Genomic DNA, 60,948 nt, shown 5'->3' on the forward strand with positions numbered 1-60,948 from the left:
GAGAAAATATTTCATTGAAATCAATACCTTCCTTTTGAGCATATCCTTTGACCACCAGTCTTGCACGATACCTCTCAACTTGATCGTCACCATTTCGCTTGATTTTGAAGACCCATTTGTTACCAATTGGCTTCATTCCTTGTGGTAGTGGCACAAGGTCCCATGTATTATTTTTATGAAGGGCTTCAATTTCTTTTTGCATCGCCATCATCCACAGTGAAGCATCTGAGTTGTTTATTGCCTCCTGGTATGTTGATGGCTCACCGTCCTCTGTTAAAAGGCATTATGCAATATTACCTTTTATAACATAATCTGAGTGCCAATTGGGACGTCTTCTCACACGATCTGATTGACAAGTTGTTGGAGTTTCAAAACTCTCTGGTTCTTGTTCATCATGTGCTGGTTCTACTTCAGAATAATCTCCTTGTTCAACCTCCTTTTCCACATGTATCTGTGTAGTCTCTGACTTTTCAGCGCTATCATCATCATATTTTCTTTGTAGTTTATCTTCTACAAAGATAACATCCCTGCTGATGATCACTTTGCGGGCAGTGGGATCCCACAAGCGATACCCCTTTACACCATCAGCATACCCCAAGAATTTGCATTTCCTGGATTTTGGATCCAACTTTAAAATTTCTTGGGTGTTGTACATCACGTACACAATACTTCCAAATACATGGAGGTTTGAATAATCAACTGGTTTACCAGTCCACATCTCCATTGGTGTCTTCAGCTCTATTGCAGTTGATGGAGCTCGATTCACCAAATAACAGGCGGTATTGACTGCTTTTGCCCAGAATAATTTTTCTAGGCCTGCGTCCCTCAACATTGCTCTTGTTCTTTCTAACAAGGTTCTGTTCATCCGCTCTGCCACTCCATTTTGTTGAGGAGTGTTCGCCACTGTGAACTGTCTATTGATGCCTTCTTTCTTGCAAAAGTCATCAAATTCTTCGCTTGTGTATTCTCCTCCATTATATCTTCTGAAACACTTGATCTTATTTCCATAATCAAGTTCCACCCGCGCTTTGAAGTTTTTGAAAGTTGAAAACACGTCTGACTTCTTCTTAATAGGGTACACCCAACATCTCCTGTAGTAGTCATCAATAAATGAGACAAAGTATTTTGCTCCGCCTAGGGATGTAACTGGTGCTTGCCATACGTCAGAGTGAACAAATTCTAGAACACTTTTGCCTCTAGAATTTGATGTGTTGAATTTCAACCGGTGCTGCTTACTTGTTATGCAATGCTCACACAAAGTAAGTGATACATTCGTTAAGCCTGGAAGTAACTTTTGCTCCACAAGGACTTTCATTCCTTGTTCTGACATGTGTCCAAGTTTATGATGCCATAACATTGCAGAATCTGAACTACATGAGGCAACAGAGGCTTCTGCTTCTAGCAAAGTCTCTCCCTGCAGCATGTACAAGTTTGCTTATTGAGTTAATCGAATGACGAAATTGGCCAAGAGGGGGGTGAATTGGCAATAAAAAATTTTGTGGAAGCTTTTGCAGAGAATTGAAAGTATTTGCACAGCGATTTACAGTGGTTCGACTTTCTCAAACAAAGTCTACGTCCACTACCTTAGCTATCCACACTAAGGATTTTCCAATAAATTCACTAATTTGTTCTTTCTTTTGAGGCCAAAGAGATAACCTTACAATTCCCTCAAGAGTATACCCCAACTCTTGAGAACACTCTTTTCTCAAAGAGAAGATTACAAATTTGCAAACTTACAAGAAAACCTCACAAGGTAAGATGTTTGCACAATTCTAGAACAAAGAAAAGAACACTCAAAGATGAATACAATTGAGCACAGAAAGTGTTCTTGAAAGCAAAAAGAATATTGAATGAAAATAGGCTTGAAATGCTCAAACTTGAGGTTTGATGCTTTCTCTTTGATTCTCTCTTGATTCTAGTTGCTTGATGTTTCTTGTTCTTGATCAATGGCTTCTAAGCTTGCTTAAATACACCTTGGATCACTTCTGAACGTTGGGGATAATTAGAGAAGATATTATAGCCGTTTTAGTGTGAAAACATTTAATAAAACAGCTTGGAGCGTGAGGGGAATCGGTTCCCTCTCATAGGGAATCGGTTCCCTAAGTGTAAAATTCAAATATTTCGACCGTTGAACAGGGGGGAATCGGTACCCCCTTTGGGGGAATCGGTTCCCTCCGAGCATTCTGGAAATCTCGGAGCCAAACCCTTCAGGGGGAATCGGTTCCTCCTATGGGGGGAATCGGTTCCCTCTGAGCAATCTGGAATTTTTGGCTTTGAATTGGTTCGAAATACTTTGTAAAATTATTTTGAAATTGTTTTATGATTAAAACTTAATTTTACACTTAAGTAAGGATCAAAAATGATTTTTGAAATATTTGGAGTAATGTTTTGATTATTCGAATAGTTATATCGAATATACTTAGAAAATCATTTGGAAAATCTTAAAATCCATTTAACTTAATTTGTTATATCGAAATATTAAAATGTTTCAACAATCTCCCCCTTTTTGATATAACAAAACATTTTAGTAATTTTAAGATTTTTGAAATCAAGTTTTGAAATTACTCCCCAAGTTTTGAAATTACTCCCCCTTACTTTAACACTTCTTCAATTTATCATGTAAAACATTTAACACTTATTCTTCTCCCCCTTTTTGTTAAATCAAAAAGACATTGTAAAACAAGGTTTTGAAAATCATTTAGCCAATTGATTTATTAATTATAAGCTTAAGCTGCTAAGATCACAATCAAAAGAGAGGTTAGCCATTAGTTTCATAAATCAATATTCATAAATAATGTGATATGGCAAAATTGGTCATATTGCTAATGATAATGTAAATGATGCAAAAAATGAATAAAACACACCAAACATATAAGTTCACACCATTCATATATCCAAAATCCAACAATCCACAAAATCAAACAAATCAAAATGTTGAAACAATATTCATTTGTTCAAAGTTTTAAAGCTAAACATAAAATCAAGCATCCGGATCGGTAGGAGGAAAACGGGCTCGCATAGCGGCCATCTCGTGTGTGAGTTCATTGATACGAGCGTTGGTTGATTCATTGTTTGCACGCATCTCCCGAAGAATCTCTAATTGTTGAGCTCCCATTGTGGATAAATGAGACTCTATAGAGGAAAAGCGCGAGTCCATGGTAGCGTATCGGAAATCGAATGTCTCCATAAAGGATTGAAAATATGGAGGCATTTGATGCGTTTGTTGTGCTTGCTCCTCGGGCTGCTCTTCGGGTTGTTCAGGTTCTTCTTCAGCTTCATCAATATCCCTCATTAATTGTTCAAACTCGGGATCTTCGTCAGCTTCGGGTGGAGCTTGTGAAGAACTAGCTCCCGGAGTAGAAGAACGAACCCATTCACCGGTTTCTTTGTCCTTTACCCATCCCGCTCTCGTTAAGGAAAGAAGATTTATTTGTTTCTTAAGAGGAAAAACGGCATCTAGACCGACTCTAAGCCCAGCTTTGGAAAACAGATTACTCAAAAAGCAACCGTAAACTAGAGATGAACAGTGTTTCTTGTTAGGAACAAGATTTACGGTTTCAACAATTTCAGCAAAAATAATCTGTGGTAGGTTAATTTTAATACGGTTTTCAAAACAATGTAACCACCAAAGATCCAAAGCTCTAAGAGTAGAATAACGACCTCCGGATGGTCGAAACCACCAAGAAATCATTAGATGAAGAAAACGCTCATGTAGGTCTAAGACACTCGCACTATCCCTTCTTTTGTAACGAGAACCTAAAATTTGTTTTTCATTCGAAATACCATCATTATCTAATCCAAATGTATTGGTTATATATGCCGGATCAATATATAAGAATTATCCTAGAAGGTAGGAACGAATTCCTATGGTTTCGGTTTCAGCTTGGTTTTTAACACATACGGCATTAGAGTAGAATATACGAACAAGTTGATGGTAAACAATGGGTTCAAGATCAAATAGTTTATCAAATTTCCATTCTTGTAAAATGGGAAGATATTTAAAATCGATAGCTAACATAGCTTGTCGAGAAGGAATACGTTCTTCCCGGATTTTGTAAGAATCGAAATATTGATAATACCAATATCGGTGATTTCTAGACCCAGGATGATTGAAACACGAATTTTGGATAGTCAAGTTAGGATCAGTGGGATTGGGATTAGAATTGGAATAGAAGGAGGATTTGGAGGTGGATTTGGTTGACGACTAGAACGACTAGATGAAGACCTAGGACGTTTAGGATTTGACATGGTGAAGGAAATCAGAATAGATATAATAACCTGCAATTTTAAAACAAGTGTATGCAATTCAATTAATCCCAAAACTCAAATGAGTCCTCAATATTTCAAGATTCTCTAAATCAATCCTAATGGGCAAAGTTTTTGAAAAACTTTTGAAAAATATGGTTTTGAGAAACAATATATGTATAGTTTTTCATAACAACAATATAATTTAATCAAAACACAATAATTTGAAAAATAACATTTTTTTTTATTTCGAAAATTTAAAAAAATTTGAAAAATTCTTGTGTTTTTGATGAAATTAGTTGTAACATCTAGTTTCTAATCACTAAATAATCAATGCCCGATCACTATTTCAACCTAGAACTAATTGAAACTAATCCTATGTTCAAAAATAATGAAATAAAGAGTTTAGAAAAATTTACCTTGAAATATGAAGATTGAGGGGATTTAAATGTTGTTTGCACGATTTTAATGATTCCAACAGGTTTGGAAGATGATTTATGAAGCAAATTCCGATTAATATCGTTGATTTGAGGCAAAAATGGAGATTTGAGGGATTTAGAGGGTGAGAACGGCGGAAGATATAATAAAATGAGGGTTTGGGATTTTGGGGTGTTCTGTTCGATTTTAACAGAACCCCAGGGGGGTATCGATTCCCCTGTGGGGGGGGAATCGGTTCCCCTTCAAAGGGGGAATCGGTTCCCTCAGGGGGGGATCGATTCCCTCTGCACCAAAATGCTAAAATCCGAATTTTTAAGCACAAAATGCTAAATTAATCTTTTCTAGTGGTATTGGCAACTCATATATCAAACATTAATTATGTTCAAATAATTAAATTAATCTTTAATTGATTTTTGAACATAAAATTAATTTTCATTAAGAATCACAAACTCCCCCTAACTAATAGCAAGAATGCAATCAAAAATTATTATTATAAGCATTTTTCAAGATTTATTAAAAGTGCTAAAATTATTTTAAACACTAAGTGAAGATAGGTTGGTCAAACCTAATTCTCTCCTAAGTGTCCAAAATCTTTCCTTGTCTAAGGGTTTTGTAAAGATATCCGCTAATTGGTGCAAAGTATCAACAAATTCTAGAACTACATCTTCCTTAGTGACATGGTCTCTAATGAAGTGATGTCTTATTTCAATGTGCTTAGTTCTAGAGTGTTGGATGGGATTTTTAGTGAGACAAATAGCACAAGTATTGTCACACTTGATAGGAATAGTACCTACTTCAATTCCATAATCAAAAAGTTGTTGTTTCATCCATAAAACTTGTGCACAACAACTACCAGCTGAAATGTATTCGGCTTCAGTGGTAGATAATGCAACACAATTTTGTTTCTTTGAAAACCAAGAAATCAGCATATTTCCAAGGAATTGGCAAGTACCGGAGGTGCTTTTCCTATCTAATTTGCATCCTCCATAATCCGCATCAGAAAAAGCATGCAAGCTAAAGCTAGAGTCTCTAGGATACCAAAGTCCTAAACTAGGAGTGTCCTTAAGGTATCTAAAGATTCTCTTAACAGCTAGTAAATGTGATTCCTTAGGACATGATTGAAATCTAGCACATAAGCAAACACTAAACATAATGTCCGGTCTACTTGCAGTTAGATAAAGCAAAGAGCCAATCATTGACCTATATAATTTAACATCTACACATTTACCTCCTTCATCTAAGTCAAGCTTTGTTGAAGAGCTCATTGGAGTGTTATGAGGTTTCCCATTTTCCAGTCCAAACTTCTTGAGCATATCTTTGACGTACTTAGCTTGATTAATGAAGATGCCATCTTTTTTTTGCTTGATTTGGAGTCCCAAGAAAAATGAGAGCTCCCCCATCATGCTCATCTCAAACTCACTTTGCATTAGCTTAGAAAATTCTTGACAAAGAACATCATTAGTAGAACCAAATATTATATCATCAACATAAATTTGAACTACTAATAAATCTTTACCTTTTCTTTTAAAAACAATGTAGTGTCAACCTTTCCTTTTAAAAAACCTTTTTCAATTAAAAAATTTGACAATCTTTCATACCAAGCTCTAGGAGCTTGTTTTAAACCATAAAGAGCTTTTGTCAATTTTAAAACATGATCCGGAAAATTTGAATCTTCAAAACCTGGAGGTTGTTCCACGTACACTTCTTCTTTTATAAAACCATTTAAAAATGCACTTTTAACATCCATTTGATATAATTTAAATTCATTGAAACATGCAAATGCTAATAACATTCTAATTGCTTCCATCCTAGCTACGGGAGCGTATGTTTCATCATAGTCTATGCCTTCTTCTTGAGTATAGCCTTGAGCAACAAGTCTAGCCTTGTTCCTCACTATATTACCATTTTCATCAAGTTTATTTCTAAAAACCCATCTAGTACCTACAGTAGATTTATTACTAGGCCTTTCAACTAATGTCCATACTTTACTTCTCTCAAATTGATTTAATTCTTCTTGCATAGCCATAATCCAATGTTCATCTTTTAATGCTTCTTTGATGTTCTTAGGCTCTATGCATGAAATAAATGCAACATAATTACAGATATTTCTAAGAGAAGATCGAGTAGTTACCCCTTTTGATGGATCACCTATAATTTCACCATCCTTGACATAGTTGTACTCTCTTGGAAAAGATACTTCCATTTCTTCAATGGTTGGATTCTCGAGGGGATCATGAGTTTCCTCATCTTTTGTTTCTTCCTTTGATGATGATTCTCCAACGTCATGTCTAACGTCATTTGCTTGTACAATACCTACATCATCATTAACAGAAGAATCCTTCCTTGGAAGGGGATTATCATCGAAAACAACATGTATAGACTCTTCAACAACTAAAGTTCTTTTATTAAATACACGATAAGCTTTAGAATTTAAGGAATAACCCAGAAAAATTCCTTCATCACTTTTATCATCAAATTTACCAAGATTTTCTTTACCGTTGTTTAAAACAAAACATTTACATCCAAAAGGATGAAAATAGCTAATGTTAGGCTTTTTATTTTTGAGAATTTCATATGGAGTTTTCTTTAAAATTGGCCTAATCATTACTCGATTTACAACATAACAAGCGGTATTTGTGGCTTCCGCCCAAAATATTTTGGCAAATTATTTTCGCAAAGCATGGTTCTAGCCATTTCTTCTAAAGTTCGATTTTTCCTTTCAACAACTCCATTTTGTTGAGGGGTTCTAGGTGCTGAAAAATTGTGGCTAATACCATTAGAATTACAAAACTCAATAAATCCAAGATTTTCAAATTCAGTTCCATGATCACTTCTAACACTCGTGATAGAGTATCCTTTTTCATTTTGGATTATTTTTGAAAATGTGATGAAATTTTCTAATGCTTCATCTTTAGTACTTAAGAATAGAACCCAAGTGTATCTAGAATAGTCATCTACCAAGACAAATGCATATTGTTTTCCTCCCAAGCTAGTAGTTCTAGTTGGCCCAAAAAGATCTAAATGGATCAATTGTAATACTCTACTAGTTGATACATCATTAATAGATTTAAAAGAAACTCGTTTTTGTTTTCCTTTAGCACAAGCATCACAGATTTTATCATTATCAAATTTAAGCTTAGGCAACCCTCGAACTAAATCACCTTGAATTAGCCGTTGCAAAACACTCATACTAGCATGACCTAGTCTCCTATGCCATAACCAACTATCATGCTCATCCTTAGCAACTAGGCATAAATTAGTCATATCAATAGAATCTAAATGCACCATGTAAATGTTTCCTATTCTATGACCAACAAGCATAATCCGATTAGATGCAATGTCAATGACTTTACAACCATTAATTTCAAATAAGACATTGAATCCTTTATCGCATAATTGACTAATACTCAATAGATTATGCTTTAATCCATTCACATATAAAACATTCTTAATTTGTATGGAAGAGGTATTACCTATTGTACCAATACCTTCAATGTGACCTTTTGAATTGTCTCCAAAAGTCACTTCTCCTCCATTTTTGGCGTTAAGCTCAATGAACCGGCTTTTGTCTCCGGTCATGTGTCTTGAGCATCCACTATCAAGGTACCATGAATTTGAATTTGTTTCCCGTGCCTTGTAGCAATGCTCCTTTCCCTACAAACATAGATTAATTTTTGATTTTTGGTACCCAAATTCTTTTGGGTCCATATTCATTAGTTTCCAAAATCCTAGTTCCCTTAGGTATCCATTTTTGTAGGATATCTTTATCTTTAGTAGTAATGAGTCCTTTAGGAACCCATATACTTCTAAATATTTTACCATTTAAGGTTCGTTGAGGATTTCTATGATTGTAGTTTCTAAAATCTTTTCTAACAAAGTTGGATTTTGAATTTTCTCCTTTTTCAAAATGTTTTGTTCCAACTTTATCAAAAGAGATTTTAAGATCATCAATTTTCTTTTGATGATCATCATTGACCTTTGAAAGTAAATTTTGCAAATCTAAATTTTTCTTTTCAAACTCTTCTAGTTTGATTTGCAAATCTTTAATTTTACTTTCAAGATCATTGTTGGTTTTGGATATGAGTTTATTTTCATTTTTCAACTTTGAAACATCATTTTTATATTTTAAAAATAATTTCTCATAATCCGAAGCCAAACCATTATATTCCTCTAATAGCTCATCATAAGATAAATCATCAAAATCAGATGAGTTAGAGGTTACCTTAGAATCTTCCCCGAATGCCATTAAGCACAAGTTTGCTACTTCTTGTTCCTCTTCATCGGAACCTTCTTCATCGCTCCATGTAGCCACATGAGCCTTGTGCTTATTATTTGATTAACCCTTTTTCTTCAATTGTGGGCAATCATATTTGACATGCCCCGGCTTTTTGCATTCATAGCAAATGATTGGGTCATTCTCTTTTGGTTCATTTTTGAGGCCTTCGTTTCGTTTGAATTTTCTTCCTTGGTAAGGTCTCATCATTTTTCTGAACCGTTTGGCAAACAATGCCATTTCCTCGTCATCATCATCATCATTAGAATCACTCTCATCTTTTGTGGATTTGAGAGCAACTCCAATGTTTTTCTTCTTCTCCTTTGGTGTCTCTTCAACTTTATCAAGGTCCACCTCATCTTCAAGCATCATCTCATGAGTGAGTAGTGAACCGATAAGTTCTTCAAGAGTTAAGGACGATAGGTCCTTAGACTCGATGATTGCCGTCTTCTTTGATTGCCATGATTTTGGGAGGGAGTAGACTAACTTCCTCACAAGCTTTTCATTTGAGATGATCTCTCCATATGATTTGAGACCATTGACAATCGTTGAAAATCTATCTGTCATAGCTTTGATGTCTTCATTTGGTTTCATCCTGAAATTTTCATAGCTATGCGTTAGAATACTAATTTTTGATTTCTTTACCTCATCGGTACCTTCATGTGTGACTTGAAGCTTGTCCCATATTTCTTTGGCGGTTGTACACGATGAAACTCTTCCGTATTCATCTGGTCCAAGAGCACCAAAGATAATATGGATGGCTTTGGAGTTGAGCTGGAACATTTTTGTATCTCCTTCACTCCACAACCTTGGATGAGTGATAGGCTTAATGTATCATTCTTCTACGGTATTCCATGCTCCCATGTCACTTGCTTGAATGAAGTACATCATTCTATTCTTCCAATAGGCGTAGTTAGCTCCATTGAAGAAAGGAGGCTTGTTGACGGGCATAGAATCGAGACCGGAGTCGAAGTTTGAAGCGGAGGCCATTGATGAGTTTAACAATCGATATAACTCTTCCCGAATCGACTCAAGAGGCGATAAAACCTTCAAATGAGTTAGGCTCTGATGCCAATTATTGAGTTAATCGAATGACGAAATTGGCCAAGAGGGGGGTGAATTGGCAATAAAAAATTTTGTGGAAGCTTTTGCAGAGAATTGAAAGTATTTGCACAGCGATTTACAGTGGTTCGACTTTCTCAAACAAAGTCTACGTCCACTACCTTAGCTATCCACACTAAGGATTTTCCAACAAATTCACTAATTTGTTCTTTCTTTTGAGGCCAAAGAGATAACCTTACAATTCCCTCAAGAGTATACCCCAACTCTTGAGAACACTCTTTTCTCAAAGAGAAGACAAATTTGCAAACTTACAAGAAAACCTCACAAGGTAAGATGTTTGCACAATTCTAGAACAAAGAAAAGAACACTCAAAGATGAATACAATTGAGCACAGAAAGTGTTCTTGAAAGCAAAAAGAATATTGAATGAAAATAGGCTTGAAATGCTCAAACTTGAGGTTTGATGCTTTCTCTTTGATTCTCTCTTGATTCTAGTTGCTTGATGTTTCTTGTTCTTGATCAACGGCTTCTAAGCTTGCTTAAATACACCTTGGATCACTTCTGAACGTTGGGGATAATTAGAGAAGATATTATAGCCGTTTTAGTGTGAATACATTTAATAAAACAGCTTGGAGCGTGGGGGGAATCGGTTCCCTCTCATAGGGAATCGGTTCCCTAAGTGTAAAATTCAAATATTTCGACCGTTGAACAGGGGGGAATCGGTACCCCCTTTGGGGGAATCGATTCCCTCCGAGCATTCTGGAAATCTCGGAGCCAAACCATTCAGGGGGTAGGGATGGCAAAAAAACCCGAACCCGACGGGGAAAACCGAAAACCAAATTAAACGGGTCGGGTTCGGGGATGATAAACGGGGACGGGGACGGGGAAAACCCATTTATTTTAAATGGGGACGGGGACGGGGACGGGTTTGGTAATCCCCGCCCCGATTACCCGCCCCGATTACCCGCCCCGATAAATATTAAAAATAATTATTTATATATATATATAATATTAATAAATTTAATTTAAATAAAAAATATATATTTATATATTTAATTTAAATATATATATATATATACCCGACCCGATTCTCGGCCCAATACCCGGCCCAATACCCGTTTAAATAACCGTTTATGCTAAACGGGGATACCCGTTTCCCCGCGGTTTTCCCCGATTACCTGACGGGGATCCCCGTTTAAATCCCCGCGGTTTTTTAAACGGGGACGGGGACGGGGGGACCAATACCCGGCCCGAACCCGGCCCGTTGCCATCCCTATCAGGGGGGAATCGGTTCCTCCTATGGGGGGGAATCGGTTCCCTCTGAGCAATCTGGAATTTTTGGCTTTGAATTGGTTCGAAATACTTTGTAAAATTATTTTGAAATTGTTTTATGATTAAAACTTAATTTTACACTTAAGTAAGGATCAAAAATGATTTTTGAAATATTTGGAGTAATGTTTTGATTATTCGAATAGTTATATCGAATATACTTAGAAAATCATTTGGAAAATCTTAAAATCCATTTAACTTAATTTGTTATATCGAAATATTAAAATGTTTCAACATTGCTGCTATCTTTTCGCCTTTCAGCACCACAAGCGCTCCACGGAACACCTTCATGATTCCTTTTCGTGTTTCAATCTTGCTAGCATTATTATCTAACAATCCGTAAGATAATAAATTTTTCTTCAGGCCTTTCACGTGCCGCACATCTCGAACAACTTTAATTGTTTCGTCATACATCTTCAATTTGATGGTTCCCACACTAATGATCTCTAAGGCATGATCATTGCAACTATACACAGATCCTCCTGAGACAGGTTCATAATGGTGGAACCATTCTCTTCTTGAGGTCATGTGATATGTTGCTCCCGAATCAATGAGCCATATATCTGCAAATCGTTTTCTACCTTTCATGGTGGTTGACGCTTCACAGTATAGAGCATCTCCATCATCTGAAGTGTTTGCGGTATTGCCTTGTGGATTGGAGTTTTTATTTAGACTCCAACAATCCTTCTTCAAGTGACCCTTCTTTATACAGTGGTAGCACTTTAAATTCTTTTTGCTTCTTGACTTCGATCTACCATGTTTGTGACTGCTGCTTTGGCCACGTTCTATTGATCTCTCTCTCATCGTTGTCAAAGCTTCTGCTTGTTGCAGATTTACTTGTCTGTTTTCCTTGTTCTTGCGCCGATTTTCTTCTTGTAGAACAGCAGCTGCAACGTCATCGAAGACTAGACTGGTGATATTATTATTTGTCAAGTTGATGATGAGTTGATCATATGAATCCGGTAGACTTTGAAGTAGAAGTTCAACACGTTCTTGTTCTCCTATTTTACAGCTTAAGGATGTAAGTTGAGAAAATAAAGTGTTCAGCGTGTTTAAGTGCTCCGTCACTGAAGTAGATTCTGGCATCCGGAGAGTGTACAATTTCTTCTTAAGGAAAATTTTATTGTGCAGCGAGGTGGCCTCATACAATTTGGTGAGATAATCTCATATCTCCTTAGCTGTCTTATTCTCCTCGATGCTTGACAATACTTCATCTGCTAATGCTAGATGAAAGTTTGTCATAGCATTCCCGTCCATTTCGATCCATTTGTAGTCATCTGTGAAATCCACCGGCCTTTCACTGATAGCTGCTAGACAACCGTCTTTCCTCAGGATGGCCTTCATCTTCAATTTCCACAATGAGAAATTTCTCCCATTGAATTTTTCAATATCAAATTTCGTTGCCATAGCTTCTTTTATGGATAGCTCCCATTATTTCACTATCGTGAATAGTTCTCTGAAACCTTCAAAGAATGGGTAATAACTTCTTATTTTCTTATGTTGGAGGATCCACCTTTTGGTGGCAACCACAAAGACAATAAGCAGATATTACACACTCTAATCTAGCTCTGATACCAATTGTTACGGAAGACGGCTATCGGATAGAGCAAAATCGCAACTGATAATTTGAGAAAATAAAAATGAAGATAAAAGAGACACAAAATTTACGTGGAAAACCCCTAAAAAATTTAGGGTAAAAACCACGGGCAACGGTAGAAGAATTTCACTATGAGAAAATAGGAATTACAACCTCTCTCGATCTAACAAGGAGAAAACAATGATAATTCTCTCTTGATAAAAAAGGAGAAAACAACTCTCAAGAAACTCTCTAAATTCTCTCTAGTATTGGAAGAAAGCTAGAATGCTTTGGGATGGTTTTGAAGCTAAATGAGATAGGGTATTTATAGCTAAATCTTAAGGACTTAATCTTGTAAATACCTTAAATTTTAGTACTAGAATTTGTAATTTGACCATATAAAAAATAATAAAAAATTATGCACCTAATTTTCGATGCCAACCCATTTATTATTTTTTACTTTCTACATATCGTGCTGGCATGAGGGTTTCTTTTCTAACATTGGAAATCGATCGATGGGGATGTTTGTCTGTACCGAAGAAAACACGACAAAGAAATCCCGTTTAGATAGAGCAGGCATGATTGTTAGAATCGTTAGTTCATTAGAAATTCCAAAGTATCTGTTGGTAAAAGTTATGGGGCACTCATTCCGAATTGACATCGACGTAAAGAAGGTGATGGAGAAACAAGAGTATGACATTGATGATAATGGAAAAGAAAACTTTGCTGATATTTTGCAAGAGAATGACAGTGACAGTAATAGTGATTCTGAGCCTGACTCTCACAGATTATTCCTCAGTGACCAGGCCCTGCCGGTGACGAGTAGGGCAAGGAACGTTTCACATACTTCTCAGAACTCTTCGATCTCTGCATTAAACGTAACGAGGGTTCAACTTCCACGTGTCCCAAACAAGGTTATGATAGGAGTAATGATGATACCATTGGTTCAAGCCACGTGGAGAACAGGGGTTTTGGTCATGTGAGTACTCCTGTTGACGCTACGATGAGGCTCGCCGTTGGCAGTATACCTGATTTAGAACTTGGAGTCCAAATCCAATCCAGCTTAGATGGGCTCAGTTTACAACAACCCAATTGGTGTCCAAAAGATTACGGGGTCAGTCAACCCCAACTTTTCCTCCCTTAATCTATATCTTGTTAATGGGTATGATGCTGAAGATAATTTAGGGGGATAGAGATGAAAATCCCCAATTCATCTCAGTCATTATCATTCGATGAAAATAGTGTTTTTTTTTTTATAGAAATGGTGCCTGACAGTCTTGACGATCGAGATAAAACAAATGAAGGTAGTGACAAGTGGAGGTTGACATGCAGTGGACTCCAGCAAACAAGCGTAGTGACAAGTGGAGGTTGACATGCAGTGGACTCCAGCAAACAAGCGTTCAATCTCCTTTATCTTCTATGGAAGTATTTCGAGCCAGTGCTAGAAGACTCCTAAGAAGGACAGTAAGGGAATCGTTGGAGGGGGCTTCTTCCCAATCTCGTAACCCAGTCCAGTGTTCTAACCTCAGGGATCATCCCAAGACAGAAGAGGAGTCGGAGGCAATATGAAAGATAAGCGAGCTTCTTGGGTTTTCCTTCAAATGGGGGTAAAAAATTCTTAATCAAAAGGGTATGTGAGTTGGAGTAGGAACTTCGCTCCAATTATTAAGGTAATTTCCGGTAATTAATTTTTATTTTGATGATGAATTTATCCATTGTTTGGCCCTCATGCTTAGGACCCTCTCAACCGCCTTTGCCTTGCGAGATAACTTTGTGTAGACTCTGAAGGGTCGGTTACAAGGTGCGATAGGATGTTGAGGTGTAGGTCCTCCCTGAACCTAATGCAACGATGCTCATCTATAGAGATCAGCTCTGGTGTGTATCTACTCAATCTGAAGAACTCGAGCTCATATTTCATCATTGGTCGGTCCCTTGGACAAAATGTATGAATTGTTTCCTCAGGTCATCGGTGTGATCATCACTGATGTACTTTTTGAACTCAGAGAGAAACTGCTCCCAAGTCATTCTCTCTAGCTCTAGTCTCATCTCTATGGTCTCCTACAAATTTATGGTGGCACCCTTAAGTAAGGCGGTGATGCACTATAATTTACCCTTAGGGGTAAGATGCAGATGTATGACGGTGCGGAGGGTTTCTTTGAGCCATTGGTCCACCACTATAAGACTATCGTCCCCTAAGCCGTGGAAGTTTAAGGTCTTGTATCTACGGAACCTCTCTACTTGGGACTCCTGATACACTACTTTGGTTAGGGGTGTTGGTGGAGGAGGTGTTGCTGCTGAGGCACCATGCAAGAATATAGAAATCTATCTAAGTACGAAGGTGAGGTCACTGAAGAAGGTCACCTTCTCGACCCCCTCATCTACTGGAAGGTCCTGTTGGTCTGTATCGGAGACGAACTCATCACCGGTTACAGCTACTAGCAAGGCATGACTCTCGCCTCTGCCATCCTAGCTATAAGTTAGGTTGTTTAACATCTGAAATTAGAAGGAAAATGAGGTTATTATCGTCATTCCAATCTTAAAAGTACTTTTTACACTCTAAACGCATGTATAAGTATAAACACTAACTGACTTTAACCTGCGGGTCCTAGGAACAACTAAACCTGACACTTTAATACCACTAAATGTTACACCCTAATCCAATCCAAGCTGAAGGTCATTAGATCATGATGTCACACGGGACCACCTAAGTGACTAACCTAAAAAGTTTCTTAAAATAATTGACTGTGAAGCATCTAATAAAAATACATCCATAGTAATTAAAGTAAAACATAATAATATCATTTATAATACGGGTAGCTCCCAAAATATCAAAATAATAAAATATTAAGTTTACATCAAAAGAGTTACGACTGAATACATAAGGACCCATAAATAGTACACGCCCTCTAAGAATGACTCAAGACGTACTCTAAATACTTTGGCTGATATGTAATTATTGCGCTGGAATATCTAATGACGATAACTCCCCACGATCGACCTCCTAAGAACCTGCACACGGAAACATATTTCGAACGTTGATCTTACGAGCTCAGTGCCTCACTGATAAATGTACTACACTACATGCATTCACTAAATGCGCTAGCTAGTGGATATTGATCTACTATGTTGTTGCGGGCGTCAAGGTACGACTAAGGGTTCTACATCTCGAAGCTCACACACCCCTCTAGCCTATCTGGATACCCTCAGGTATTATGGGGTAAGATCCGAAACTGTGTCGAAAATGTACACCCGACCAACTTACTCCATTGAGTCTTGGGGCATCTGCGCCCAATTGGTGGTTAAGTGCATTGGCACTGACTGTTGTATTCTGCTAAAGTAACTCGGGTGTCCTGATTGTGTCCCGAGTATCAAACAATGCTAGTTTTATGTCATCCTAGTTGTTATTGTTTCTAGTTGTTCTGAGTTTAATCATTGTTTTCACTTGTAGTTTTATTTCATGGTATTTCACTATTGTGGGATCCCACAATTCTATCCTTTATACTTTTGGGATTCTTTCTTAAAACCTGTATGTGGGTACCGATACTAAGCCCCTCAGTATCGGTACTGACCTATGGGTATCGATACTGATATCTAGATATCGACACTATTGTCAAATTTTAGGCTGAGAGATAAAAGTTGGTGTTGATACCCTAGTTGGGGTATCAACAGTCATGGTATGGGGTATTGGTACTTACCTGAGTATCGATACCGATTTTGGCTTCAATATTTAAAAAAATATATCTGAGTATCGATACCCCTATTGAGGGTATCGATAGTGGTATCGATACATGCATGAGTATCGGTACTAAATTTGACTTCGATATTCTAAAAAATACCTAGGTATTGATACTTTTGTGGGAGTGTCGAAACCCTACCCATGGTACCGATACTACCTTCAAAAAATTTCCTTATTTTACTTTAGCTGAAGAACAATAGCGATACTATTCTTATATTATCGATAATCGTGCCTAAAAATACCTTGTTTTGTGCACGAAAAATGCTAACTTTCTACCCTAAATGTCCTACTGAGAGTCCCAATTGTTATTAAAGTCTTATGTATGAATATAGTGGTCATAAAGAGTCTATAAACATGTTGGAAAACATTGATTTCTACATTCTACCATGAATATGCTTCATAATTCATGCAACTCAACAAACACATTTTAATGACCTACATGTGGTAGAGTTGAGTTAAAAATGAGTTACCTTTAGTTTCTAAGCTTTTGGAAATGTCACCAAGTCACCTTGGCACAAGTTTTTCCTTTCCCTTGGCTTGAGAGGTTTCACCAACTTCTCTCACTAGATAAGAATCAAGCATAAACATTACTAACGTTGCTGGAAGGTTTATGAAGGAATTTAGAGCATCTTTTAAAGCTTAAATTCTTCAAAAATTAGTTGGTTTTCTAAAACCTCTACTAAACCCATACTTTGGGGTCCAAAGTGGAAATAGGAGATTGAGGACTTGAATTAAAGCTCTAATGATAGAGATTATGATTCTTACCTTGCCTCAGTAAAACTAGCCAGGGAAGTCACTAAAGCTTCTACCTTTGCTCTAGCTCAAGGAGAAGGAATAAGTTGAAAAAGATGAAGAAATGACAAAGTGAAGTGGGAGGAAAATAAGGTATCAATGGGTGATATAGGCACAATTAAGGGAATTCAACTTTTGTTTTGAAAATTGGTATAATTACTTATTTGGTCACTCTAGCTTTGATCCCATCTTAAAAACACCTTTTTTTTATCACATGTTGGGTCAAACCCAAGCCCAAACTAATATACACACAATTAAGGGAATTCAACTTTTGTTTTGAAAATTGGTATAATTATTTATTTGGTCACTCTAGCTTTGATCCCATCTTAGCTTGTGATTGCTCGTTGGAGACCTTGACCCACATCCTAAGGGATTGTATGATTGCCCGCAAAGCTTTGAGTCGGTGTATCGATGGATCAAAAGGAGGATTTTGGTCACAAGAGTTGCGTTTGTGAATATAAGATAATCTCGATGCCACCAAGCATTCCCAAGAAGAAATAACTCGGTTTGCTTGTATTATTTTGAGGTTTTGGACTGAGCAGTGTTGGAAGATATTTGAGGCTGACAACTATGTCTATGATGAGTTGGGTTTCTGGAGAAATGTCATTTTACTTACAAATGAGCAGTTACGAGTCCATGGGAAACCCTCTCATTGCTCAAGTTCTCCTAGGTACTTGATGTGGAGTCCTCCTCTGAGTGATAGAGTTCAACTAAATTCGGATGGTGCTTGTCAAGGGAACTCGGGAACCGCTGGTGTAGGCGGCCTACTTCGAAGTGTTTCTGGGGAGTAGATTGTGGGATTTGTAGCTCATCTTAGAGTTTGCACAAGTGTGGAGCCCAGCTCTATGTCTTAAGGTTCAGCCTGACTATTGCTTGAAAATATGGCCTTAATGATATTGATTGTGAGGTGGATGCCCAAGTTGTTCTCAGACTTATTGAGGCGGATGATATTTCTACTCATCCCCTATGAGCTATCATCGAAGATATTCTTCATTTCAAAACTTAGAATTGGATTTTAACTTTCCAACATACTTATCACAAAGGTAAATTTTGTGTCGATGTCCTCTCAAAGATGGGAAGTTCTCTTGTCGAAGATCTAATTATTTTCGATTCTCCTCCGACGGAGGTTTCGCCATGGCTAGAAGTAGATATTAGGGGTGCTTATTACCCCAGAGGGTTCAATATGCTTTAGTTATTTTCTTCCCCCTCGTAACAATTTTTTTATGCAATATCATGAGTCGAAACTCTTGTAAATGATATATGACAAAAAATAAAATGCAAAAGAATTTTTCGCAGAATATGTTGTAGAAGTTATAACAAAACAAAAAATTATTTACATAAATGTTTTTCCATTTCTCAGATGAATATTCGGATAAAATGGAGAAATGGTGTTAAATTTCATAAATACAAGGATTTAAAACCCTTACATTATAATTTTCTTTATATAATTTCTTTTTTCATATTTTGTTGTTTACAAATATCAGATTCTCTTTACGAACTTTTTACATAATAGATAGCTTTATTTTTTTATACAGGTAGTTTTAAGTATTTTATTGTTTAGAACAATATCAAATTCTCATTAAAAAAGAAACAATTACTCCAAACTAGAGTACTAAACCCTTTAATTATGTAAGCCTAGCGTATTGAGTAATTCACGAGTAGAATATTAAGAAATTAAATATTCTATAAATAAAAAATAAAGCAGAGCCCACACTAAATGATTGAGAAATGCCTGCCCCTTCAGGAGCCTGTGGCATCACCCCACGAAGAAAAAATTCACAAGGCAAATCAACACCCTACACGTGGAAGATAAGATCAATCGTCGTCCCTTTAGTATAACTTGTAGGAGCCATCGTTATCAGCTGGATCGTCCATTTGTGATATTGATTTAAGAGCAATGTTAAAGTAATCAAATATTATAATTTTTATAATTGATATGGGATTATTATAAATAATATTTATTTATAATTATTATAAATAATATTTATTTATAATTCTTCTTAGTTGATGACAACGTGCACACACCTTTAATTACCGAAATTTAAAATTATAATAAAAAATTTATATTCATAATTTTTTTACTATCACCTAAAATCATTTGATAACATCAACAACAACAACAACGAAACCCTATTCCCATATGCAATGGGGTAAGGAGGAGGTAGGATAGTAGGCTGCCCCAAACGCCAGGTTGAGAGCCTTCAAATCAGATCTCAAGCAGTCTTTCCACTTCCGTCTTGGTCGTCATCTCCTTCTGGCACCATCGACTGTAATCAACTCTACCCTCCTGACCGCATCCGACGGTTGTCGCCTGAGAACATGCCCAAACCACCGTAGTCTTCTCTCCCTCAATTTTTCGGATACATGCATCACCCTTAAAGACGTCCTAATAACAGAATTTAGTGTCATGTCCCACAGAGTATATTTAGATAGGTGTCATTTAACTTACATCCCAACTAAGAAAATATATTTTTCACTAAATTAAGAAAGTACATTTATAACAAATAGTATGTATATAAGGTTATAGCCATATCTCACTTCTATTTATATTAATGAAAAACTATTACTAAAAATATTAAATCCTTAAATTTTAAAAAACTATAAAAGAATTTATTGGGAATTCTGAGAATTCCAGTGTAAAATTTAAAGTGGCAACCGACAACGGGATCTTCCTAATAATTGAGACATTTTTTTTGCTGGGGGTGAAGCAAACTATCTTACCTGCAACTTATAAAAGTTATTATTAAAAAGCTCCTGCACGACATTGTAACGACTGTTAAAAAAATCTATTATAAATCAATTAATTGATCAATATTAGCATGAGACCTGATTTTTTTTTCTTTTAATTAAAAATTATTCATAAATTTACAAAAAAAATAATTTTTTTTTATATTTCATAAAATACCTCAAGACCTTTAATTCCAACACCAGCCATCACTATCGTCGACAATCAACGACTCACATGTCAACCACCACTCATCGACTATTCATCCATCTGTTGAGATTGATGTGTGTTGTGATTTAAGGATTTGAGTTTAGGAGTTTTTAGGATTTGAAGATACAATTAACAGTGGCCGATGGATGGATGGATAAGTGACAATCGATAGGTAGACGATCGGTGGAGACAGTAGCTATGGTGAACGACTCGTGAGTGGGTATATGTTTAAAGATTTGGAGATTCTTTTTAAATTTTAGAAAAAAATTAGTTTCCTTAAAATAATATTAATTTTAATTTTTTTAGTAGTTGATTAATGACCATTACATCATATATACTTAAATTGACAAAAAAATTAAACATCTAAATGAGATTTTTTTTATATACTAACATTTTCAAATTCCAAATTCCAAATTCATTCCAATTTGGGCTATATGTTAAGCATATGAGGCTCTACTATTGAAGGTTCAATAATAAATTATTTAAAAGTTCAATAATGGCAGGCATGCGGCTGATCTCCACCAGCACTGTGCAAGCTGCGAATTACAATAACCAAGCTCAAAAAAATCAACTTAACCCCATGGGATCTTCAGTTCATTCTTGCATATTACTGTTATTTATTATTAAAGAATAATAGTAAAAAATTTAAAATATAATTAAATTATAGTTATATTAATGATCACTTATTTATGAATTTAAAAATATAATTAAAATCTCTAATTATATTTAATTTAAAAAATCCATAAGTTATTATAATTATTCAAATACATTATAACTATATAATTTCGGGCAAAATCCGCTTACATTATGTAAAATTAATAAATTTTACACTAATTTATAGTCATCAGGTTTAAATAAATAAATGACTTGAATTTAATTAAAATTTATAACTCACAAATATATATCTTTTAACTTGTAGTAAAACAATATTTCTTTTTATCACAATCCCAAACTCCAAATCCAAATCTAAAAATTCTACCTTAAATTTCAAATCTTAAATTCTAATCCCCAAAACTTAAATCATAAATCTTAAACACTAAATCTTAATTTAAAAAAAATAATATTATTTTATTGTCAATTAAAGAAATATTTATTTATGAGTTTTAAATTTTAATTAAATCTAAGATGTTTATTATTTAAATTTAATGAATATAAATTAATATAAAATTTATTACTTTTACATAATATAAGTAGATCATAACACATATAATTATAATTAACTATAAATAATTTTAATTATACAGTGATATATAAATATACTTGAAAATAAATATATAAAGCAACTAACTTCTACGTTTTTGGAACTAGATCTAAAATCTGAGTGTGATCTTTGGGATAAAATAGTACAGATTAAATGATATGCATAGATCGCTACATAGGCGGTAGGCCCTTCCAGTCCTTCCTTATCACATAAGTTACTTTCTTTAACATATGTTCTAAATCATTTATTTAAAGTTCTTTTTAATAACAATAATCAAACAAGTTTAGCAGTTAAAATTTATTATTATCTCTTAAAATTTTAAATTTAGACATTAAATAGATAAAAAAATATATTTTTATCAAATAATTAAAATATTTTAAACAAGCAATATCTTATATTCACTTCAAATTATATATATATATATATATATATATATATATATATATATATATATATATATATATATATATATATATATATATATATATATATATATATTTTAACAAAATTATTGTCGCGTATTAATTTGTTATCAAATTAATTATAGAAAAAATATCTTTAAATTGTTAAATTTTAACGGAATAGAATTACAGCAGTAAATTCCTAAAGAAATGATGATGGTGGAGGAGTTTGAATTATAATGCAGTTTGAGTAACTTTCTCTTGCCAGTTAAAAACGGGAAGTTCTGCTGTGCGGCGGTTAAAAAAACAGTTAAAAAATGATGTGATCGGTTAAACAAGTGATTGGTTAAAATTTTGATCGGTAATGTTATATCATTTAACTAAAAATATTATCATGTACAATAACATATTATGTAACACTTATATAATGTAATATGTAGCGCTTATATAATAAAATAGGCGTTTAATCGGAAATATTATCAAGTACAATAACATATTAGGTAGCTCTTATATAATGTAATAGGTAGCACTTATATTGACCTATTTTTGAAGTAAACCGATATATTTATACCGGTAACATTGCAAATTTACCTATTATATTATTATTACCGGTTTCGATGTTTTTTTAGATCGATATAATTTTAAATGTATCGACATTTTATGCTTGCACCTGGTTGGGAATTCATATTTCATTCTGGAAAAAAGTATCGACACAAACTAACAAAGTGTCGATACATTATTTAGACATATTCTCTCATAAAACCGGTATATTTATACCGGTTACATTGAAAATTTACCTATTACATTATACTTATGGGTTTCGATGTTTCCGGGATCGATATTTTTATAAATGTATCGACACTTTATGGTTGTACCCTTTTTGGCATTCATTCTGTACCAAAAGTATCGACACAAATTTAGCAAGCGTCGATACTTTATGCTGACCTATTTTTATCATAAAACCGGTATATTTATATCGGTTACATTGTAAATTTACCTAATACATTATAATTATCGGTTTCGATGTTTTTGTGATCGATACTTTTAATAAATGTATCGACACTTTATGCGTGCACCTCGTTTGTGCATTCATCCTGGACAATAAGTATCGACACAAATTCCACAAGTGTCGATACATTATGTTGACATGTTTTCTAATTAACCGGTATATTTATATCGGTTATATTGGTAATTTACCTATTACATTATAATTATTAGTTTTGATGTTTTTTGGGTCGATACTTGTATAAAATGTATCGACACATATTTAGGTAGTTATTGTACATACCTAAATATGTATTGCGAATTTAATGTTGTACCCACCCTTTAACTACCACTACCAATACCACATCCTATTGAAAGCAGCACGACTGAAACATGTTCAATGAACCTTTGCTTACATCTCCATCAACTCCGGGACAACTGAACTTGCACAACAAAATTTTTGCCATGGATCATACTGATGCAGACAATGTTAAGCCAACCGAGGAATGTTATGAAGTACATAATGTTGATGAATCTAACAGACTGGTTGGTCAGCTCTTCTGTTCATGTGATCAAGCTTGGTACTTTTACAAGGGATTTGCACAGGAACATGGGTTTAGTGCACGTAAGGGAACAACACGGCTTGACATGGAAGGGAATGTGAAGACACAAGAATTTTGTTGTTCCAAAGAAGGGTTTCGAGTATCAAAAGTCAATACTGTTGATCGTCAACGTGCTCATACGCCAGTCACAAGAACAGGATGTAAGGCTAGAGTCGTAGTTACAACAACAAATACAAACGATCAGTGGGTTATAAGTAAGTCTTATCAAGAACATAATCATGCATTGTGCACACCTGCTATGACACCATTTATGTGTTCTAATAGAGCTGTAAGTAAGGCTGATATCGATGAGGCAACAACATTGAAAGAGGTCGGTGTTGGCACGTCACAAGTAATGAACTATTTAACGCAGCAGGTAGGGGGCTATCATAATGTTGGATTTACACATAAAGACCTCTACAATGCACTTCAAAGTGGTAAAGCAAAGGAAATCGTCGATGGGGATATGAATGCGCTTATTGTCTACTTTGATTATAAGAAACATGATGATCCCGGGTTTTTTATGATATACTCGGTAGACGAATCAGGGCCATTGCATAATCTTATTTGGTCGGATTCTACATCCAGATCGGATTACACATGCTTCGGTGATGTAATTACGTTCGACACAACGTACAAAGATAATTTGTATGGTCGACCAATTATGCCTGTTGTTGGTGTCAATCATCACCATAATACAATTGTGTTTGCCACTGCCATAATCGCTGACGAGACGTCTCAATCTTTCGAGTGGGTGCTACAGAATTTTTTAGAAGCCATGATGAGTAAATCACCTATTTCAGTTGTCATCGATAGGGATAGGGCAATGAAGAGGGCTATCAAATATGTTATCCCTTATACTAAGCACATATTATGTTCTTGGCATCTTTCTCATAATGCACAAACTAACATTGGTGACCCAAAATTTACAACATCATTCTCAAAATGCATGGCTTCCTGGTGGACAACTGAGGAATTTGATATTCAATGGCTTTCGGTTGTTTCAGAATTCAACGTCGAAAAGCATCCATGGGTGATTGAAAAGGGAAATACATGGGCACAAGCATATCTAACCGGTCATTTCTTTGCCAATATTCGCTCAACACAAAGGTGTGAGTCTATGAATGCTTCACTAGCGATTGCACTAAAACACAAGAAGACATATTTAGATGTTGTTCGTGCAATTGAAGATGAAATTAGTAGAATGCGTATGAACGAGTTGAAAGCGGATTACTTAAGTTATCATACGAAGCCCTTCCAGATCATAAAACTGGTCGACCTTGAAAGCCATGTTGCTGCGATTTTTACTCGCGAATCTTTTCGTACGTTCCAAGATGAACTTCTACGAGAGACATTATACCAGATTGAGGCAGAGATTCAGTCCTTATCAGATGAATGTCAACATTATATTTTGTCAAAGTACAAAGAAAAAATAGGAAATTTGAAATTAGTTTTGATTCTCGTACGAAAACCCTAATTTGCTCCTACAAAAAATTTAAGACCGTTGGATTTCCGTGTCGCCATCAACTTCATATTTTGAAGCACTTGGATTACACATATTTGCCCGGGACTTTGATTCAAAGTAGGTGGACTAATGATGCGAAGGCTTCTGCACCCAGTTATGTTGACTTGAATGTGTCTCCAGAAGTGATGCAAATGTCAAGGTTCGCTGCTCTACGTTTAACGTCAAGTAGGTTATGCTACATTACATCAAAGACAGACGAGTCTTTCAAAACCGCAAGAGATGAGATGAAAAGACTAATAGAAGAATTAGAAAACTTGTTTGGTTTGAATGATTCAGTCAACCAGAGCATTGTAGTAAACAACGTTCGTGACCCTCAACGAAAACAACGCAAGCGAAAAGAAGTACCGAAAAACAAGGTCGAGAAGAAAATTAGGCGATGTGGGTACTACAACGGTGAGGGACATAACAAACTAACATGTCCTTAAGTCATGCTTAGCTTGAATACAAGCACACAACCTACATCAACTGATTTTTTCGAAGACGGAATGGAATGACAACGATCTCCATATATCGTAAGTATCGAATCAAAATAAAAAAGTATCGCTACATGTTGTAGACCTATTATTTTATAAAACGATATATTTATATCGGTTATATTAAAAAATTACCTATTACATTATAATTATGGGTTTCGATGTTTTTGGGATCGATACTATTTGAAAATGTATCGACACTTTGTGCGTTCATCCTTTTTGGCATCCATTCTGGACAAAAAGTATCGACACAAATTTATATAGTGTCGATACATGTTATAGACCTATTATCTCATAAAACCGGTATATTACCTATTACATTATAATTATGGGTTTCGATATTTTTGGGATCAACACTTTTTGAATATGTATCAACACTTTATGCGTTCACCCTTTTTGGCATCTATTTTGGACAAAAATTATCGACACAATATTAAGAAGTGTCGATACATGTTATAGACCTATTCTCTCATAAAACCGGTATATGTATACCGGTTATATTAAAAAATTACCTATTATATTATAATTATGGGGTTTTGATGTTTTTGGGATCGACACTTTTAATAAAGGCATAATGCAAACAAATACCCCTAACGTTTGACACTATATGTATTTATGCCCAAATCATTTTTTTGGAGCAGTTGTACCCACAACGTTTGATTATGAGGCATAAGTCTCCCTCTTTGGATGAAAACCGTCAGTAAACTGACGGTCAACGGCTCCAGTTGACTAAGCAAGCACAGGTGGACATTGATGAAGATGTGGCGTGTCCACGTCATTAATATATGATGATGTGGAATTGACACATCAATTTTTTTAATTAAATTTTAATAAATATTTTATACCAATATGAGAGTGACACGTGTCACTCTCCTACTGGTACATATTGGCATGAATGGATAAAATGCCAAGGAGTGTTGGGGATGGGAATCGAACCTGGGTCAAGGGCTTAAAATGGGATGGCCCTTGCCACTAGACCAGACATGTTACTTGGTTATTATGTGTAACAAAATATTAATAAACCCATAATAAATGTTCAGATTAATATATAAAAAAGTTATGGCTATGGCTATCCGTTGCTTGTCCCCGACATGTTCTCACGTGAACGTAAGGCAACTTCTGGGCGTTCTCTGAGCTCTCATTCACCGCAGTTTTGCTTTTCTTTGTTGACCCTTTAACATATGCAAGTTCAGAAAACAAATTAATAAAAAAATTACCAAAAACGAAAACCAACAAACCCTTGATCAAATTTTCCTTTTGGTTTGGGTTTTCTACCTTATTTTCTCCATCATTTCTCTTGATATTCTGCTTGTCTAATGTTGGATCAGAAACCAACGATTGGGATGACTCAGTCTCCGCCGGCTCACTCTTTATCGCCTTCTCAAGATTCGTGCTTAATTTTTTCGACTCATGTGACTTACTCTTCTCACTCTCATTGTTGTTATTAACTTCTGTAGAAAACCTCGCATCTCGTTCAATCAAACAAGTATTCAAAGCAAAATGGAAGTTGTCTTTGAAATCTTCAACGTTCGGAGGCAAAGAAGGGATAAGCTTCGATGATTCAGAAGAGTAAAGAAGCTCAATTGCTTGTGGAGACGGTAGTTCAAGCAGAGCCGTGAAGGAACTGGCGTTATCAGTTGGCGGAGCCGAAATCAAACGGTGGATTTCATCGGTGAATTGGAGTGATTCGAACGTCGTAACTTCATCCCCGTCCAACGTCGTTAAATTATATCTTGTCTCCGCCGTCCTTGCGTTTGGCTCCATGGTTGAAAGATAAAATAAGAAGTGCCCAAAGTCAAAATTTTGAAAGAATAACCCAGCTTAATTTTATGGAAAATAAAATGTACACCCTTGGTAAGTTTAACCCAATTCAGAGATTTAAGAGATTCGAGAAACAAAGCTTTGATTAGTTTATTCAATGGCGGTGAGGTGAAGCTTAGAGAAAAGATTATTAGAGGGTTATGCCCTGTTCGACTGCTGGTTTGTTTGGTTTGTTGTGATATGAGGGTGTTCTCATCCTTTGTTGATATCGTTGGTTAGTTTATTGTTCTCTTGTTTAGAGTGTGGGGATCTAAGATTGATTCATTTTGTCGGATGGGGGATATAACATCCTCCATATCGGGTTAGTGATTAAATTGTAAAGTTTCAGAATTTGGTGATTAAAATAGAATGATAGAAAAGTTCAACGACTTATTTGAGCTATTTTGTGTAGGATTAAATTATAAAGAAGGAGGATTAAAAGAACAAAATGGTATTTTTATAGCAAGGTAATTATTGGGGTTAGTATTATATTAAACCACGTGGAAGTATAGGAAACCAAAACAAGCTTCTAGAGTTTTCTTCTTCTTCTTCTTCTTCATACGTGAGACCCAAGCTAAAGGTAAGATCTCTTGTTAGTGAAATTCTTAATGAATTTATGGTTGATTTATGACCATTAGGTAATAGTTAAGCTTAAAGAAAGTTTAATTTGTTTTAAAACCTCACTATGAGAAGTATATGAGGATTTGAATAAATGAAGTAGAAAAGTATAATCTTGGATTATAGTTCATAATAAGAATTGGAAGTGAGATTTGACTTGTCATCAAGTTAATTAAGGGATAGGAAATGTTAGAATAGGAATTTGAGCATGTTGCAAAACTAGTATAATTTTGCAATTACATAGGAAGGATTAGATTTGGAGTTTAAAGAAGTGATTATGGAGTAGAAATGAGTTTAAGTATGTGTATGAAAGTTAGGAATATTAAAGGGAGTAAAATATGAAGGTTTGAGCTGAAATAAGGTGATTTTAGAGCTCAAAATGGGATTTCTGGGCTAGGGGAATCGGTACCCATTCAAGGGGAATCGATACCCCTCAAATGAATATGAAATTCCAGAATGCCATAGGGGAATCGATACCCCAACAGGGGGAACCGATTCCCCCTTAAAGGAAAAATGAAATATCAATTCCTTAAATTTGTTTAAGCTATTAGAGGTTAATTGCAAGACTTAGGCATCTGATAATCATCTTGAAAATTATGTTTATGTAGATATTGAGCCTAATCGAGTTCTGGAACAATCAATAAGTAAGATCGATCGAGGAAAAAACAAGGAAATATAGGTGAGTGCATATGCATAGCATGAATATAGTATTATATTCAGTTCTAGACTTGTGATAAGTCTATATTCAATATTTGATACATGATCACATTCTATATTATGATACTTGACATGAATTCATATTATATGCATTATGTGACATGAATATGCAGGAAAAGTTATATGAATTATGTGATAAAGGTATGGAAATGATATGTCTATGCGATATAAATTATGTGAATTGTAAAAGCCCATGTTCTGTAGATAAGAACTATATGTATAGTTGGCAGGCCAAGGGTAGAGGGTCTACGCGGTCATTCGGGATATATATATATTCTTTGGAACATTTATGAGGTCTTTTGAGACACATAACTGATCCTTGGCATATGTATATGATTCTTAAGGAATTTATATGTAGTTCTTCGGGACAAATTCTACGCGGTCCTTCGGGATAAATTTCTATGCGGTACTTCGAGAATGCTAATGTAATATGCTTACGGGTAAGGATCATGGTGATATAAACCACATTGATTAAGTATACAATTTCATCTCATTTCATATCATTATGGCATTTTCATTGCAGTTCCTTGCTATTATTATTACATTGCCTCACTAAGTCGATGACTTAGCGTGTTAGTGTTTCACGCGTAGGATCCGAGAAAGTAGAAGATACATGTTAAGCAGCTGACAACATTACTCCTGTAACTATCAGATCAGAAGCAACCTAATCAGTAGGTCATTTTGTTATGTAAATAGGTGTTGGCATGTAACTAAAGGGTTAATTTGTGTATGCTCTGAGTATTTTGGTAAACTTGTATTAATATATGTATATTATTTTATTTTCTTAATATAATTTTAAGTATTTTTTTATTATTTTTTAAGAGTAATGTTTAAAAAAGGTAATGTGACATCTCAGACTCGTATCTGGGTCGGGTACGGGTTGGGGGTGTTACAGGGGATGTTGTGCAGAATCTGGAGGAACTTCGCATTGAGGATAAAGAGGAGGAGGCGTTAGTAGTCAACGTGAATGAAGGAGATACTGGCTTATCCTAGGAGAACTGTTTTGTGGGGACTTTTCACACATCAAGCACGATCAATTCCACATAATAACCAAGTAACATGCTTGGTCTGGTGGCAAGGGCCATCCTATTTCAGGCACTTGCCCCGGGTTCGATTCCCATCCCCAGCACTCCTTAGAATTTTATCCATTTATGCCAATATGTACTAGTAGGACTCTCTTATTGGTATAAAATATTTATTAAAATTTAATTAAAAAAGCTGACATGTCAATTTCACATCATCATATATTAATGACGTGGACACGCCACGTCATCATCGTTATCCACCTGTGCTTGCTTAGTCAGCTGGAGCCGTTGACCGTCAGTTGACCGACGATTTCCATCCAAAGAGGGGGACTTATGCCTCATAATCAAACGTTAGGGTATTTGTTTGCATTATGCCTATAGTGTCAAACGTTAGGGGTATTTGTTTGCATTATGCCTTTAATAAATGTATCAAAACTTTATGCGTGCAACCCTTTTGGATTGACACTTTGTGCGTTCACCCTTTTTGGCATCCATTCTGTACAAAAAGTATCGACACAATATTGATAAGTGTCGATACATGTTAGAGACCTATTTTTCATAAAACCGGTATAGTTATACCAGTTACATTGAAAAATTACCCATTACATTATAATTATTGGTTTCGATGTTTTTGGTGTCGTTACTTTTATATATGGATCGACACTTTATGGGAAACTTTAAGTTTGGATACATTATAGAAAACGATTATAAATATACCGATATTTCTAAGTATGAAAACTTTGTTGTAGAGATCATAGAAAACATTTCTTTAATAATGTGTTTCGATACATTTGCACGCATATGTAAAATATATTAATAACTAGTATTGATATTTCAACAATCCTCAAATGTATATGTATATAGAGAATCAAATATGGAATAATTAATGAAAATATACACACAATATAATCAAACCAAAAGATATATACACAACAATGTTCAAATAATGTACCGACAACAAAATTAATTTGATGAAAAAGGGTTATTTCTAACGAAGTCTGGAACATTAGGCGCCTTCAACAAATTTTCCAAATATTCTCTTATGTTTCGGCATTTTTCTGAGGACATACATAAATAATTTCAATTATCAAACTAATGAGGTGCAATTTTACTAACAATAAACTAAATTCGCATAAGCATGAATAAATTTGTGTCATACCTAGAGCACTGTCGTTCGAATGAGAAGCATCGTCAAAGGTATGTGGACATATGTAATTGTATTTCTATATAAACACATAAATTGTTAATCAATCAATGTATGAACATTTGTTTAACTGGAAAAACATATTGCATAAATGTAACTTGCCGTATTATAAATCAGTTTTTTAGTTGAATCATCGACCAAAAGTGTATTTAGCTCGTTAAAATCAGGACACACGTTCTAAACATCATTGAGATCTTTACAGTAGGTAACATAATCGTATGTTTTGCATTTTGCTTGATCCTGTTCACAAACAGTCGAACATAAATATGTAGGAATCATAGACAAAGAAAAGTCAGCAAACTGTAATCACATTCATCTTACCCAAACGAATAGAAAATGCTCATAAAATAAATGTAATTTCTCAAGTACACGGTCGATGTTATGCCTGAGATTGTAATCAAGTTTGAATGTTAACATTCAATTGTATATTAACGATTTTGGCTACAGTAATTCAATTGCTCAAGAGTTCTAACCTCATCTTAGAAGACCAAATGGCAACAACAAAATTGTCTACACAAAATTGATAAATTCAAATAATCATGTTTTGAGGACAACGCCTACAACATGAAGAAAATGAGATTAAAGTTCTACGCTTATATGTTAAAATAATGGATACAAAAGAACATAATTAAAACTTGCAGGCAGTCTTGGGATGTAGGCAAGGACACCGTTGAGATCAAAAATTAAAAGTTTTCTTGAAGGCGACGTTGCAGACACGATATACTTGTTTGGATCGTCATCATCATCATCATCTTCATCGTCATCTTCATCTTCATTGACCGTTTGGTTGTCCACATCTATTAAAAGAAAATAAAATACATTTCAGAACTTGTAAATGTTTAGAAACATAAATAATGAATTACCTAACTCGTTTGATGTCGTTGACATAATTCGTCACGCAACATGGAGACTTCATCGCGCAATGATGAAATATCGGCTCGCATTCCACTCACAAGGGAATCAATATGCTCCCGAAAATTGACCATATATTCTATCACGGTCTTAATTGTGACATCTTCTCCAACTGGAGCTTCTAGAGCTTCTTTCATCATTGCGTCTCCAATTGGTTGCTCGTCTTCATGGCCAATGAGGTCCATTTCCTCCCTCTTTTGATCTAATCCAACCTCCTTGACACGCTTCCAACCGAGTTTTTCAACAAAATCATATCCCGCTTTTTTAATAAATAACATGTCAATCTTGCGGGTTAATCGAACAACGACGTCATGCAAAAAATCAACTTCTTTCTTCTTCAACAGATGGGTGATGACACATCCATATTGTAGTGAAGTTGAAATTGTTGCTCTCATTGTGACCATATATACAATTGTATTAAATATCAATTTAGCAATGTTTGGAGCCGTTTTGGATTTGGATTTATACTTTGCTATCCACCAATAATCGCTGTCTCGAAGCGTTGAATGTTTTCCCCCACTAGGCCGGATATACCATGTGAGCATTTTGTGAAACACTCTCGACTCTACATCTAGGTGAATTGGGCTATTTCTAGCAACTCGTTGTATTGTAGTATCTAAATTATTCTCATCTAAATCCCCTTTATTCTCAACACCTAGACCCTCCGCAATAGTTTCCGGAGATATATATATATTTCCTTCCCCATGACATGGGTATTAATTCCTATTATAGTCTTATTAGGTTCGTGCTGTAAGAAAACATTGTTGTAGAAGACTCTAACTAGGTTGGGGTAATATTTTGGTTCTACACCAAGGAATTCAAGCCAACCCCAAGATGTAAGTGTGGATTTAAAACTAAATGCATATTTATCATCAAACAAGAAACCCAGGTCAATGACACGTTCGGGACGAATCTTTCTTACTTTAAAACTCGTCTGCCATATTTGTTTCTCCATATCGGATCTAAAGTTTAGAGTTTTGAAGGAACTGATTTTCTCATAAGAAACGTTTGTTTGAGAAGGAGGTTGTGGTTGAGAAGAACTGGGTTGAGAAGAGCTTTGAGAAAGACCGCGCTTCTGACGCTGACGTTTTGGAGCCATTTTGGGTGTGGATGCTATTACAATGGAACACAAACACATTCAGGAAAAAAAACTCCAATATAGAAATCACTCAAATCCATAAAATATCGATAAATTTACCTGAATATATGATCGTCACTGTTATGATAACGTTAGTATTCGTCGGAGGAAGAGTTCTCTTCTGTCTTTAGGTTTAGGGTTTGTCGATTTGGAGTTTGTATCGATTTATATATAAATAATGAAGGGGGGAAACACGCGATATTTAAATTAGTATCGACACAAAATTAAAAAGTGTCGATACATGTTGTAGACCTATTCTCTCATAAAACCGGTATATTTATACCGTTTACATTGAAAAATTACCTATTACATTATACTTATGTGTTTCGATTTTCTGGGATCGATACTTTTTATAAATGGATCGATACTTTATAGTTGCACTCTTTTTGGCATTCATTATGGACCAAAAGTATCGATACAAAATTAAAAAGTGTCGATACATGTTGTAAACATATTCTCTCGTAAAACCGGTAAATTTATACTGGTTACATTAAAAAATTACCTATTACATTATACTTATGGGTTTCGATGTTTCTGGGATCGATACTTTTTATAAATATATCGACACTTTTTATAAATATATCGATACTTTATGGTTGCACCCTTTTTTGCATTCATTCTGGACCAAAAGTATCGACACAAAATTAAAAAGGTTCGATACATGTTGTAGACCTATTCTCTCGTAAAACCGATACATTTATACCGGTTACATTAAAAATTTACTTATTACATTATACTTATGGGTTTCGATGTTTCTTGGATCGATACTTTTTATAAATGGATCGACACTTTATGGTTGCACCCTTTTTGGCATTCATTTTGGACCAAAAGTATCGACAAAAAATTAAAAAGTGTCGATACATGTTGTAGACATATTCTCTCGTAAAACCGATAAATTTATACCGGTTACATTGAAAATTTACCTATTGCATTATACTTATGGGTTTTGATGTTTTTGGGATCGATACTTTTTATAAATGGATCGACACTTTATGGTTGCACCCTTTTTGGCATTCATTCTGAACCAAAAGTATCGACACAAAATTAAAAAGTGTCGATACATGTTGTAGACCTATTCTCTCGTAAAACCGGTAAATTTATACCGGTTACATTGAAAAATTACCTATTGCATTATACTTATGGGTTTCGATGTTTCTGGGATCGATACTTTTTATATATGGATCGACATATAAGCTTACTTATTTTTTGGAAACTTTACGTTTGGGAATGATACTGGACAAAATGTTGGAAACAAATTAGTGTTTATTAATTTTTCAGTAAAAAGTCTATTTATACAAACTACATTGTAAATTTACCTTTTACAACAATCTCCATATATCGTACGTATCAACATGACTCTTAATGTGTATAAGAAACATGTACAACAACCTACTGCTAACTTTTCTCATCTCATACATAATTACATTCACATACAAAATTATAAATCGTATACAAAATTATAAATCTTATACAACATTAACCCTACATTTACATCATTGCATCTTTTTGTTATTCTTGTGTATCATGGCAGCTTTTGTTATCTCCTGTCTTCGTTGATTTTGATTATGGCTTACGAGATCGTTTAATATTCGCGATCGATCCCACTCTCCAACAACCTATATTCAAATTGTCAAAACGTTAAGTATTGTAAATCACAGCATTCAATCTACGACCTTTAACAATTTTACCACAAACGAATTTTTAATTTCATTTACAAAATCACCAGTTGCCCCTGTAGAACTGATCGATTCCATCCACATCATCACATACATGCCGCAATCATATTTGTTACAAAATTTGAAAATCACACATGTCAATATGAATCATGCATAAATTAAGCTTTCTATTTATGATAACATCTCATACCCATTCAATTGCTTATTCTTCTTATGCTCCACAAATTTGAAATTTTTCAAGGGGAACTTTCCTAGTGATCCACAACATTCTACCCAAATGTGTTTCTTATTATAAACATCTAATATTTTAATCTGCATTAAAAATATGAAGTTATGATCCAAAAAAATTATGCATTATAATTTACATAATGCCCTTTCATACATACATACATACATACATACATACATACATACATACATACATACATACATACATACATACATACATACATACATACATACATACATACATACATACATACATACATACATACATACATACATACATACATACATACATACATACATACATACATACATACATACCAATCTCTTAGCATCATTCACTCTCTGTTTAGCTGCTTCAGATGTAAACATACTATCATATATTGTTGCAACACGATCTACCATATCCAACACCAATATATACCAGTGTGAATTATGGTAGTTTTTTGTGGTCATGATCTGTAACAAATTTCACACCCAATTTGAGAAAATTCAACATTCTATATCTGAAAACATCATTTGCAATTGGTATGGTGTCTTACCTTCTCACAGTCGGTGAATTTAACATAGTTATCCAATATGGAACCCCAAAAGGTAACAATACTCTCAACACTTTTGCTGTTGGCATCCAACGCCTGTTGCTGCAATTACGCAACAATCATTATTAATTTACCGTCTATAACACTACTTTTCAACATTTATTAATTTAACTCACCGCTAAGTGGTATGAAATGTAATCAATCATCTGGAGTGACTTTTTCGAATCGTAGCATACTGTCCAGGCGAGCAAATCAATAACCTAACAAAATTAATTACAAAATCAGAACATATTCAATATGTTTTAACATTTTGTACTTTCTACTTACCACACCGCCAACTCATTCCGTAGGCTCTCCATCTCTTTTATTTCACCCTTCAATTTTTCTCCTCCATCCAAGTATTGATAAACCACCCCCTTCACCCCTGTAAGTTCACTCCTCAATTCCACAACCTCCTTCACCACTCCATCAATTTTTTCACCCGTCACCATCTTAAGATCACCCCTTAATACCTCAACTTCTTTCACCACTTCACCCCTCAACACCTCTACTTCTTTCACCACTCCATCTATTTTCCCTTCCACTTTCCCCTTATGCCTCTCAAGTGTATCTTCGACTCTCTTAAGTTTCTTTTAGACTCTTGATTGTCTTTGCATGAAATCAAATTGGATTTTTTTGATATCAACCAATTCAGACATCAAAATGTCGAAGTTACTCTATTTTCCCTCACCGTCATCCCCCAATACAACCATCTCTTCTTTCTTATCCTCTACCTCCACTGCCTCCTCTACCTCCTTGCCAATAACCTTCAAAATTAAATTACAATATTAAGACATTAATTATATTCTTAATATTATTTAATTACATTTATTACCCTTTCTTGCTTCCTCGGTCTATCGAACTTCAACTTCGCCATCACTCTAACCACCTCTTCCTTCCCCCATGCACGGATACGTGCCACTCCTGTTCTTTCATAAGCCGGCATTGCCTCACAGCCCGACCAAAAATTGAACAGTGCAACCTGCATTTATAATAAATTTTATAATTTTATATTACTATCATTTTATATAAAAACACAAAAAAATTCTTCAAGTCATTTACCTATAAGATTGCTATGCATTCTTTGAGGTATCTCAGGCTGCCCTTTTTATAGGTGATTATTGATTCAATCAATCTCGAATGGACATATTCAACCCAATTAAATTCACCCTTCAAGCCTTCATCGCAAATGAGCTTCATATAGTCCTTGTTCGTTGACGTATCACCCGTTGGACAAAGAAAGATACCAACAAGGTACAATAGAACTCTGGCCTTCAGCTCATCCCCCTCGTAAGATCCACTTTTAATTTCCTCTTCAAGTTCAGCATATGTCACCTTCTTCTTCAAACCATATTTGGAGGCAAGTGCTTTCCAGTTCTTACTCTTACAGACTTCTACAACACTTTTGTCTTCATTTTCTACCCCAATACGACTGCAGCACATGAGATCCCGAGAGGAAATGAAAAATCACCATACTTAGCAATACATTGTTTGACATCAAATTGTGCCATCAAGGATCGACACAATTCCCTCCGAATAGGTCGATCTCTTACTCCTACCAACAATCCAAACCCTATTTCTCCCAACATATTCAACTGTCCCTTCTCCTTAAAGTGTTTAATTAATGAATTCACCCTTTTAATGTTGCACCTTGTCGGCACTTCCTATATTTTTTAACAATATATAATATTATAGTTCTTATATATTTTGTATCAACGTATTTACAAGTTTAATGAATACCTTAATTTCATGTGCTTTCCTCCGTTCTTTGTATTCTTTACTATCATTCCTTGACTGTGTGATGTAAGTTTCCTTTTCAGTATCACTCATCAAATTCCATTTGGACCTCACATCTTTTGTCACCTAATATTAAGCATAAACGTTTCTTAATCAATACATTAACACTAAATAATACTCAATGTCAATTTCATTTTACATACCGAACCGCTCTGTGTGCTATCTTCCTTCATCCTTTTGCATTCGGTCATACTGTCAACATTTAAAATTTGTAATCAATTTAAAGTTCTTAAATACTTTAATCCAATTATCATTTCAACAATAATAACAAAAAGACATTGATACTTACTAGAAGTACATATATCTACCCTTTGGTTGCTTTCGAGTCTCGGTCTCAATTTCAAAGTCATCTGCGCCACCAACAATTTTTCACCCATTGACTCCATTTTTCCTTCATATATCAGTTTACGCAAATCAAATCAAATACTTGTTACATACACTTTATTCAATATACAAATATAAATAACTACTCTTGTGGTAAAACGATTTTCTTCAAAAGAATTTGAATGGCCACTACAAAATGTGTCGGCACATTTATACAACTTATAATATCATTTTCTACCTATAATATTTAATAAAAGTGTCGACATTTATATTTTACTTTGAATATCACTTTCTACCTGTAATCGGTCCCAAATACTTTTTTACTCCAAAACCCCAAACAACACATAAAAACCCTAATTCCGATTACTGTAATAATTAAAAACCAGGGTTTCGACAACATACTTTTTAATTCGACTGCAACAATAAACAAACAAACTTCGCTTTAGAAACACCTTCTGAAATGCAGCAACAATTACGTTTCGATTTCAAAAACTCGTCCGTTCTATCTATTTTCATAGTATATTTAGATATGACTTTTATATTTTCATCGGATATGTTATTTATATTTAATCGATACAACTACCAAAGTGTCTATACTTTTATGTCAGGTGTCGATACTTTCGAAAGGATAATTACCTATTTCTTTGAAAGTATCGATAATTTATTACACGTACTTATTAAAGTATCGACACTTTCAATATATTCGGTAGCGCTTTACTGGTTTTATCATATTTTTACCTGTTATATCGTTGTGGATCGATACATTTTTATAAAGTATCGACACTTTATAAGCGTTAAAACTGTTTCTCTTTTAAATTCACAAAGTGTCGATACTTATATTAAAGTACCGACACTTTAAATATATCCGGTAGCACTTTACTGGTTTTATCATTTTGATACCGGTTTTTTCATATTTTTACCTGTTATATCATTGTGGATCGATACATTTTTATAAAGTATCGACACTTTATAGGCGTTAAAACTTATTCTCTTTTAAATTCACAAAGTGTCGATCCTTATATTAGAGTATCGACACGTTCAATATATCTGGTAGAGCTTTACCGGTATTGTCTTTTCATAACCGGTTTTATCATATTTTTACTTGTTATATTGATATGGATCGATACATTTTTTAATTTGGATCGACACAAACTGACAAGTTAAGTTTTTCGGTTGCTAAATTTTTTAATATTTCTTCATGACTTAGACCTACTACATTATTATTACTCAACATTTTCTATAATACTAAATCAAATTTATTAAATATCTTTTAATGTATCCGATAACACCGTATATTAAACTACATTTCTTGAGACAATCCCGTTAAAAAGCATTGGGGAGAACAATAAAGTTGCATTTCCTTGCACAATTATTAAAGAGAAACCAAAATAATAATGACAATTGGTATAAGCTCTGGTGCAGGAGCATAGTAGTGTACTATCGTTCGATCTTTGCCAGTTATAACAGTTTTGTTATCCATCTCAAAACTCTTTCCAATTCTCAATCTCTCTTCTGAAGCGATAACTTTATCAATCGAAGAAGAAGAAGAAGAAGAAAAATGGGTACCCAAAGGAAGACCCCCTTCTTCGTTTTTTCTACTGTTGCTATCCACTGCTCACTCCTTCTATCTCCCTGGTGTTGCCCCTCGCGATTTCCAAAGGGTACCCTCGTTTTTCTTTTCTTTTCTTTTTCTACATCTCTCTGGGTTTATCTTAGCTTTCGTTAACCGTTAATTTTTGTGTTGATTTGTGGGTTGCTGTTGGTTTTTGTTGATGGGGATGGGACTTGTTGGATCTAGTGTTTTTAAGGTTTGATCTGATGTTTTGGTGATTCATTTCCTCTATATCTGTTGTTTTAGATTTGATTTTTCGTTTAACTTGGAAAGTCACATTTGCTTGTTCTCAATTTTGAATCTGAATGTTGGGTTAGTAATTGTGTAAGCTGAAGATAGCATTTCAGTTTAGTGTGCCCGAGTTAAAACCAAACTACTAAAGTGAAATTAAAGAGAAAACAAACATATATGCTTATGCCATTCGTTTATTATTATTTTTTAAATCTTAATGCTTAGAAAATCATATTTTGTTTAACCAATGATGGAATGTTGAATGTCTAATTGGCTGAATCGCGGTTTGCAAGTTGCAACGTTTTCCATATAGAGATTGGCTAACGTATTGAGTTTTTTAGCAATGTTAAACTTGTTTTGGCTTTAAAGATGAAATCCCAATTGTGCTTTCTTGCATTAATAATTGTTCTAGTTCAATCTTAATATTCTGAGTTGCCCAGATGTATGATGCCCTCTTAAAGCACTATGTCTCCTGAGTTCTGATTGTGTAATGTGAATGACAACAACTATGTGCAAACACCTAAACTAATATACTTTTAGATTCATAGTGTAATTGGCAGTGATGTATTATTGTTTTTGAATGTTGCTTATGATTTTAGCACTTTGAAGTTAGTAAATCTGGTACTATTTTGCATGCTTCTCTAGGATATATATTACTGAGCGTTTATAGTTTCAGGGAAAAGGGATATGCGGAGCAAATGTTTAGATTTCATTGGTTTGATTCTGAAGTTTTTAAAGATCTTTTTCTTACGGTTTTTGTCTAATTTTTTGTTCTTAAATTGTATTTTTTTTCTGATTCTGGACAGGGTGATCCCCTTTATGTAAAAGTGAACAAACTATCATCTACGAAGACTCAACTTCCATATGATTATTACTTCTTAAACTACTGTAAGCCACCCAAGATTTTGAACACTGCCGAAAATTTGGGTGAGGTGTTACGTGGTGATCGCATAGAGAATTCTGTCTACACTGTGAGCATCATGACCTTTTGTGGTGTTATTTACTAGTAGAGTTGGTGACAAGTGGTATTTAATGAAAAGCTTTATAAATTATATTTGTTATTTTTATTTCATCGTTTATCATGGCTTTTGCTTTAGTTTGAGATGAGGGAGGATCTGCCTTGCAAAGCAGTATGTCGAATAAAACTTGATGCGGACTCTACAAAGAATTTCAAGGAAAAAATTGACGATGAATATCGAGTTAATATGTAAGTAACAAGTCAGATACCAATGTTTCCTTGTTCCATAATCTTCATGGAGATGTTTTGTATGACCCCCCCTTCTGTTTGTTTGCTTCCCCACCATTCTCCTCTATCTCCATTTGTGGTTAATGCATTTGCAGTGTATGTTTATACTAAATTAACTGGATTTGATGCTCAGGATTCTCGACAATCTTCCGGTTGCTGTTCTTAGACAAAGAAGAGATGGAAGCCAGTCAACGACATATGAACACGGTTTCCGTGTGGGGTTCAAGGGGAATTATGCTGGGGTATGTTCAAGGAAGTGGGTATTGTCTTCAAAATTTATGTTTTTTTAATCTTAGCAGTCTATACGCTTTTTGCAGAGCAAGGAGGAGAAGTATTTCATCAACAACTACTTGAGCTTCCGGGTCATGTTTCACAGGGATACTGAGACTGATGCTGCGAGAATTGTTGGATTTGAGGTTACTCCTAACAGGTTTTGTACCTATTTTTTTCTTCTTTTTCTTCTTTTTCCTCTGTTTTCCCTTTTCCTTTTGCATTTAGTCGAACTGTGTTCTTTAGTATCGATGATATATGCCAAATGGTGTAATGCTATGTTACTTGTATCTCTTTTATTTCTTTTTTGTTTCTGAATACATGTAGCCACTCAAAGTTCTCGAGTACTTGAGAATTTTTTATGTCCTTTTTGATTTATTATTCGTTATTTTCATCAAAATATAGTTGAAGTAGCAACTTGTACTGTCATCAAGGAAAAAGAGGTATGGAAATCATATGAAATTTGTGTCATTCAACATTAGAAATAGCCTTTTAAAAAATTAGAAACTAATATTTTTAGGATAAGGGTCAATTTCTGTTGGTTGTTAAAGGACTTGCTTGTGTCATTGTTGTTCATTGTGTGGCTTTTATAAACAGCATTAATCATGAATACAAGGAATGGGATGAGAAGAATCCTCAGATAACAACATGCAATAAAGACACCAAAAATCTAGTTCCAGGTAGCACTGTTCCACAAGAAGTCGACCTAGGCAAGGAGATTGTGTTCACATATGATGTAACTTTCAAGGTATTCTGCCTCCCATTTCTCTTCTTATCATTTATCTTTTTCGACTGTATATCCTGATGCACAGGTTAACTTGTGGTTTTCTTCAGGAGAGTGATATCAAATGGGCTTCTCGTTGGGACACGTACCTTTTAATGAATGATGATCAAATCCACTGGTTCTCCATCATAAACTCACTGATGATCGTTCTATTTCTGTCTGGCATGGTAGCTATGATCATGATGAGAACATTGTATAAAGATATTTCAAACTACAACCAATTGGAAACCCAAGATGAGGCTCAGGAAGAAACAGGATGGAAACTTGTCCATGGAGATGCCTTTAGGGCTCCAATCAATTATGGTTTACTCTGTGTTTATGTTGGTACAGGTGTCCAGATATTTGCAATGATGCTTGTGACAATGATGTTTGCATTGTTGGGCTTCTTATCTCCATCCAATCGTGGAGGGCTTATGACTGCTATGGTTCTCTTGTGGGTTTTCATGGGAGTATTCGCTGGTTTCTCTTCAGCCCGTCTATACAAAATGTTCAAGGGCACAGAGTGGAAGAGAAATACTTTGAAAACAGCTTTTATGTTTCCAGGTGTCCTATTTGTAATCTTCTTTGTGCTGAATGCACTCATTTGGGGAGAGCAGTCTTCTGGTGCAGTGCCATTTGGGACGATGATCGCTCTTGTTTGCTTATGGTTTGGTATATCAGTTCCATTGGTCTTTGTTGGCAGTTACTTGGGTTTCAAAAAGCCAGCCATGGAAGACCCTGTGAAGACCAACAAAATTCCCAGGCAGATACTGGAGCAGGCATGGTACATGAAGCCACTCTTCTCTATACTCATCGGAGGCATTCTTCCTTTTGGGGCTGTTTTTATTGAGCTGTTCTTCATCTTGACATCAATATGGCTGAACCAATTCTACTACATCTTTGGCTTCCTTTTCATAGTGTTCATCATTCTAATAATCACCTGCGCTGAGATAACAATTGTGCTATGCTACTTCCAGTTGTGCAGTGAAGACTACCATTGGTGGTGGAGATCTTACTTGACCGCCGGCTCCTCTGCACTTTACCTTTTATTGTACTCGGCTTTCTATTTCTTTACCAAGTTGGAGATCACGAAGCTGGTTTCTGGCATCCTTTACTTTGGCTACATGGCAATTGTTTCATATGCCTTCTTTGTCCTGACAGGAACCATTGGTTTCTATGCTTGCTTTTGGTTTGTTAGAAAGATCTATTCCTCTGTGAAAATCGACTGAGATCAGAGGTGAGAACGTAGAAACACGATCAGACATATGCCACCATTTACAGGCCAGGCAAGACGAAAGCATGTCGCAGAGACTTTCGGGAAATAGCATATCTACAGAAAAAAATCATTTTCCTAGTCTCTACAATCTCTCTTTTTTTTTTTGCTCATCTGAGGGTATCTTAGCTTGTTATATTGTCTAAATTGTTGAAACTTATGTAACCATACTCATTTTATGTAGTTTCTGCAAGGAGTAAAATTTGTGATCTAGTCTTTAGATGCTTTGATAATTAATAATAATCTCAACTGAACAAATAAAGAGGAACTTATCAGTTCATTTTAAACACGTATGTGACACGTTGGATGTACTGTATCGTTTATTACACTTTCATATTGTTAATGCGTCCTTGTATATAATGTCTAAAACCGTCAAAGTATCAACCTTGACCCCGTATCTCTTTTCTTTCATGGGACATCTTGCTAAACAATGGCAGACGGGCCAGCTCGATTCAAATGCATTTGTTAACCTTTTATATATATATAAAAAAAGAAGCAATTTCTTCATATCCAGAGCTAATTATGTAAGAATTACATCGGTGATCATAATGAGTACAGGGAAGTTACTTGGAGAATAGTGGAATACTTGATATTATTCCTTCTCAAGCTATTCTTACAGATACAAGTACAAAGCAATAAGAGGATTGCTTCCCATGAATTTAAACTAGATTACAAGGGCAACAGATTTTACTACAAACCAGAGGCTTTCCATATCCTAAATAACAAAACATTTGCACATGGACTCAGCATTAACTATCGTCTCATGAGCTACTGAATTCATCACTTTGAATTCTCTATATAATGCATGAACAAACACTTTGAATATATATACATAAAGCTCATCTGCAATCATTTCCACAATCTAAATGAACTTTTACCCAAGGGTATGTTGCGTATTTGTACAACTTCACCCTCGGAATGCTAAAAACAAATGCTTCGTGTAGTGATGTTGGGGGTTGATTTACCCGATAAAAACCGACAAAATGCTGAACGGCATGTTGGATTGAAGGGGAGAAACAATGAACAACTCTGTTTACTTCATGTACTTTCTGGTGTTTTCCATCAGCTGCAAACGACCTCCACAGAGAGTTTCTTCATGACACCGGGACATGGGTCTCCTCCAAACATTTCAGGTGCTACAGTCACCGTGCAGAAGTTTTGTGCAACACAAAGCTGCAAGGAAAAGGCATGGGTTTACTATTCACTATCAACTATAAAACAAGATGACATGGTGCAAGAAAATGGAGCATGCTCTATTAAAAGCATCATAAGAGTGGTGAGCATGGCAGCTTCCTTCGCGGTAGCTTCCGCAGACCCTTTCTGGAGTTCCAAAGCTAGCAAACTTTATCGCTGATATTTTCTGCCCTGCATCGCACTCTAAATGAACTTTTGGCCTAAGGGGTCTGTTGACGCATCAGGTAATACATCAGGGTTGGTTGCCACTCATAGATATCAGCACAAACCCTGTCAGTTTCTCTGCGAACCAAAGAAATCCCATTTGGATCTCCGCCCCATTCCTCAAACACAACCAACAAGTTTCCAGTCGGGTTGAGCAATGACCGAGGAACATGATACCTAAACATAAAGTAGCCACCACAAGTCGGTCTATCAACAATTACTTGCTTGTAAGAGAAACCTGTGAAGAAGATTAGTTTGTTGCCTTACCATCTTTGAGATGCCTCTCCACAATTAGTTCCACATTTTTTCTCATTAAATGTTCCAGCATAGTTACAGGCACCACAATTTCCAGATATGCCGGCCAGTGGCGACCAATGCTCTGTCCATTTATCCAAATCTGAACTTTGCCCATACTATTCATATCTAAAGCCAACGGAGCATTCCCACCTGGAGCATTGAAAGTTGTCTACAAAATTAAAGAACATCCATCAAAAGTTCAAAACTGCCAAAAGGTCCAGCAAAATTGTCGACAATTGCTTTCTATTCATGCTTTCGATGCATTTTTTTAGGAATAATGAAACTCAAGACAGCAGTTCATGGACTCCGGTCTGGTTAATAATATGATTTGGCTGTATTCTGAGATACTTACTTTGTATCATGTTAGTGGTTGCCTTTGAGCCACAAATGATCCCTGTGCCCACTCCACTGAGGAACTACCACTTAGTGAATGAAGATTCAATGCTTCTCCCTTAAGGCCAATCTGCAAGGGGATAGATAACCAAACAACTCTTTAGCACACCGAAACAACACGAAAACTAATACAGACAGGCAAGAAAAAGACCTTGTAAGACCATTTCTGCCACGACAGATCTCTCCTTCCCTCATTGAGACCATTCAATGTAACTGGGCCAAGAATACCAGCATTCCATGTCTCAAAATGTGGACCAACATTCTGCATTCAAACAACAAATTCAATAGTCTGAACAAATTCCATTGGTATGAAGCTGTCGGCAGAGATTGAGAGCATACCGGGAGGCCAACTGCAATGCTTAGAAGTGAAATTGTATTGATACCAGCTCTCAGATCAACACCTTGGCTGAATGTTATTTTGGGGAATTCTAGAGTTCCAAAGGATCTTCGTGACAAATCCAATTAGAGGGAAAGAAAAATGATCAGGTAAGAAATACTAGTTATCCTTTAAGAAGAAATAGCAATCCGAAAACAACATTACCACCTGATAGTTGACCATTGACAAAGACATGCAAAGTATGGCCAGCTGATAAGACGGTAAGAACAGGAGATTTTCCATTTCTAAAGAATCCTTCACTGTGGTCAATCTTAACGCTGGGGATGGAAACAGAAGGGAAAAATATTAACAAGTCAATTACTGGAAATAGAAAATAGTTTTATAACCTTTTGCCTTACTCCTCAAGGAATAAAAACTAAATGCTTTGTGATAACAGAGTCGATTAAGGACGGATGATGCTGATTGAAATGTGGAATTGCTATTTCACTACTTACTCTGTGGTGTACCATAAATAATCAGTTGCATCTCTGGTTGTATTTATCTGCTCCAAAAGCCCGACCATTGTGAATGAACTGTCAACATCCGAAGCCGTTTCTTCATTATATGCCTGCCAAGAGAATCCTCCAAGCATGGGAACAGGAACCATCTTCTTCCTTGAAACTTGGGCACCGACCTATTACAAAAGTTCATTTGATACTATCAACCGGGACAAAGAAAATTGGTTGATTCCTCTTGTATTAATTCAACAACAAAAAGCTTTGATATGGAAACCATCTAAAATAAACAACAGATATACAACAAAATAGCATTTTATTATATCAAATTGGATAAACTTTCTTAGCAAGATGCTTAGTCAAAAATAATATTGAGACAGTTTTGCTGAAAATTGAATAGAACCAATATCAGGTTTATCAGATGTTTCTCACCCTTGCAGTGTTATACACTGTATTCTTGCAGTCAGGAAGAATGCTGATGGACCAAGGTGGTAGGTTGTAGTTCATGTTCCTAAAGGCAACTTTTGAATAAGATTTCGGGTTGTAATTTGAAAGGAAGGCAGCACAACCTCCCGCTTTGTTATTAAATACATGAGCCTGTATGTTTCAAATGGAATTTATATGTAAGCTCTCAGTACTAACCAATTTAGAGTATTCTGATCAAGGTTCTTAGAAATATGACTCGTACTAACCTCCTCATAGAGTCCAAGTCGAATCACAGTGGGATCTCCATTTACTAAAGCTGGTTCCAAGAGCTTTATAGCTCTATGCAAATCTTTCAAATGGCCCCATTTTGGTTGCCTTTTCAGTCCTGCGTGACAGGAAATTGTTCTTCAAATCAATATAAAGGGACTAAGAAAACAATAAAATGTAGATGACGCAGGGTTAACTTCACAAATGCACACATTGATACTTTGTACATACCGTATTCATCAAGAGGAGCATCATAATCATAGCTAGTAGCAACGAATGGACCTCCAGCAGTTCAGCCAAAATTTGTTCCTCCGTGATACTGTTAACATGAATAACAAGCATATGTGAACTTTGTTCTTCCCCAGATTGAACTCGATAAATTGAAAATAAAAGTTGATTACCATATAATAATTTATGAAGGCTCCTCCTTTCTGTATAAATCTTGTAACTGCAAATGCCATGTCTTCAGCTGGTCGGTAAGGAACCACACCTCCAAACTCGGTATACCTACACCACAAAATAGAAAAAAAAATTATATTATCAGCCAATAGGCATCATAATATGTAAAAGATAATTCTTTCAAAAAAAAATAAAGGCTTACCAACCTGTCCAAGCTTCAGTCCACATCTTTGGTTTATAGGCCTTGTTCGGAGAAAAGTAATCACAGTAGAAACCATTACAGGTGTTAATCTGTTGGAAGAAAAAGAAGTTAAGGAAACTTTATTAACTCAAACAACACCTCGCCTTGAACAGCAATACATGATAAAGACTAAATTATTCAAGAGGCATTGAAAATGAAATGGTATTCATCAGCAACAACAGTCACTATGTAAGTTCAAATGGATGCATCAATAATTGATGAAAGGGACAAGGTCACTGATATATGATTCCTAAAACTGGAAGTCCAAAATGAGTAAAACGGCAACATTGTTAACAGATAGGACTAGGAAATAGCAAAGCTGAGCCATGTGCAGTGAGAAATAATAATTCGTTTCAACCATGAGCAACAAGTAGACGACAGACCATTCACTAATAACCCCACAAAAGAAGATTGAGTATAATATGACTGTCATTAGACATTAGATAAGGACCATGCCAAAAAGAAGAAGTTAAAAGATAAACAGGCATGCTATGCTTACGATAGGGTCGGGTGCATCATCTTGCTTGCACATGACCCATGGGACACCAGTGCCTAGTCCCACAGCCATTTTAGCCGCCCAGTCACTGTAAGCTTTACCTGGTGCGCCGAGTTCATATTCCATGGGCCCATATTCATTTTCAATCTGTTAAAAGCAGAGATTATAGAAGGCACTATTTCTTAGTTCATCATCATACCCCCAATGAATAACCATTTGTTGAACTGAGAATAGACCGAGCGAAATGCTGAATCAAGAATTTAACCATAACTACAATGTACCAAATTGTCTACCTGAGATAGAATAATAGGACCTCCTTGAGACTCAAACAACCTCTCAGCTTTCATCATACCGACAATCTTCTCTGTAAATCTTTGCATTTGGGCCTTCATCATAGCAACTAAGTGAGTGAAAATTCAGTTTTTTTCCCTGATACTGAATCAAACTATTAAATTAATACATTGAAGGACGGAAGCTGGCTAACCTTGAAAGGTCCGTTGTTTGTTCTGAAATTAATGCCGGGAATGTACTTGAGCCATACAGGGAAACCCCTGAAAAATAAAATAAAAATCATTGCTTGAACTACACTTTATTATGATTTTCTTTATAACTTTCAAGAAAATTAACGATTTTAACATTACCCAAAATTCCATTCGGCACAGACATAAGGGCCAATCCTAAGATGAACATAGAGGCCCGCTTGCTTCACCAGCTTAATAAATTTGACCAAATCATAGTTCCCTTCGAAGTAATACTACAATAACCAAAAACATAAGTAAACTCAGAATTTCTTCTGTCATTCACCAAAAACACAAGCTCTTTTTTTTTTTTGAAAGACCAAAAACATAAGCTCTTAAAAGCAAAAAAGGGTTAAAAATCAACAAAATGTTGCGTTTCATTACTTTGCCGGGTGCAGGCTCATGGCCGTTCCAGAAAACATATGTCTGAATCACATCTATCCCTCCTTCTTTAGCCTTCTGAATAAGACCTGGTCACATCTGAGAAAAAAACAAGAAAGACCCAGTTTTTTAACAACCAAAAACAACTAACAGCAAACTTAAACATACTACATTAACATAAAGGAGGAAACTTTGGAAGCACCCATGTGAAGACATGCATCCAAAAGAAGAAGAAGAAAAGCTAACTTTGGAGTTTTAGTGGAAATAAAAAGACCCGAAGAATACATTTTGGAGAAAAAAGAAAAATGAAGTGAAAACAGTATACCTCAGGTGAGCTTCTTGGGTAGTGAATGGATCCAGAAATGAGGATCCTTCTTTGGCCATTAATGGTGATAGCCTTACTGTCATACGAAACAGAGGCAGTCACTGAACAAACCCAGTAAGCTAACAGAGCAGCCAACAGAACATTCCACATTATAGGAAGCTTGAAGTTGTAGTTCGTGGCCATAGCATTAAAAAAAAAAAAGAATGTCAACAAATGACCCTCTTGTTGTTTTAAAGCAATAACCTTTTTTGACTTATTCTTTCACTTTGTACACTTCATTCTATTCCTCTCTATCTATGATTCTTTTCTAGGGATGGAAAAAAGAACAGGGAGAGAGACAAGCAGACAAACAAGCTAGCTGGGTTATGTCTTGTCTATTGTCGAATCGAGCTCTCTTAAATGTGAGATATTTAAAGATGAAATGAAACATAAGCTATAGCCTAACGCACTACAATGTGTTGCCTATAACTTGAATCGGGTTTTGCTTCTGAGTTTTTAAGATCAAATGAGAGGCGAGGCTTTGATTTTTTGCCGCTGGTTTGCTGCTTCATTTATAGGCACTGAATCACGGGGATTTGAAAGTGAAATGCAGCATGGGACCCTTCTAGGAAGGCTCCTCTATTCCCCAGTGTTCGTACTTCAGTTTAATCAAATTAAAAATCAATTAAAGGTGGTTAATTTATCTGTTATTTGATTTTTTTCCCCTGCATTTTCTCTTCCATAATTACAATGAACTCTGATTATGTTTATAGTTGAATTGGATGTACGCGCTACATAGGGTCAGTTCTGAATGTCGTTTCTCTGTCTAAAATATTGGAATCTGGCAAAATTGTTCAAATAATAATTTAGAAAAAAGAATTTTCTTATATAAAATGTTAGTAAGATTGTTTTTATTCAGGATGAATGTTACAGTGTTATGTAGAAAATGTCTAGAAGGGTCGATAATTTTACTATCTCCACCGCTTGTGGGTATGCATTGAGTTTGGAGAAGACAACAAATCTTTTAGACGTCTTGTACAAATCCAAAGGTCTTTAGAACGTTTTTCATGAAGCATTGTAACATTCCTGACTACAATAATAAGCAAATATGTAACAACTTTATAAAATTTTATATTATGGGATGAATTTATAAAATTTTAAAATGTAACGACTTTATAGAATTTGAGAAACAAAAATATGTAATCAATAATAAAAGATTTTACAATATATAAAATTTTGAAACTTTTAAAGACTAGTCCTTTAAGTTCATCCCTGACTACAATCCAACTTGTATAAACTATAAAACTCCGATGTGAATAATCAATAATGTGGTGTGATCAAAGCCTGCTTAAAAGTTGTGCAGTGATATCTAAGCGACCCATTCAATCTAGAAGATCATTGAATACAATAGATAAGCAAAACCCTAGATTCAATACGTAATTATTGTAGTTGGCAATTGGAAATAACTAACTCAAGTATTGATATTTATTTCTTTCTATTTCATTGCTTAGTCGGATTAAAATCGTAATTATGGACACATATTTATAATATATATTATATAAATTAAATGATCAATTATGTTATAAAGTTATAAAGTATCAGAAGTGTCATGAAAATAAAAATATAGATATTATTAAAATTGTATATGCTTTTTCTTCATTTTTTTATTGAATTGAAAATAATTATTGCTTTAAATAGTAAATCCATAATAATCAGTTCGTTTAAATTCACAAACATCAGTTCGGTTATGGCTTCATTTTTTAATTCCCGGTTGTGGATTTAGATGCTTCAAAGATCAGTTTATTAATCGGCAATTTAGAACAAATTGAGGCATGATTTCAGTAAAGATTTTAGGATTTTGTGAATTCAAGGATACCAAATTATTTTTTATATGAATTCATCCTACCAAAAATTTATATTCAAATTGATTTTAATTTTTTTTCGTGTTTTGATTTAATTTTGTGAATATATCATTGAGGAAAAGTTAAAGATTTAAGTTTTTTTTATTTCTAATAACGTCGTTTAGACAACCTTATCGTAAATTACTTCGGAAATCATGATGTGATTAGAAAAATCAATTTTAATTTTTTATTGTTATGTATTATGGAATATATATTTGACATTGATATATTCGATTCAATTTGATTAAAAAAATATTTTTTTTAATCTTTGGAAAATGTTTAATTCACTACTATGTACTTTGACATTGACTTTTGGTTCAATGTTGATTGTTTTGAATTTGGGTTGTCAATGGTAATTTATGACATTATGAAATAAATGAATGTTTAAGGAATGCTTAAAGCACAATCAAAGATTTGAGTTTTCAGTTTTTTTATAGCACCATTTATGTAGCTTCATTTAGGTTATTTCGGATATTATAATGCAATCAAAAAATTTAGTTATAACCTTTAATTGTTATGAAAATATTAAATTTGAATGATAATATTTATTTTGAGACGACTTATTAAAGCAATAAGTCGTTAGAGTGATATCAATTATGGAAAATATTTGATTTTCAGATATAAAGGTTATGTACATGTAATTAAAGATATGTTAGTATTGATCAGTCCAAAGGAAGTTAATTGTTGACATAATCTTATGTACAACTTTGGTTATAGGCATGTGATAATTATTCGGTTTGATATGTGAGTAATAAATCGACCCAAAGGAAGATTTTTTATTGACGTGTTATTATTAATGTTTGATTACCATACCAAATATCTCTTAATGTGAATATTTTGTATTAATGTTTGATTACCATACCAAATATCTCTTAATGTGAATATTTTGTCTAAAGATAAAATATTAATGGAGCATTTGATATCTTGAGATAAGATTTACGTGTATTCAAATTTATTATTATTTTGGTTATCTTTTAATTTAATTGAAAGAGAAAATTAACATAAATTGATTGGTTAAAAATATTTATATGGTTTTATTTATATTGTTAATGTAATATATATTATATTCAATTCGGTTTTTTCAGATTTTGATTGTTATATTAATTCATATTATGAAATATCTGATATTTTGATAGATTAGTTGAAACATAATGCCGCCAGAGTAACATCTTTTGTGTAGACTGATTTATATAGAATATCAATATGATTATGTGTTTCTTGTGATTCATGCATTTATTAATAGACCCAAAGGAAAGTTAATATTTGGTCGAAATTCAAGCGACACTTGTGATAATAATATGTGACAATTATAAGGTACTTTATGTGAGAATTACATTAGTTCAAAGATTAATCTATTATTCGACATAGCTTATTGTCAATGTTTGATTACTACAATAAGAGTGCCATTTACTAATAATATTAATGTCCAAATACTTGATATTGATGTAGTGTTTGGTATTTTGAGATGAGAATTAGCTATAATTTTGAATTTATTTTTTTTACTTAAGATGTGAGTTTCAATTTTATTTATGTTTTGTTATGTATTCAACTAATTATTTATTTATTGCTATCATAATATATGCTATTATACATTTTATACTCATGCTTTAAAAAATGAATCTCATAGAATGAGAAAATGCACTTAAATAAGTTTTTGGTTGTATGAACATAGACTTTGCACTAACAATTTCCACCAACAATTTCCACCTCTCATGGGGATAACATCCTTAATTGGTATAAGAGATTTTAAGAGGTAAAATTTGTTCAAATTGCATAAGTTTAATGGTCATAAAGCACAATATTTTACAAGCCTTTAGGGGTACATAATCTGAAAAGATTACTAAGGTCAGTGGTTTCCTTGAGGAATTTGTGAATATATTTAAAAAACAATAATGTTTAAATGACTTCACTTTTGATTTCTTTGATGTGTATAAAGTATAAGGGTAAAGGAAATGTGAAGGGGTACATTATGGATATGTTTCATATTGCTTCAAGACTTAAGCCACTTAAGATCAAAAAAAAATTTTTGAAAAATTATTTGTTCTTATAATTTCAGTATTACTTCCTATTGAGTTTAAATGACTTACAGAGAAATGGACTCTAAATGAGCTCATTTTTCTTTGTATGCAAGAGGAAGAAAGTTTGAACCATAATAAGTTTTAAAATACTCATTAGAAAAGTGCATATAAAGATAATGGCAAAAAATAAAATCAAAATGTAAATGTTAAGGGTTCAACTCAAAAGAAACAACGACATGTTACAAAGAGTTGTTCTCTTTTGAGATAAGTTAAGACATATAAGGAGAAATTGAATTCTACAACAGTAAACAACTACTTTGGTTATTCTGAGAAATTTAGATGTTATAAGTTTTATGATCTCATAATTAGGAAAAATTTTAAGGTGATATCTATAACATTAATTTTTAGGATGTTGAGTTTGGAGAGAGAAATAAGGTTTGAAGAATTAATTTTGAGGATAAATTTGATTATAACTCAATTCATATTATCACTTTTGATGATATTCATGTGTTCATACATGTCGTTAATCAAGAAGTGAATCTAGAATCTCAATAAGGTTATTTTGAACAACTCTCTATTTAACATGAGAAATTATTCGAGAAGAAGAAACTTAACAACCTCAAAGATTAAGTGTCATTAAAAAGATCCACATATGAGAGAAATATTAGATTAATATGTTTCTAGAAGAAATAAGGATGACATTGGAATGATAGAATATGGTCTAATCAACTTTCGTCATGTCATAAAATTTCTGGCTCTCAAAAGTGGATTAATGTCATGTAAAAAGAGTATAAGTTTTATACAAGATAATAAAGTTTGAGAACTTATCTCATTACCTGAAGGAGCAAAAGTTATTGGTTACAAATGAATATTTAAAACCATGATGGATGCAAATGATGATGTTGATAAGTATAAGGCATGTCTTGTATCTAAAGGATATACTCGTGAAGAAGGCATTAATTTTATAGAGACTTTCTTTTTGGTTTCATTGAAAGACTATTTCAGGATAATCATGATTCTTATTGCTCATATTCGATCTTGAGTTACATAAGTTGGATTTTAAAATTGTGTTCCTCAATAATAACATTGATGAGATGTTTTATATGGTACAATTAAAAAATTGTGTCTGATGATACAAAATTAATGATATGCAAATTAAGGAAATCCATTTATGAATTTAAGTATGACTCTCGTTAATTGTATAAAAAAATTTCACCAAGTGATTATCTCATTTGGTTTTGAGATAAATTTGATTGATAATTGTATATACTATAAATTAGTAGGAGTAGCCAAATATTACCCCTTATTACTAAAGAAAATAAGTTTATTATTAATCAACGCCCTAAGGATGATTGAAACTAAGGAAATGAAAAAAGGTTTCTTATGCTTCAAAATAAATAAATAATTTAATGTATACTTAGGTTTATACGCATTCAGACATAACATATGATTTTAGGATATTAAGTTGATATTTAAGCAATTTAGGTGTGGATCGTTGGATAGCAGCTAAATTGATTCATACAATACATTTAAGAACAAAAATGTTACATACTCATATATCAGAGGTCTAGTAAGTAAGAGATCATTAGGTTTATGGACTCTGATTTATTGGAATATGGATGCAAAAATTTGTCACATGAACTGGTAATTATGAATTGATAAGAATGACTACTTGAGTTATTTTGTGAGAGCTAAGTTGTAGTTCTTTATTCCATATATAGCAGAAACATCTTATGTTTAAGCACATAGACATTATGCTTCTAGTTGTTAAAGAAAATTCAGAGTGGTTATGTGTTTATAGAGCATATTGATATAAACTCATAATTGCGTGCTTACTAAAGAACTATCACCTAAAGTCTTTCATGAGCACACTACTCATATGGGTGTAACATCATTCAAGTATATTCGATTTTAGTAGGAGTTTGCATTTAATGTTCGTTTATTATAAACACAATTTCAGTTACTTCAGTTTAAGGACATTTATTTTAAAATTATTTTCTACAGAAATAAAATTTGTTTTGGTTTATCCACACTATTTTTTGTAAAATTTGATCTCACTAATATTTAAAGAGGACTAGTTGGAAATAGACATGTGTGGTTCACATTGCATGTAATTTCCATGCTACGCTCCATGATTGATATATATCATTTGATTGTGTTTGTATACATAAGCATTGATGTGTCTGGTCATGATTGATATGGAAAAGGCTGCTTTGATCCTATATGGATATAGTTGAATGATGATATTATTATAGAATACCTATTGTATGATAACATGTTTTGAGTTCAAAAGATTATACATTTATTAGGAAACATATGTTGCCCAAGTGGGAGATTGTTGGATTAAAATCTATAATTATGGGCACATAATTATATTATATATTGTTATCATAAAATATGACATAATTAAATGATCAATTATGTTATAAAGTCATAAGGTATTAGAAGTGTCATGGAAATAAAAGTATAGATAATATTAAAGTTGTATTTATAATTTGATGAGGGGCAAAATTATAAGTACAAATAATAATTGATTCTTAAATCATCTATATAAAGGGGTTATAGTCCCAAGAAAAAAATAATCTTATATTTACTCTTATCTCATCATAAAGTTTATACTTAAAGGAAATATATCTTCTTGTAAGATCACAACAACAAAAAAAGATTCAAATATTTCAACATATCAATTAATTTAGGTACGCTTCCGCATCTAGTAATTTTATTCTTAATGATTTGGTATGATTAGATCTTGATTATTTTTCATATTTATTATGGTTTGGTTCTAACATTAGTTAGTTTCTAATGTTCATTTCTTTCAAAGCACTCCAACCCACTTAAAGCCTCATTCATAAACAAATTTGGTTCGGAATGAAGCAAAGGCCGTTCAAAATTTGCATGGGGAAATAATTTAGTTCTCATTTATATTTAGGAAGAGCATTTCAAGCATCGTATATTGATAGAAATTTTTTTTATTTATTAAATGAAGTATTTTTTAGGAGAAAATTAAGTATAACATATTATTTTTTCTAAAAAAATGTCTTAATTTAACGATAAAAATAAATATATTCATGTTATCCACAAACATTACGTGTGAAATTTCAATTCAAAATATATTTTAATTAAAATTTTATCTATGTGCTTGTGAAAGAAAATTTTATCACAATGTGCGAGTCACGTAAATATTTTTACTAAATTGAGTTTAAATATTTTCAATTCAATCATTTATGATTTGAATATGCAATTATCATTCTTTATTGCATACTCTAAACTTACTATATGCTAATGAACTAGAGTATAATTCAAAGTTCAAACATAAAAGGGATTTGATGAATAAACTAATGAGATTTTCATCAACCACAGGGTGCTTTTATATTTTATATGCAATAATTTATAATGCATGAATTGAATTCTACGTAAAAACTCAATATCTTGAGACGCGTTTTGGATAATTAAAAAGAAAGAAAAATCCAATCCCATGTTAATCAAATTAATAATTAATAAAGGACTGAAGTGGTTGGAGGGTATAGGCTCAACCTCCACTATTAATTTTAATGGTAACTTTTAATAATTAAGAGACTCAATAAAATAATACTATATAATTAAAAGATATTTTTATAACTTTTAATATTTTAATAACTTAATCGTTTATATTCTTTATCCTAAATTTTATAAGAACCTACCAATTATGTAAATAAACAAGTTTATTTACTTGGTTACGATGATGACGGCTACATAGTTTGTACCGCTACTTATCTGTTAATAAACTATCAGAAGGGTGATAAAACCCATGGTTTTCAGAACCGGACCGGTTAGCGAATCGATCATACTATCGGTTCACTAGTTCAACCGGTCCAACCGGTTGGAAGAACCGGACGACGTCATAATTATTTAAAAAATTAAATAAAAATACCAAAATATTTAATAAAAAATAATGTTTTATATCACAATTCATATTCAAAGCAAGTCATAACATATATAAGTTAAAAACCATAAAATCAAGTGAAACAAAATGATTCAAATTAACTACAACATAATATTTAAGGTAAAACATATTAAATAATAAATATAATTATATAACTATAATTAAAAAATAAATTTGGAGCTAAAAAAATCATAACAAAATAATATTGTTTGGTTAATTTTTTTTTTAAAAATAATACCACATGACTAAGAAACATAGAAGATCATCTCAACTAACTTCTATAAATAATAGAGGTAATTTTGCATTCAAAATCATGGAGCATTTTGGTAAGCATTGAGTGAGCTATTCTTTTACTTCAATCAAGCTCGAATTTTAGGCTTCAATCGAGCTTCTAATTTTTTTTGAGTTCAAGTCTTTTCGAGTTCAAGTTTCAATATTATATTTAGAGTTCGAGTTAAACTTCATAATTTTTAGCTCGTGAGTTTGAATCGAGTTGAGCTTACTTTTAAATTTTTCAAGTTCGAGTCGAGCTCAGCAATACTCGAGTTTAACTTGGCTCGTTTAACAAACGACGTTGTTTGGTTTAATTAAAAAAAAATTGGTGGTTTTTTCCGGTTTTCAGCCGGTCCGGTTTGAACGGTTCAGCGGTTCTGACCGGTTCACTAGTAGCGATTCAACCGGTCTAAATTGAACCGGACTAGGCAACAGTTCCCGATTGAATCGGTTGAACCGACCGATCCGGTCCGGTTTTCAAAACAATGAAAATTAGGATTGGTCCGCTATCAAATCAGGCTACCATTTGGTTAAGCTGTCGTTGAAAATTCAAGTATTAATCAATTAAATACCAGGTATTTAATTTGGAGAAAATAACCTCAGTGACTAAAAATCCCAGATAATATACGATTTTGACCAACTTTTTTTGGATTTGCGAAAATGACCAACAAAATCGCAATGCGATCTCTAATTCGCATTGCGATCTCCACTATCGCAAATTCGCATTGCATTTCGCGTTGCGATAGTTGAAAATCGCGTTGCGATAGTTAAAAATCGCGTTGCGATTTTCCATTTCGCGTTGCGATAGTTGAAAATCGAGTCGCGATTTTCCATTTCGCGTTGCGATAGTCTACAGTTGTCGTTACGATTTTCCAAATTCGTTGCGAAAATTCGTTGCGATAGTTAAAAAAAAAGATTTTATTTCTTAAGAATTTTCTCTAAATAGATAGTATCCGCGCGGACGTGTCGAAGACACGTATGTCCACGACCACGACCACGACCCGAGACGGGACGGCGGCGGCGGCGGTGCACGAGAGTCCCCTTGTTCTCTATCACTCAACAAGGAAGTGGGAAAGCCAAGCCTTAAATACCATTCCCAATAGTGTTTCCAATACTATGTGGGATTTGAGCATTACCAACACTTGTTCCCAATACTATGTGGGATTGAGCCTTAAACAGTGATATTATTTTTGAATGTTTTGCTTAAAATTGCAATAATCGCGATTGATTGTAGATTGACTTTTAATTATGACATATTTAATCGTATAATACTAATGCAATTGGTTGCTGATTCAGTTGTTTTAAGGTGCATGATTGTTAATTGTTTCCTGAATAATCACATTGTATTGGAAACAAGTGTTGGTAATGCCCAATCCCACATAGTATTGGAAACAATATTGGGAATGGTATTTAAGGCTTGACTTTTCCACTTCCTTGTTGAGTGATAGAGAACAAGGGGGACTCTCGCGCGCCGCCGCCGCCGTCGTCCGTCACGTCTCGGGTCGTGGTCGTGGTCGTGGTCGTGGTCGTGGTCGTGGTCGTGGTCGTGGTCGTAATGGTAATGGTAATGGTAATACGTGTCTTCGACACGTCCGCGCGGATACTATCTTTTTAGAGAAACAAAATCTTTTTTTTAACTATCACAACGAATTTTCGCAACGAATTTGGAAAATCGCAACAACAACTGTAGACTATCGCGAAAATCGCAACGACAACTGTAGTTGAAAATCGCAACGCGACTGTAGACTATCGCAACGCGAAATGGAAAATCGCAACGCGATTTTCAACTATCGCAACGCGAAATGCAACGCGAATTTGCGATAGTGGATATCGCAATGCAAATTAGAGATCGCATTGCGATTTTGTTGGTCATTTTCGCAAGTCCAAAAAAAAGTTGGTCAAAATCGTATATTATCTGTGATTTTTGTCACTGAGATTATTTTCTCTTTAATTTGTCATGTCTATCAGGGACGTGGATCAGTAAATGTGCACGTCCATGTGCACCCTTCCATAGCAATGTATCTTGCTGGCTATGTCTTTCGAGCCGTGCATACATATTATAAGATAACGTCAATATCCGAAAATGTATATATTTTTTAATTTTAATTCATTTTTATAATTATATTGTAATATTCTCATTAGAATGTGTTGATATTAAGTGATACATCGGCAACAAAAGATGGAAATTGTGGCTACCCTTTTATTGATGCAATATTAAATTATGAGAAAGAGAGAAAGGGGGAGAGTTTCGGAGTTTATCTCAAGTATGGATGAGTTTGCCCATTGAAGTCTACAATACACCATTGGGATTTTTTGGGTCTTTTTCAATCCATCTAAGCAGTGGCTCTTTTTTTGCTCTTTGAGTGGGCCACAAGTGACAGGATGTGGGTCTTAAAAGTTCATATTTAGTGGAGTTTTTTTAATTAAATAGACCATTTTTGTTCCTTATGACGGCATTAAAATTAATTAATCTAATTCGATAATTGCACAATTTCGTTAAAAAGATAAAAAAAAATTATATTAGGCATGATTATTAGCTTTGGTTTTCATTCCCGATGCAGTGGTTGATCATTAATAAACTCTCGGGCCTGTAAAAAATAAAGTCGATTGTTGTGGCTTTAACTGCATGGCATGGTTTTGATTGCGAATACTTGAAATTCAGTTATCTGGTTATCAAAGATTCAGACGTGTCGTTAGGGATAATTAATATATAAAATAAAAGACCCTATAACATTGATTTTTAACAAAGATGCTACGTACGTTCCGCATTTTAGGTTAATTTTATCAAGAATATTGGTTTGTTGATAAAATTAGAATTAGTTTTAGACTTTTTTTAAAAACTAAAAAAGAAAAGACGATAGAATTGAGAAAAGCTTTCATTTTCATTCATGAAAAAAATTCAGTTTGAATTTGAGTGTTTACCTTCAACGATATCTTACTCAGTCAGGAAAATTCTATAACGTTCGACGAGCACCGATAAGCACAATTAAATTAATTTATAATACATTAAAATTATAAAATACTCAACGTATAATTATAAAATAGTTAAAAATCTAAATGTAATTTATTTAAAATACAATATTAATTACATTGATAAACAAGACTAGGTATGACCGTGCCTCGATAATATATCAAAATTCATTAGCTATCATATAACAGATGACGGTTGTAGTTGCATTTTCTATCTCCATGGGAGATTTAGTTCAATTATGTTATTCTAGATATACCTATAAGACACACTAGTTATATGTAATAAATATTGTTACGTTTTAATCTTTTAGATTGTATGAAGTGTGTTTTCTACTTAATTTTTATCTTACTTGCAATTACGATGTTTTACATTGTTTTATGATTTTCTTCCACTTGCTTCAATGTAGTGTCAAATATGAATATAAAACTTATTTGAAACAAATTCAAATTCAATGTTGGAATATAATTTTTTTTGAAACATATTCTAATTATTTATAAAACATGTTCTTTACAGTAAGTTTCTTGAAACAAATTCAAATTCAACACAATGGTATACATTGCGTACGGATACGGGTATCGGTACAAAAGGTGTATCGCTACGGTGGAATTATGTGAAATTCTAGTGTGTTTCAACGGTACTGATACATATGGTGTATCAATACTTTTCAAATGCACGTACCAATACTTATTATTAACCATACCGATACGTGCGAGCCTGGTACCTATAAATAGCCTCTTATACATTTTTCTCAAAATTTTATCAAACTCTAACCCTAACAACACAACTTTCTCTAAAAAAAATCCACACATTTATCACCCAAAATCCTTCACTATTTTTGTAAGGCTTTCAAGGGATTTTATCTTCAAACAATGAATCATGTATACACATCACATCATTGATGTTTTCCCTATGTATTATTTGGATTTTTTTTA

General features: G+C 34.1%; 1 protein-coding gene, 1 long non-coding RNA gene and 2 pseudogenes across 2 annotated transcripts; 2 read left to right on the top strand and 2 right to left on the bottom strand.

Moving 5' to 3' along the window:
- Nucleotides 1-14,344: 14,344 nt before the first annotated feature.
- Nucleotides 14,345-15,450, top strand: LOC120148599. The gene is made up of 2 exons (XR_005518381.1): nt 14,345-14,592; nt 14,659-15,450. It is a non-coding gene; the product is annotated as an uncharacterized LOC120148599 (long non-coding RNA).
- An 11,162-nt stretch (nt 15,451-26,612) lies between these two features.
- LOC120148545 (transcription factor bHLH60-like) lies at nt 26,613-27,335 on the bottom strand. The gene is made up of 2 exons (XM_039161637.1): nt 26,847-27,335; nt 26,613-26,750 (listed from the first exon to the last, which is right to left on the bottom strand). Exons 1-2 carry the CDS (start codon nt 27,333-27,335, stop codon nt 26,613-26,615), a joined length of 627 nt encoding a protein of 208 aa, XP_039017568.1.
- Nucleotides 27,336-38,958: 11,623 nt separating this feature from the next.
- LOC120148615 lies at nt 38,959-43,200 on the top strand (annotated as a pseudogene).
- A 350-nt stretch (nt 43,201-43,550) lies between these two features.
- LOC120148614 lies at nt 43,551-49,217 on the bottom strand (annotated as a pseudogene).
- Between the last annotated feature and the right edge of the window lie 11,731 nt (nt 49,218-60,948).

The sequence above is a fragment of the Hibiscus syriacus genome, unplaced genomic scaffold (genome assembly GCF_006381635.1).
Source record: "Hibiscus syriacus cultivar Baekdansim isolate YM2019G1 unplaced genomic scaffold, ASM638163v2 tig00110963_pilon, whole genome shotgun sequence".
In the NCBI taxonomy this organism is placed as follows: Eukaryota; Viridiplantae; Streptophyta; class Magnoliopsida; order Malvales; family Malvaceae; genus Hibiscus; species Hibiscus syriacus.

Coding starts and splice junctions, on each gene's coding strand:
- LOC120148545 (XM_039161637.1), bottom strand. CDS start 27,335: ATGGAGCCAAACGCAAGGACGGCGGAGACAAGATATAATTTAACGACG. Junction 26,751..26,846: donor GAAATGATGGAGAAAATAAG/GTAGAAAACCCA, acceptor GAACTTGCATAT/GTTAAAGGGTCAACAAAGAA.